Source organism: Nicotiana tomentosiformis, chromosome 3 (assembly GCF_000390325.3).
Source record: "Nicotiana tomentosiformis chromosome 3, ASM39032v3, whole genome shotgun sequence".
Taxonomy (NCBI): Eukaryota; Viridiplantae; Streptophyta; class Magnoliopsida; order Solanales; family Solanaceae; genus Nicotiana; species Nicotiana tomentosiformis.
Window position 1 is genome coordinate 73,237,761 of NC_090814.1, and position 72,089 is coordinate 73,309,849.

The 72,089-nt window shown below is 39.3% G+C and overlaps 1 protein-coding gene across 8 annotated transcripts; it reads left to right on the forward strand.

Annotated features, from left to right (window-relative positions):
• Positions 1 to 6,875: 6,875 nt before the first annotated feature.
• Positions 6,876 to 12,402, forward strand: LOC104102066 (pentatricopeptide repeat-containing protein At5g62370). Of its 8 annotated transcripts, none has more exons than XM_070197127.1 (6): positions 6,876 to 10,085; positions 10,174 to 10,219; positions 10,316 to 10,397; positions 10,491 to 10,792; positions 11,582 to 11,851; positions 11,933 to 12,402. In XM_070197127.1, exon 1 carries the CDS (start codon positions 6,954 to 6,956, stop codon positions 9,927 to 9,929), a length of 2,976 nt encoding a protein of 991 aa, XP_070053228.1. In that variant the 5' UTR covers positions 6,876 to 6,953; the 3' UTR covers positions 9,930 to 10,085; positions 10,174 to 10,219; positions 10,316 to 10,397; positions 10,491 to 10,792; positions 11,582 to 11,851; positions 11,933 to 12,402. The 8 variants fall into 8 exon arrangements, with proteins under 8 accessions (XP_070053228.1, XP_070053230.1, XP_070053225.1 ...); XM_070197129.1 differs by having other exon boundaries at positions 6,876 to 10,057; XM_070197124.1 differs by having other exon boundaries at positions 10,174 to 10,397.
• Positions 12,403 to 72,089: the final 59,687 nt, after the last annotated feature.

The following is a 72,089-nucleotide window of genomic DNA, read 5'->3' on the forward strand; positions in this document are numbered from 1 at the left end:
GCATACACAGACAGTTCTTTTGGCTATTTTGTAACCAACTATGCGACCGATATGCGGTCCGCATATCGGTTATGCGATCGCATATGCGATCACATACCTTGTTCCGGAGCTCCATTTTTGGGTTTTTAAAACCCGACCCTATTTCGTTAAATACACTCTTTGGGCTATTTTTGAGATATAATCTGATATTTTAGAGTGAGAGAGAGTGCCCTATAGTGAGAAGGTGTTCTTCAATATTTTTTCTTCAATTTTTGCTCAAGTTTTGAAAGATTAAGAAGGGAAGCTCACTAGGTCTTCATCCTAGAGGTAAGATTCTACACCCTAAACCCTAATTTCGAAATCTTCTAAAAATGGATAACTAGCAAGATAATTTTTGGGCATGAGAGTTGTTATTTTACATGCATGTGTTATCAAGGGGTGTAGGAAGATTGTTGAGATAAAAATGGTAAAGATTGGGTTGTGGGATGATGGAATCCTTCATAAAAAGGATATTGAAACCTTATGCACACTTAGTGTTTGATAAAATGCTCAAATGAGCTAGAACCATGATCATCTTCCTAATTTTGATTCAATTTGTTATATTTCTACAATAGATTGAAGTTGCTAAGAATTCCAGAATATTTTAGAGTTTAAGGAAGCTCAATTGTGGTATGTTGGATAAACTCTTCTCTTATAATTGAATCCCTCGATATTCATGTAAATTATGTAAGTCCCGAGTAATTCATTATGAAAATGGCTATTTCGAGTAAGATTGGGTTGAAAGATATATGTTCACCAAGCATCCCAAATGATTTATTCATGTTATGTTACCAATTGAGGATGTGTTAAAATATGGGTTGTGCAATAATAATGTTTACTTTAAGTCAAGTTCAAATGAAGGCTATTATGCCAAATTTTATGAAATATCTCTATGTGCCTTAGACTCTAAATTGCTCACATGTGTATTACACACCTTGATTTGAGTTGTATTTGTTGTTGATGATGATAATGATATTTGAAATTGATAAGGTGAGCATGATATACTGAATATGGCCAACGTACCAAGAATGATCTTATAATTATGGCCATTAGTGCCAATGAAATGAAAAGATGTGAAAGTAATACAAAATGCGATAATTGATATAAAAAGGTTGATGTCTCAAATAAGACAGCCTAGCCGGACGGGTCGTGATCGGACACCATGCCGCACACATGGTGGTGATTGTGCTGGAAATTATAATTGAAATTGTAATGGATAGCCTAGCCGATTGGGTCGTGATCAGACTCCGTGTTAAAGATGGTAGTATTGATATTGAGAGAAATTGTGGTGAATGTCTCTAATGAGATGGCCTAGCCGATCGGGTCGTGATCGGACTTCGTGCTAAGAGTACGGTGGTACTGGTTTTGTGAATAATGGTATTGTGAATAATGGTGTTATGGACAATGGTATATCGATACTAAAAATCTCCCAATGTGAGATATGGAAATTAATTTGAACACTGTCTTGATCCTAAAATTGAGGTTTGATGTTGATTAAGGCTTTCATTGATATTATAATAATTTTGTTTGTATTATCTGTCATTATATTGAGAGGGTGTTTAGTTATACAGACTAGTGCTATTCGACGGTACTAACGTCCATTTTGCCAGGGGCGCTGCATCTTTAAATAGATGCAGGTGGTTCCACAACAGAAGATATTGATCAGTGATAGCAGTACACCTTCTTCCCAGCTGACTTGGTGAGCCCCACTTCATTCTAGGGTCATGTATCTTTTGTACTTTATGTATTCGGTTTGAGGTATAGCCGGGGCCTTATTGCCGGTATTATCATTATACTTTTCTTTATCTATAGAGGCTCCGTAGACATAGTGTGGGTTGTGTATTGGTGCTGGGAAAAGACAAACTATGTTATGTTGTGGTTGTATTACTTATCCATTTGAGACTTTAAAAATGATGAAACTATTGGAAATGAATTGGTATTGTAGACATGAACACATTTTCGTCTAATTAATGAAAATATATATATCTATATTCATGGATGAGTTTGGGGTAGAATGAAATCTATTTTGGGGCGTGACAGAGGCTTTCCCCGTGTTTGCGCACACGCAGCTTTTGCGCATAATCTCGCTTATGCGCCCATGGACATCGGTTCTGCATGACCGCAAATGCGCCTCAAGCTCCGCATCTGCGATCTTCCTCACCCAGCTCACCTCGCTTCTGCGACTCCTTTATCGCTTCTGCGACTATCACGTCTGCGCAAACCAGCCGCAGGTGTGATCACACTAGATCCTGCCACCAACAGCTTTAGCCAAAAATGATCCAAGCGATCCGAACCTCGCCCGAAACTCTTCCGAGCCACTCGGGACCCCTCCCGAATATACCAACTAGTCCTATAATATAACGCGGACCTACTCGAGACATGAAATCATACATAACAACACCGAAACGATGAATTGCACCTCAAATCGAATTTAATGAACTTTGAACTTTTTAACTTTCAAAACTCGTGCCGAAATATATCAAATCAACCCGGAATAGACTCAAATTTTGCACACAAGTACCAAATGACATAACAAAGCTTTTCAATTCCCGAAACCACAATCTGAATCCAATATCTTTAAAGTCAACTCTCGGTCAAACTTATGAGCTTTCCAAACCTTCAAATTTCCAACTTTCGTCAATTAGCGTCGAATCCTTCTAGAGATATCCAAATATAAATTCAGACATACACCTAAGTCCAAAATCATCATCTGAACCTAACAAAACCCTCAAAACTCCGTTCTGGGGTCAAATATATAAAAGTCAAACTTGGTCAACTCTTCCAACCTAAAGTTGCAAACATAAAATTCATTCTTCTAAATCACTTCCGAATAACCTGAAAACCAAAACCGACGATTCGCACAAGTCATAATACATCATACGAAGCTACGCATTCCCTCAAACTGCCGAGCGAAGTGTAAATGCTCAAAATGACCGGTCTGATAGTTACAACTTGGCTTCTACAAGTGGAGAAATTCTACAGCCGCACAATTTCATTTGCGGCTGTACTTTGGCTTCTACGGCCATACTTTTCCTTCTACAATTTCACTTTTGGCAAGGCTTCACACTTGGTCATTTTGCACAGTCTCTAAACTTTTTGAATTCTTGTTAGTGTGACCTTGTTTTGCGGCCATACATTTAGTCTGCGAATCGCACTTCTCTAAAAATCCTCTGGCTTCAGGTGCCAGTTTTGCGGTCGTAGAGATATTTCTATGGACCTCACTCTCTTCTGCAGCCACAGAATTCCTTCCGCGGACCGCACTTTGGCTTGCTGCACTCCTTCTTGCCTTTATGAGCTAAAACACTCCTTTTGGAGTTATAATTCTTCGTTAAGGTCCAATTCTCCAGTTGCCTGCAAATTTGCACAATTTCATTAGTTTTGGAAACAAGAATCAACACTTTCGCACTGAAATTAAACAAGAAGGTACTAATAAGTGGTTAAAATCCACACTTATCATGCATGCGGTTGGTTTTGCTGTAAATTCTTGAATACAAAATGCTCACATGAATTCTGCATGTTAAATTAAAAATCCTAACTATTTAAGTTTAAATGGCTTCTCTTTTTGTGAATATCTATATTCTTTTATACTGTTCGTGTGTTTTAATGTTCTAACAATGAAACGGGTTCTTTATTTTCACCCTTTCTTCCTATATAATTATCTCTTTTCCTTCTTTTTTAGTTCTTTTGTTTTTGTTTCTTTTCTTCATTATTTCTTGTCGTATTACTAGTAACTAGTTTCTCGACACGTGTGTTGCACGTGTATATAACGAGTCATGTAATGCATAATTTTGTACAATAATATTAATGTTATTAAAATAAAATTTTAAAAAAATATGTATACAAGAAAAATAAAGTAGAAGTTTAGTTGTATGTTCAATGTGGATCGTCATATATAGTGACTTGTTTTGCTGGGGTAAAGATGTTTGGATATCGTTTGAACCTACAAAAATATTAAAAAAAAATTTAATAAGGTACATGTGATAGTTTGCTATTTTAATTTCATAAAGCAAAAACATCTATGAAGCGTATTTTACCTAATACTTTCACCCTTTCTTCCTGTATAATTATCTCTTTTCCTTCTTTTTTAGTTCTTTTGTTTTTGTTTCTTTTCTTCATTATTTCTTGTTGTATTACTAGTAACTAGTTTCTCGACACGTGCGTTGCACGTGTATATATCGAGTTATGTAATGCATAATTTTGTACAATAATATCAATGTTATTAAAATAAAATTTTAAATAAATATGTATACATGAAGAATAAAGTAGAAGTTTAGTTGTATGTTCAATGTGGATCGTCATATATGGTGACTTGTTTTGTTGGGGTAAAGATTCTTCGATATCGTTTGAACCTATAAAAATAAAATTTAATAAGGTACATGTGATAGTTTGCTATTTTAATTTCATGAAGCAAAAACATCAATGAAGCGTATTTTACCTAATACTTTCTGATAGATTGATTTTCTTAGTTTATGTTTCTTTCATCTGTGCTGGTTGCTCGATCATGATCAAGACTCTAATTGTCGATATTGATATCCTTTTGCAGGTGCAACATAAAGTTTTTTTTTCAATATAAAGTTGGCCATGTGAGAATATATTGTGAAGATCCAACAAGGGAATTGTTTGACCATATACTTTATTTATTGTCCTTGCAAAACATAAAGGAATTAGCATCTCTAAATTCTGCAATAGCATTACAAGTCATCCGACCACATTAATTAGTTTATAAATAAAAGAAGATGAGCATTCTCCAGTCATGTATGATAAACTTTTATGATAAGCATAACACAACATCCACGCCGATAATGTGATGCACCGTAGCAATGGCGTAGCCACATACAATGAACAGTGGTCCGTTGAACACCCTTCATAAAAACATTATACTTTATATATACAAAATTATACCGGATATACAAATCAAAAATTACTTTTTATACATGTATATTAAATCTTGAACACCCTTAACGAAATTTTTGGCTTGGTCACTGCACCGTAGGTATATAACTATCATATGATATGAACAACCCTTAATCCTATTAATTGTGAGGTAAGGAAGGACTCTAAACGCCATGTCGATATGTATGCAGTAGAGAAAGGATGCACATTTGTTATGTCGAAGAACAAAGAGGTTTGCATCAACGAATGAAAAGAAAAGTATTTTTGCTAAGGTTCCACATTATATATCTGATAAAAACTATAGATTCACCTCTATATATTGAGGTCTCACATTATACATGTAGAGGCACGCACATATACAATATTGGTATAATCTCACGTAGTATCATCTCTGTAGAAGCAAAGGAGTTATTTCAGACCCAAATCAATGACAAGAAGATATAAATTTGTACACGTACCTTCATCAAAGAACTCTATGGCTCTATAATGGAGGACAATCATTTTTTATATACTGATCATCAAGGCTTTGTTCTCATTTTTAAAAGCCAACTAATAGTTTCTCTGTTCTTAATTGAAAAGGCAGCCACGGTTGATAACAGAATAAGAAAAAGGAACATGCAGTTAGAAACTATTCTGAATATTAGAAACTAATATGATTTATATGAAGGATTACAATCCCTTCAATTGAGTAAATCATGCTAGAGAATGGTAATGAAAGTATGAAAGAATATATATAGGCAAGGTGTTTTAAGGAAGTAATCTTTAGTATAGTATCTCCTCATGCAGTAGAAATGGTTTTAAAAAATCTATCCCTAGGATAGAATACCCATTTTAGTTTCTTCACGACAAAAACTCTAAGCAAATAGTAAGAGGTGAATGGAAGAATTGATAAAGTGATTTGAGAAGAATGACAAATTGGCAAAGTTGGCATAAAGAATTTAATAATTGCATTATTTTTTCTCTACACCTTGACAATAGAGACAAACATTAAGGCAAGCTTTTCTCCTTCAAGGCAACGGTTGAACAAGACTTTTTGAAAGCACTGTTAAACTATTTTTGAAAGAACACTTAGTTGTTAATAAGAATAAACACAACTTTTTAGAAAAGCCACTTAAATCAAAATATTTTTTCCCTATTTAAATGGTATTGCTAATATATTATTCTTAATTATTTTTAGAAGTAGAATATTTAGGTAAATAAAAAGGGTATTTTAGTAATTCAACTTTTAACTTTAGGGGTTTATGCTTTTAATATAATATAGATATATATTATGTATATGCATTGCATGTATAAATCGTGTCAATTATTACAGTATTTTTATTAAAATTAATATTTTCAAAATCATACATATTTTTAAATATGAATATTTCTTTTTCCTTTTTTTTTGGTTCTTTTGTTTTTGTTTCTTTTATTCATTCTTTCTTGTTGTATTACTAGCATTGCATGTATAAATCGTGTCAATTATCACAATATTTTTATTAAAAATTAATATTTCAAAATCAAATACATATCATAAAAACTATTTGTTTGAATTATAAAATATAATTAAAGAGTACAAAATAAGTCAGCAATAGTAATGATCTATTCAAAATGAATAAAATTTCTAAACTTCCAAAGCGACCAAATAAGCTAGACAGAATTAGTTGTGATTATATCACCTTTATTTTATGAGGTACAAATGTATTATTCCCCGTTCATTTTTACTTATCCACTATTAATTTTGCATATCCCTTAAAAAATAATAAATAAAGTATATAATTACCATGATATTTATATTAATTGATGTATATTTTTAATAATTTTAAGAAATAATTTAAAATGAGTAATTAATGTTGTGGTATAACATAAATAAGAAATTGTTTCTCTTGCTACACAAAAAGTGACTAGCGTAAGCGAAAATCTATTTTTTAGAATAATAAACAACTAAACTCACGTATTATTTATGATATGATATCCTTTACCCGATTATTAACCTAATAAAAGATGCCGCCTCTCTCCTCCCCAGGTCGCCGGCGGTCTTCTCTCGGTTGCTGACCAACGCCATGAACAAGCATAGACTTGGACTACAACATTGGCTGTGCTTCTCCTATCTCTCTAGAACAACAAAGAGACCTTTTACTGCTTGGCATTTACCTGCTGAAGCAATATCATGTGCTGTTCCCACATCCTCCCCAGTTAATAATCACAAGACCTTGTGTTTTTCACTTGCAGAGCAGTTAATACTCCGGGGGTTATTCGGTTCAGCTCAGAAAGTGATTCAGAGAATCATCAAGCAATCCTCATCAGTCTCTGAAGCTATCTCAGCCGTTGAATTCTCCATTTCTCGCGGCGTTGAGCCTGATGCAACTAGCTACGGTTTTCTCATTCGACAACTCGTGGCATCTGGTGAAACCCAAATGGCTGAGGATATTTATGTATATTGCATTTTGAAGAGAGGTATTGAACCGAAAGATAAGTCTTTATTGAATTCCATGGCCATTTGTTATTGTAATTTGGGTAAATTAGAGGAAGCAAAATTGCTTTTTGATAAGCTATTGGATATGAAATTGAGGCCTTGTAGTAGCACGTGTAATGCGCTTATTAAGGGATTTTGTGGCCAACATAGAATCTTGGATGGGTTTGATGTTTTTGTAGTGGCTGTTGATGCTGGAGTATTACTAAGTTTCGGTTGTTACAATAGGTTAGTGGATGGATTTTGTTGTCGCGGGTCCTTAGACGAGGCACTCTATGTGTTTGATGTAATGTGTGAGAGAGGGGTGTCGCCCAATGTTCATTTGTTTAAGACATTGGTTCTTTCGTTGTGTAAGAGGGGTCGAGTCGAGGAAGCTGAATTGCTGAGCATGGATATGGAGTCTTATGGTTTTGTTCTGGATAAAGTCATGTACACAACTCTCATTAACGCGTATTCGAAGAACAAGAAAATGAAAATGGCTATGAGGGTGTTTCTTAGAATGCTTAAGTTGGGATGTGAACCGGATAAGTATACTTACAACACGCTGATGCACGGGTTTTTTAGCTTGGGCATGTTGGACAAGGGTTGGGTGCTACATCAGCAGATGGCTGAATTTGGATTAGAACCTGATGCAGTAAGTTACCAAATCATGATTGGCAAGTATTGCAAGGATCATAAAGTTGATTGTGCGTTGATGCTGTTAAATAACATGATTCAGTGCAATGTTGCTCCAAGTGTGCACTCTTATACTGCTTTAATTGCTGCTCTTTATAAAGAGAATCGGTTAGCAGAAGTAGATGTCTTGTACAATAAAATGTTGGATAATGGATTGGTTCCTGACCATGTTTTGTTTTTTACCTTGGTCAACAATCATCCAAGAGGGTCAGAGATTACTCTAGCATGCGCCTTTTTGCGGGCAATTGCCAAGAATGGTTGTGGTATTGACCTTTCTAACATCCCTAGCCCTTCCAGTCGAAAAGTTACTACAGATATCATGTCTGATATTGATCATCTCTTGGGAGAAATTGTGGCAAGAAACTTACCTCTGGCCAATGTTGCTTTCAATATATACATGATTGCTTTGTGTTTAGGAGGAAAACTTGATTCTGCTCTTCTTTGCATGGATAAGATGGCAAGCCTTTCTCTTCAGCCTTCACTGTCAGCTTATAACTCTATGATCAAGTGCCTTTACCAAAACGGACTACTTGAGGATGCCAAATCCTTTGTTGAAGTTATGCAAGATCAAGGTCAAGTTCCAAATCAAGCAACATTCTTGATTATGGTGAATGAATACTGCAAACAGGGTGACATACAATCAGCATTTGAAGTTCTGGACCAAATGGAAGAGAGTGGATTGAAGCCTAGTGTTTTGATATATGACTCCATCATTGGGTGTTTGGGCAGACAAAAGAGAATAGATGAGGCCCTTGAAGTTTTCCGGAGAATGCTCGAGGCTAGAATTTATCCTGATGAAACTATGTTTGTGACAATGATTAATGCTCTATCAATAAATGGACGAGCTATTCAGGCCCATGAGCTCTTCGACAAAATGTTGGAAGATGGAGTTCAACCAAGCCACTATGCTTATACAGCTCTTATACATGGGTTAGTTAAGAAGAACATGATTGAGAAGGGCTGTGTATACCTTGATCGAATGATAGAAGAGGGTTTCATGCCAAATACTGTTCTTTATACTTCTCTAATAAAACAATTTTTAAGGAAAAGAGAGTTTGAATTTGCATTTAAGTTGGTTGATTTGATGGAAAGAAGTGAGATTGAGCGAGACCTGGTAACCTATATTACTTTGGTCAGTGGCGTCTCAAGAAATATTAGGTCACTTCATGGGAAGTGGCTTGTTCCGCAGAAACAGTATGAGAAATCCAAGGAAATGTTGTTCCGTCTACTTCATCAGAGTGCTATGTTTTCTAGGGAAAAATGTTTGAAAATCTCAATTAGCTCTCAGGAACAAATTAAATTTCTTGCACTTAGGCTGATAAACAAAGTGAAGAACACTCCCCTAATGCCAAATTTGTACTTGTATAATGGCATAATTTCAGGGTTTTGCTGGGCAGAGAAGATGCAGGATGCGTATAAGCACCTGGATATTATGCAAAGTGAGGGCGTCCAACCAAATCAAGTTACTTTTACTATTCTAATTGACGGGCATTTCCGAAGTGGCGAAATTGATCTTGCTGTTAATCTCTTCAACAGAATGAATGCACAGGGTTGTTCTCCTGATAAAATTGTGTATAACACTTTAATAAGAGGTCTATGCAAGCATGGAAGGCTCATTGATGCTCTTTCGATCTCATACACAATGCTCAAAAAAGGATTTGCCCCTTCTAAGGCATCATATGAGAATCTTCTCACTTCTCTTTGTGCTAATAATTGGAGTGTTCATGCACTGAAGATATGTGAAGATATGCTAGCCCATAAATATGTCCCTTGTGGCCATAATCTTAAATTGTTAATTTGTATGCTAGATGAAGAAAATAAGTCGCACGAAGCTCGTCTTATGAATGATTTGCTCCTTAACAAAAGAAGATTTATGATGTACACAAGCTAGAGGTTGGTTATGCAATCTCTCTGATATTGCTGGGCTTCGTCCCCATACTGGTCCGTGTGCATGTGCAGGATACGGACTTTTGTGTGGGGCTATACGTTGTAGCTTCAGTACCCTCAGAACTCCCTTTGGTAAACTGTTTTCAGCCACTGGCTATGTGTATGTCTTAACTCTTATTTTTGTTTGAAGTTTCTAGGTGGTCTGGTATTCTCTGGATTCTAACGTTGAATGACTTGGTGGTTCTCAGGTGTGCATAATCCTATTTGAAATGCATTCGTAGCAGAACTCAGGAGGTAATCTACCTGATTATGCTCCATAACCAACCACTCTACTAAGAGGATTGTATACCATGCCCTCTTTAAATTCTTGGTCTAATCTTCTTGTTCCAGCTCAAAAGGAACTGTGCGGTTGTTCTTGGCATGGCCCATTTCATTCCCAGCTGATTAACAAAAAAATTGGCGGACTTGTAAGGTAACAGAACAGTGCATAAACAAGTGCTTGTTGGTTTTAGATTCTTCCCTACACGAGTGATCTGATGAATGCATGTGTGCCCCTTCTTTGTAGATTATCTTGAGTCAGACAAGCTTCTTAGATACCAGCCCAACACAAACTTTGACTGGTGCATTAGCTTACCTTATCTGCTTCCACGGTCCAAAGTAGTCTGGTTGGTATCTTTGAGAGGTATTCTATATCAAGATTTAACAGTGAAGGAGCCATTTCCTTGACCTTTCCGGATGAGCTTATCATCTGTTGGAACCTTGGAATGAGGAAAGCTGAGAAAATCGGAGATACTTCCCATCTCCCAATCAGTGAAGGTCCGCCTGAAGTTGATATTCCAATTGTTGTTTTCTATGCTTTGTGCCAAGGTGAGTAATATTCTGTGACAGATTGTAAAGTGAGGGGAATTGGTCTTTAAGAGGAGAGTAGTATTACCAATTACATCCTGTGTATATAAGTTTGACTTCAGTCCTTGGTTGTGCTGTCTCAATACCAATTCCTTTCTAGGCTGCCCCAATCCCTTCCTATGATTATTCACATCCTTGCTTCTATCCTGTTCTTTCTACAAAAATAATTAAACTTGATTATCAAAAAAGTTGTCTTTGGATGTTCTGAGCAAAAGTCAAATTTTGTCTAAACATGGAAGAAATTTTTGTTTCGTACTGACTTTTTGGTCTTGTACTCATTCATTGTCAGCAGCTATCCAGGTTAGAGGTCTACCTTTTATGCTATATAGGTGAGAAGGCCTTTCTAGTTCACTTTCTTTTCCTTCAATGTCGTTTCAACTTATCTAGTTTGAAATTTTCTCCTGATATGCCCTGTACTGATGGAAATACCTCCTCTCTTTTGCCTCCAGCAGATAGGATTGACTGCTTGTCAGTCTGTTTCTTTAATGCTATCTTGGTTTTGTTTTTTCAGTCAGTGTTTTATTGGTTCCGAAAGAAGTACTCTGGCAATATTTTAGTACAATTCTCTGCCGTTAGTGACTATAACTACCAGAATGTGTCGTGAAAACCAGAATATAGAGTTTTTGCATAAAAGTCTGCTTCAGAAGCCACTTCCATAAAGAGCCTAGTTACAAATCATAATTCTGTGGATGCAATTTAGTTTATTACGTGTAAGTCCAACGTCTTCCTTATACATTTTTTTGTGTGTAGCTATTATGCAGGTATGAGCGCAAGTCAGTTCTCCGATTCTTGGAGACTTCGGAAAACTATAGGGTGGAACGCTGCTTGCGTTTATACCAGGAGTATGGAATTGTAGATACAGCTTCTCTCTTGTTAGAAAAGGTTGGTGACATTGGAAGTGCCCTTTTGCTTGTTGTATCTTCGCTTGATGAAAAATTCATCCTGCTTGATACTGCTATTGAAAGTAAACACTGTGATGCGGCTCCCGAGCATGTCAAAGCTATTTTAAGCAAGAAAGAGGTTTTAGTTTCTTCTAATATTCTTCTTCTGTGATAAGGTTTGTCTTGTTAGGTGTTCCTTCAACATCTTATTTTATTGCAGGTCACTGACATGCTAGATATTTCGCGCACTTGTATTGGACTGTACCAGAGGAACAGCCCCCGATTGGACCCCCCAATGAAGCAGAGAGTCTGTGGTTTCAGTTTCCTCCCTTTTTTGATAGTAACTGTAGAAACTAAATCATGTTCTGCAGTTCAACTGAAATTGGTAGAAGGGGGTGTGTACACTTATGAATGGTACACACTTCTTGAAGAAGCAACTTTGTTGTGAAAAGACTTGGCAATGCAATCCTGTGCATGATGCTTGTCTCACACAAAACAACCTGCAGAGAGAGGTGTATCAATTTGTAGCAGATGTTTCATGTGCAATAATGAGGAGGAAAGTAGCGCATATATTTTTTGCATTTTTTATTTTGTAGTTTAGCTTCTTTATTAGTGTAAATCTTGCTTTCCTTTAGTGCGTTTGTTGGTAAAATGAATAAAGAAATCAAAATATACCAATTGACGAGAGTACATCGCGATTCAAATTGTTGGGCCTGTGCTAAGCACGGCTGCCTCGTCTAGTTTTAAAGTATTTCAGGCTAACGTTGACATTAGTGAAACTATTGACTATGGTTCATTATTGAACATTGCAGCATTTCATTCTTTATACAAGGATAGAAGTGGTACAAGCAGAATGTCATAAAAATTGGGATTTGGCCCGTACTCATTACTAGTGTTTACTTTTCATTTTGGAATTCAAAACAACATCTAATTCCCCATATGGCATCTGGTATTTGAATTTTCAATTTCACTAGCAGTTCCTCATTCTAGAAAAGCCCAAATTTGTAGAAATCCTGAAGAAATAACCTTTAAATCAATTCGAGAGTATTATGGACTATCTAATTAATGTTTATGCACTGAAGATTTAACACTTTAAGTTGATGTATGTGATTGACTTTCAAACTGTTATTGTCAATACAAATCATTAGTCATTTCTCTCAAAGATGCAAAAAGTCAGATTGAGAGATCTTGCAATATTTTTTTTAAGTAGAGTGATCAAACCGTTTAACAACGGTAGAGGATCACTGCATTAGATTTCTATATTCTTAATATTGTCTCATATCTTCTGCTTTCATAACAGGATCTTATAAGCAAAGAAAGTGCATCCCTTCATAATAGTCATATATCCAAACTCTAAGTCTATGTCTATTCACATCAGACATACTGCAAATTTAAGCTGACAAAGTTAATTTCTGTTAATTTCATGATCTTTATCTGAATATAAAGTCAAATTTTGAATAAGATCCGATTGTACTAAACGAAGGAGGCTTCATTTAGACGAATCCATCTTTTTTTACAACGATCTGTCATATTTCCGTCCTATTATCCAACAATTAATAAAATAAATAGTTATTTATTCATAAAAATTACTAGTATTATATATTTCAGCATGACGAAGAGCCAAGCGCCAAGGTCTTTACTCTTTAGTGCTTTTATATTATGTATCATAAATTTTTCATTTTATTGAGGAAAAAAGATCATTTTAATAAAACTGCCATAAAACTTAAATACATATCGAAAAAAATTATGCCCTATTATAAAATAAAAACTGTAAAGTAAAGACAATTATAGAGAAAAACTGATATATTATTCAAACTTCAAACTTAGCTGTCTGCATAAGCTGCTTGCAACCTGTCTGTTTAATAAGAAGTTGCTGCAAATCATTTCATTGAGCTGCTTGCAACCTGCCTGCATCAGCTGCTTGTAGATAAACTTCAACAGAGTACTAAATGGATAATCTTCTTCAGGAAGATTATCTATCGCGAAGTAATAAATGGACATCTACAATATAATTATTTTCATAACACTCCCCATTGGATGTTCATTAAAAGGTATTGTGCCTCGTTAAAATCTTACTAGGAAAAACCCAGTGAAAAAAATTCTAGTGAAGAAAAAAGAGTACACATATTTAGTAATACGCATTTCTAGTTGCCTCATTAAAAATCTTATAAGGAAAACCCTATGGGAAAAAACCTTAGTAAGAAAAAAAAAAAGTACATCGCGTATTTTACTCCCCCTGATGAAAACCTTATTTCAAATATTTGAGTCTCTGCATTCCAATCTTGTATACCATCTTCTCAAAAGTTGAAGTTGGCAAAGATTTAGTAAATAAATCTATCGGATTGTCACTTGAACAGATTTGTTGCACATCAATGTCACCATTTTTCTGAAGATCGTGTGTGTAGAATAATTTTGGTAAAATGTGCTTCGTTCTATCTCCTTTTATAAATCTTTCCTTCAATTGGGCTATGCATGCAATATTGTCTTCGTATAAAATTGTGGATCTTTTATCACACTCCAAACCATATTTTTCTTGAATAAAATGAATCACTGATCTCAACCATATGCATTCCCTACTTGCTTCATGAATAGCTATTATTTCAGCATGATTTGAAGAAGTAGCAACAATTGACTGCTTTGTGGAGAGCCATGATATGACAGTACCTCCACATGTAAACACGTAACCGGTTTGAGATCGAGCTTTATGGGGATCAGATAAATAACCTGCTTCTGCATAACCAACAAGATCTGCACTACCTTTGTTAGCATAAAATAAATCCATATCAAGAATTTCCTTTAAAAATCGCAAAATATGCTTAATCTCATTCCAATGTCTCCGAGTAGGAGAAGAGCTATATCTTGCTAGTAAATTAACAGAAAATGCTATGTCAGGCCTTGTAGCATTAGCAAGATACATAAGTGCACCAATTGCACTGAGATAGGGTGTTTCAGGACCAATGAGTTCCCCATCCTCTTCTGGAGGTCGGAACGGGTCCTTATTCACTTCAAGTAATCGAACAACCATTGGTATACTCAATGGGTGCGCTTTGTCCATGTAAAAGCGTTTTAAGACTCTTTCTGTATAGGCAGATTGATGCATAAAGATCCTATTTGCTAAATGTTCAATTTGCAGTCCAAGACAAAATTTTGTCTTTCCAAGATCTTTCATCTCAAATTCTTTCTTAAGATATTCAATTGCCTTTTGGAGCTCTTCCGGAGTTCCAACAAGATTTATGTCATCAACATAAACAGCAAGTATAACAAATTCTAATGCCATTTTCTTTATAAAAATATAAGGACAAATAACATCATTTATGTAACCCTCTTTCAGTAAATATTCACTAAGGCGATTATACCACATGCGCCCAGATTGCTTTAAACTGTACAAAGATCTTTGTAATCTGATTGAATAAATTTTTCGAGATTTCAAATATGCTTCAGGCATTTTAAATCCTTCAAGGATTTTCATGTAAATCTCATTATCAAGTGACCCGTACAGATAAGCTGTAACCACATCCATCATATGTATTTCAAGCCTTTCACGTAAGGCTAAACTGATGAGATATCGAAATGTTATGGCATCCATAACGGGTGAATATATTTTTTCATAATCGACTCTAGGTCGTTGTGAGAATCCTTGTGCGACAAGGCGAGCCTTATATCTTTCAACTTCATTTTGGTCATTCCTTTTTCGCACAAAAACCCATTTATGACCAACTGATTTTATACCAGTAAGTGTTTAGACTACTGGTCCAAAGGCCTCTCTTTTAGCAAGTGCGCTCAATTCTGATTGAATTTTCCCTTGCCATTTTGGCCAATCAGATCTTTGTTGACATTCTTCAACAGATTGGGGTTCACAATCCCCACTATCTTGCATAATGTTAAGTGCAACATTATAAGCAAAAATATTATTCACCACTATTTCAGATCGATTTAAATTAATCCCATCACCAGTAGAACTTATTAAAAGTTCCTCGCTCACTTGAGTCTCGGGTTCAGTAATTTCTTCAGGAATCTCAGAACTAATCAGATCTTGGGTAACTTCAGGAGATCCCTTTATAGTATCGTTTTGATCATTTGTCGATTTTCTTTTTCGAGGATTTCGATCCTTAGAACCCAAAGGCCTACCAAGCTTCAGGCGTACTTTAGGTTCACTAGTTCTTATGCTAGTAGATGGTCCTGCTGAGACATCAATTCGTATAGGTACATTCTCTGCAGGGATAAGTGACTTAGTTATCCTTTTCAAATCAGTAAACGCGTCTGGCATTTAATTTGCTATATTTTATAAATAGATGATCTTCTGGACCTCCTGATTACATATAGGGGTACGTGGATCAAAATGAGATAATGATGAAACTTTCCACACAATTTCTCTTTTGATTTCCTTTTTCTCTCTCCCTAATTGTGGGAAATTTATTTCATCAAACCGACAATCTGCAAATCGAGCAGTAAATAAATCTCTCATCAATGGTTCAAGATAGCGAATAATAGATGGTGATTCAAACCCAACATATATTTCTAACCTTCTCTGCGGGCCCATCTTACTACACTGTGGTGGTGCTACTGGCACATATACAATACATCCAAAAATTCGTAGATGGGCAATATTTGGTTCATGACCAAAAACTAATTGTGATGGAGAATATTTATTATAATGTGTCGGTCTGAGACGGATAAGTGATGCTGCATGCAAGATAGCATGGCCCCAAACAGTAGTGGGCAATTTTATTTTCATAAGTAGTGGTCTTGCATTCAATTGCAGGCGTTTAATAAATGATTCTGCAAGGCCATTTTGAGTATGAACATAAGCTATATGATGTTCAACTTTTATCCCAACTGATAGACAATAATCATCAAAAGCTTGAGATAAGAATTCTCTAGCATTATCAAGGCGAATAGCCTTTATAGGATAATCTGGGAATTGTGCCCTTAATCGAATTATTTGGGCTAATAGCTTTGCAAACGCCAGGTTGCGAGATGATAGTAGGCACACATGAGACCATTTTGAAGATGCATCTATTAGGACCATAAAATATCTAAACAACCCACTTGGTGGGTGAATAGGTCCACATATATCCCCATGTATACGTTCTCAAAAGGCAGGGGATTCAATGCCAACCTTCATTGGTGATGGTCTAGTGATCATTTTGCCTTGATAACAAGCATCACAAGAAAATTCATCATTTGAAAGAATCTTCAGGTTCTTTAATGGATGCCCACTCGAATTTTCAGTAATTCGCCTTATCATTATTGATCCAGGATGGCCCAAACGGCCATGCCAAAGCATAAAAGTATTTGAATCAGTAAACTTCCGGTTTACGATAGAGTGTGCTTCAACTGTACTAATCTTTGAATAGTATAAGCCAGAAGATAAAGTTGGTAACTTTTCTACAATGCACTTTTAGCCAGAAACATTCTTTGTAATACAAAGATATTCCATATTCATTTCATCTATCGTCTCAACATGATACCTATTTCGGCAGATATCCATAAAACTCAACAAGTTTCTTCGGGACTTGGAGGAGAATAATGCATTATCTGTAATAAGTTTTGTTTCCTTAAACAGAAATACAATAGCTCTTCCGGAGCCTTCAATCAAACTTATATTACCAGAAATTGTAGAAACATTTGCTTTTTTCCTTATGCAAATAAGAAAAGTATTTATGATCTTTGAATATGACATGAGTTGTTCCACTATCAATTACACAAATATCTTCATGATGGTTTTTGATCCAAACATAATTTGAGAATTATCCATATTCTTCAAAATGACATAAACAAAATAAATATGATAGTAAACATTATTATCAAAGCATAAATTTTATTTATGTACAACTATTACATAACCATACTATCTACTACAAACAACAAAAATTAAAATATTTACATCTCTACAGATTCACTACCGATCACATGACTTGTTTCTCCTTCTGCTAGCGCAAAGTAATCAGCTACATCCAAATGCATGAAGTCTAAATTATCTTCAGAAATAAAATTTGCTTCAGCATTTTTCTCTGTTTTCTTCAAGGAGGCTTGATACAGCTCAACCAGGTGCTTTGGCGTACGACATGTACGTGACCAATGTCCTTTTCCTCCACATCTATAGCATGCATTTTCTGACTTTGCTGCTTGCACCGCTTCATGTTTTTGTTCCTTCCTTTTCCACTGCTGGTAGTGAGGAGGGTTTTTTTGTGCATTATTATTACAATGATTAGAGTTTCTTCCCCGACCACGGCCATGACCACGACTGGGGCCACGTCCTCTTCCACGCTTAGCTTGGTAAAAGTTCGTCTCATTCACTTCAGGGAATGGACAAGAACTAGTAGGTCGGCCTTCATGGTTTTTCATTAATAACCTATTATATTGCTCAGCTACAAGAAGATGTGAGATAAGTTTCGAATACTTTTTGAATCCCATTTCTCAATATTGCTTCTGCAGGAGCATATTCGAGGCATGAAAAGTGGTGAAAGTTTTCTCCAACATATCATGATCAGTAATATTATCACCACATAGTTTCAATTGAAAAATAATTCTGAACATAGCAGAATTATACTCACTGATAGATTTAAAATCTTGTAACCTTAGATGAGTCCAATCATAATGTGCATGTGGAAGAACGACCATCTTCAGGTGGTCATATCTATCTTTCAAATTATCCCATAGTATGACTGGATCTTTAACAGTAATATATTTCATTTTCAGGCCCTCATCAAGGTGATGGCGTAGGAATATCATTGCATTGGCACGGTCTTGGTTTGATGCTTGATTTTTGTCCTTGATGGTGTCTTCCAGACCTATTGCATCAAGATGAATTTCGGCATCAAGCACCCAAGACATGTAGTTTTTGCCCGATATATCCAGGGCTACAAATTCAAGTTTAGAAATATTTGATATTATTTAGAAAAAGAAAGTTCGTACCTGTGATACTTTCAAACTATTTGCTCGAGATGGCAGAGTCTCGTGCTGATAACGTGTTATAAAATAAAAACTGTAAAGTAAAGACAATTATCGAGAAAAACTGATATATTATTCAAACTTCAAACTTATGTACATAATGAACTGAAAACTCCTCTATTTATAGAAGAAAGGAAGCAGCTGCGAGGCTTTTCAGGAAGCAGCTGCAAGGATTTTCTTTAGCTGCTTGTAAGCTGTCTGCATGAGCTGCTTGCAACCTACCTGTTTAATAAGAAGCTGCTGCAAATTATTTCATTGAGCTGCTTGCAACCTGCCTGCATCAGCTGCTTGTAGATAAACTTCAACAGAGTACTAAATGGATAATCTTCTTCAAGAAGATTATCTATAGCGGAGTAATAAATGGACATCCACAATATAATTATTTTCATAACATGCCCCTTTTATACTTGCACTTTTGAAATCTCCAATAGAGTAAAGGATATGAAGGATTCATTCCAATAGATGTCTTTGCCTAAAAAAAAGTAAAAATTGCATGCCCTATTTGGTCTCCCCTTTTTAATTTATACTCGTTTTATTTTTCCATTTACATCTGTACCCATTTTTTTTTTATTAAAAGTATTTTAAAAAGATGATTTTGCCCTTCTTTAATAAAAGACTATTGACAAAACTGTAGATTGCAGGGTAAAACTTCAGCATGTTTTGGTATGAAATTTTAGCAAATAAACTAAATAACTTCAGCATGCATTAGAAAAAACTAATTAGAAAATTACATACTGCAAGACAAAAACTTAAGCATGTTTTAGTGTGAAATTTTAGCAAATGAACTAAAAAAAACTTTAGCTTGTTTAGACTGAAGTTTCGGATAAAACTCATGACAAAACTGTAGACTGCATGACAAAACTTCAGAGCAAATGGACTAAATAACTTGAGCATGCATTAGCAAAAACTCATTAGAAAATTATATACTGCAAGATAAAAACTTAAGCATGTTTAGTCTGAAGTTTTAGCAAATGAACTAAATAACTTAAGCATGTTTAGTGTGAAGTTTTAGCAAATGAACTAAATAACTTAAGCATGTTTAGTCTGAAGTTTTAGCAAATAAACTAAATAACTTCAGCATGTTTAGTTTGAAGTTTTAGCACATGAACTAAATAATTTCAGCATGCATTAGCAAAAACTCATTAGAAAATTACATACTGCAAGACAAAAACATAAGCATGTTTAGTTTGAAGTTTTAGCAAATGAACTAAATAACTTAAGCATGTTTAGTCTGAAATTTTAGTAAATGAACTAAAAAACTTAAGCATATTTAGTTGAAATTTTAGCAAATGAACTAAATAACTTAAGCATGTTTAGTCTAAAGTTTTAGCAAATAAACTAAAAAACTTAAGCATGTTTAGTCTGAAATTTTAGCAAATGAACTAAATAACTTCAGCATGTTTAGACTGAAGTTTCGGATAAAACTCAAGATAAAACTGTAGACTGCAGGATAAATAACTTCAGCATGCATTAGCATGAAGTTTTAGCTTCAACACGAAACAACTTCATGCTATATTAGCATGAAGTTTTAGCTTCAAGGTGAGAGGAGAGGAGGAGATCTCACGTGATTAATGCGTGATGCAGGTTTTATATCTTTTATCAGGGGTGTAATTATCATATTATTACGGATTTTTTGTCAGCTGGCTATCAAATCAATATTTTTTTAAAAATAGAATACAGGTTAAAAGGTGGCACAAATATAAGGTACGGCCCCTGAAAAAGAGATTGGTTGGGCTGAACTTATGTTCCTGATCTTCAATTGTCAATGCTCCTTACGAGACTAGCATGTTTTCTCAAGCCATGATTACTGTGCTCTGGCCCAATCCATTGCAGCAATACATCTTAGTAGAAATTAATAAAATAAACTTTTATAATAGTATTCTTAATAAAATAAAATAAAATTATAGTTGTACAAAAGGCAAGCATAATATAGTAGAAAAAACTTAGTCCAATAGTTAAAAGTTAGTAATGCAGGCAAGTTGATATATAGCATTAAGGAGTGACCAGACACGAGTTAAAAACAAATATTTATAGAATGAGAAACATCCTTAAAAGAAATGGAGAAATTGCATTCGATTCAAAGGTTGAAATTGATAATCTAATCGTAACTCTTTCGATTCTTAAAGAGTTGTCCCTTTAGTTGCTTATTTCCTTTTTCCCTGAGCACATCTTTTAGTTTCGGAAATAGATAATACATGAAAAGTAAATGAACTATTCCATATGTACATAAAACTTACTTCAGAGTTTTTAGCCAAAATTATCCTTTATCTTAATTTTGTACTCCAAATATAATCCTTAGCACGATAAGTTTGCAAAACTTGTGCACATATGGTCCAACTAACAGAAAACTCTCACAACTCTGTTAAAACTAGCAGTTAAGACTCACTTGACTGACACGTGTGAAAGGGAAAAATAGTATGCCATTGGGAAATCAGTCTGCTTCACCAAATTCTAACTTGATTTGCACGTGAATCGTATAGACTGGTTAATAACCTTTGTTTTCTGAATTAATGATGTTCATTGGTTGCTGGAGTCAGTAATGTTTAGTTGAATCAATATATTTTGTGCCAGATTTTTCTTTTATCACTTTCTTCTTTCAGGATCTAAGAACCTGAGCAAAGGAATCACCAAGATGTAGAAACTTAATGGAGTGATCAAACCAACTGCAAGCTCATCAAATGAATGATTTGGCAAATACACATGAAAACATGAAACAATGGCATAAGTTTATAATGTTTGAAAGTAATGAATAAATGATGCTAATAGGGGTGGTATCTGGGCCGGTCCGGGCCCTAAACGGGCCAAGTGGGCCGGTCCCTAACTAAACGGGCAAACGGTCTCTGGTTAAACGGTCCTTTTCTAGGAACCGGCCCGGGATCGGGCCCACGAACTCATGGTTCCTGGCTAAACGGGTAGGGTCCGCGGGCTAAGTGGGCCCAACAGCTAAAATATTAATTTTTTTTTAAAAAAAAAAGAATTGAAATTAGAGACAAAAAATGTAAAAAAAAATATCTAAGGCAATGCCTTGTAAATTTTATTATAAAATTGTGACCTAAATTTTTTAATTCAAAATTTAAAGACAAAAATATTGTAAACAGATATTCAAAGCAATGCCTTATAATTTTATTATAGCATTAAAAAAAACATGACAATATCTTTCTTAATCTTCCTCTCCCTATGGAATGAGCACAACAAAGTGCTAATACCACCATTGAGAAGAAAAAGAAACTAATCAAGATGTGCCAAAATACAAGTTACATAATACATACTAATTTTTGTTCATACAAGTTACATGGTATCTCTTACAAACTTCATAAATCCTTCAAGATTCGGAGGAATTTCCGTTGGTGGTGGCGAAAAAGTAGCTTAGTTATCGCCGCTTCCATTGTCGGGCGAAGCAGCATCCTCCGCAAGTTCAGCTAGCAGTTCTTCATAAGCTTCGTCTTCCTCTGGTTGTATTTAGCAAGTCCAAAATTTCTTCTTTCCGAACGGATTCAATCTTTGAAAAGTACTGATTTTTCCAAGCTCTCCCTCATAGATGCTCTATAATCACCAAGTTGAAGTCTTGCTTGATTGAAAGTACTCTCCGATGCCACTGTTGAAGTTTGAATAGTTAAAATATCTCGGGCCATCCTTGAAAGAACCGGAAAGTATTTTTCTTTGTCCTTCCACCATTGCAAAAGATTAAAGGAGCCGTCGGGATTCACTTCCTCAATTTCCCGCGACAAATAAACTTCAAGCTCATTTAGTTGTGAAAAATCACTACTACTAGAACCTTGAGAACCCCTAAACCCTGCCCAAGCACTAAGTGCTCTTACTCCCGCAGTTCTTTTAGATGATTGAGAATCAGAAGAAGAAGGAGCTGGAATATTTGGTCTAGCACGATTTAATGCAACTTGATAAACATTATAAATAGTTTGAGCATTTATTTGTGATAGTTTGAGCATTATAAACTTGATAGTTTGATTCACTTCCTTAATTCCCTGCGTCAAATAAACTTCAACCTTATTTAGTTGTGAAAAATCACTATTACTAGAATCTTGAGAACCCCTAAACCCCGCCCAAGCACTAAGTGCTCTTACTCCCGCAGTTCTTTTAGATGATTGAGAATCAGAAGAAGAAGGAGTTGGAACATTTGGTCTAGCATAATTTAATGCAACTTGATAAGCATTATAAATAGTTTGAGCATTTATTCTAATTGAGGCTATTGCTTCCGGAAGTTGAGACAACTCATCATTTTCAAGTGCTAAACCATTATAAATAGTTTCGTACCAAAATTGAGGACCTCCTAATTTCATACAAGGATTTAACAAAGCAGCAATACCATAAATAGGAGGAATAGGGGAAAATATTTTTTAAAACTTTTTTCTCATAGAATCAATAGCAAGTTGATAAATTTCCCCACCCTCTAAAAAATTAGCAAACAAATTTGCAAGTTCTGCAATATAAGAGTTGGAACGAGTTTACCGAATTGACGAATAACTTGTTGAAAATTGATTATCGTTGAAGACTTGAAGACTTCAATTCACCAACTTTATAATTTTTTCACAAATTGTAATAATAAAGTAAGCAATAATAACAAGTATAGAAGAAAATTAGAGATAGATTGTGATAGATTGATATTGATTTTGTAAGAAAAATGAAAGAATGATGGGGTATTTATAGTTGAAAATAGAAAAAAGTATAATTATAAAAAGTTTGGGGTTAAAACAAAGTTGGGGGGTTAAATGGCTATTTTGTAAATAGCCAACGGCTATTTTGGACAGCCCAACAACTATTTTTGACAGCCCAACAGATTTTTTTAAATTTTTCAATTTTCTTTTTCAAAATTTTACCATTGGGACCGTTTGGCCCGCCAAGAGACCGGTCCGGTCCCGGTCCCTGGCGGTCCTAAAGCATAGAACCGGCTCACGAGACAGGCCTAGGCCCACTAATACCGGTCCTACAGGTCCTGGCCCGTTTGGCCCGCGGTCCCGATCCCGGACCGGCCCACTTGCAACCCTTAGATGCTATACTGAAACAAGAGAACAAACGAAATTTTAATGCGGAGAACAGGGAATTCAAAGTAACAACAGATCAATTATAAAACGAAAGCAAAATATAAACTATAGTGTTGTGAGAATTTTCTGTTAGTTGGACCATATATGCACAAGTTTTGCAAACTTAACAATTGGTGCTCATGGTTATATTTGGAGTACAAAATTAAATCAACCCTCAAAGATAAGGGATAATTTTAGCCAAAAACTTAACTAACTTCCATGCATTAGTAGTAATTGTACAGTTTTTCTCTGAATTATTGGACATTAATAATATAACAAAGTAAATAATGAGTTTGACCGGCTATTTGTGTAATAATCCCATACCAAAAGGTGTTGCAAGCAAGTGACCCCCATTGGCAAATTAGAGCAGTTATGTGTACTCTTTAATATTCTTGGATTCTTGAATCTAGTCTAGACTAATTATAGTAATCTTACCGGATCTAGATAGTCCAAACCCGTTTCTTACCTGTTTCTACATTTAACTGTTTCTCATGATTTGCTCAAGGTGCATTTTCACTCAAATGAAAAAGAAAATTTGATCTTCCTACCATCCCATCATTTTAGCTCGTATGTGACTGATGTTGCAGACGGGGCTGAGCTGAATGAAGAAGATGCCCAATAATTTTGGCTCAGGCTCTATATATGTCTTCAAAATTCAGCTAAATAAGTACAAAAATAAATTTTGAACCCACTAAATTAAATGCGATGTGATAGAATTTCGAATTTGAATTCATAAAGTTTAAATTCTGGATCCATCTCTGGTTGTAGAATATTATTCGTAACACATCACAATGCATCATTTAGGTGCACTGTTTCAAGCTCACCAAAATATTCCTCTTTCACGTTATCGGGTTAATCCAATCTCGGAAAAAAAACGAGGAAGAAAAGAAAGAAGAAGAGATATTTCGGTTCACCTAGACATAAACTCTTGGATATCCCATTACACTTTGAATCTGTCAAAAAGTAACAGGTATTGTCTGGACTTCTATGATATTTCAATTTGTTTTGTGACTCTTTACAAAATTGTTTTTAGTTTATGACCATGCTACTTCTTTTTTTTTTTTTCCATATGAGACATTTACTTTTACACGTAAGAGATCTAAAAATATCATTTTCTTAATTTTAAAATTATAAAAGGACATGATATACAAACAACACTATTTATTTAGGACAACTCAATATGGGAAAGATAAGAAGTAGAAACAACCATAATGAATAATGAGATATCTTTTTCCAACCTTTTGATTCCGTGTTTTCAAAGAAAGGGAAAGTGAAAATGAAAGTTGAAAGAAGTGTTTGGATAATTCTAGTTCAGACCACAAACTGCTTGTTACAATGTCACCACTTGATCTTGCAAGAAAGAAATTGTATTGTACGAAAATGCCGACGTCGATCTAGACTTGTACTGAAAGAGCCAGAACTGATGCTAAGGCCCATATTCTTACTGAATTTTAATGGTTTGGGGATTTTGGGATAAGGAAATAAATCTCTGGCAAAATGCCCAAACTGATAGCGAAACGAAGCACGCATCATAGATTTCCGATCCTTTTCCTCCATACCATTCAAATTATTTCAAACGAGAATAAAACTCATTAATGTATGTGAATTTGGCCCTTGCGCACCTGTAAATTATTTTCCTACACCACATAGTTCTTTTGAAGGGAACTTGGAACAATAGTAAAGTAGTTTTCATGTAATTTATAAGTCACACATTCGAGCCGTAGAATCAGTCACCGACACTTTCATCAGACTAGACTGTCTATAACATAATCCTTGGGGTGCGAACCATGCGTGAACATAGAATACTTTATGCATCAAGCAATCCTTTTACACCACATAATTCTTTTGAATTGCCTTTTTCTTTCCTAATTTATTTTTAAGTTATCAGTGATCCTTCTTAAATGAACAAATCTTGAAGGAATGGTGTCACTTCCTACTTTTTCACTTGGTTGTCCCATAAATCATCTTATGCTATTGAATTATAAGAAAACACAAGAAATCTTTTTCAAAGTTCATTGACAAGTTGTAAAAAAATCATCAATTTCCTTTTTGAGGTTCATTAATTCTGATGTCATAATACCTACCATGTTTGTGCAATTAGTTCAGTGGTAAGTACAAGTGGACGACTCGTTTGACTAGACAACCATTCACCAGAAAGCCCAGAATGTCCTGTACACGTGGTTTTATTATTCTAAATTTTATAGAGGATAGTAAAAAAAAAAAAAGCTAGTCCAAGAGAAAATCCACGTCATACACTTTTGATTCACCAAATTTGCCACGTCGGATCGTGTGGGCTCGGTCAAGCTTAGCAGAAGAATCAGAGAATATCCACCACACTTAAGAAATTATGCCTTTGGTGTATGCGAATATCCGTTCTCGTAGCCATCCACTGACCCCACCCACGCCGACTTTTCTGATTTTTAATTCGTTCTGATGCCGGCTGATCAAATGACAAAGATACCCCTGAAGTTTGTCGGAATTGCAGTGGAGCCACTGTGGTAACTTCTGTTAAGATGGTGATGAATTAACTGAAATGCCCTTGCCGTCAATAAACATACACGTTTAGGTAAATGTCTGCTAACCGCAATATATAATTAGTGGATATATACCGAAAAATATTATATAAAATAATGGATTGCAATTTAATGCGGTCTTTTTTTATAATATATAAAAAAAGATAGATATGGTTTGTGATATGGTTTGTGGTTTATCAGTGGATTAATATATTTGTCATGTGAAAAGGGTGGTTGCGTTTGTTAATGACCTCGCAAGCTAAACATGGTTTATATTAATGAAGCAAAATATTACAGAAAAGATAATGATGCTGAGGCAACCTACAAGCCATTTTATTCAGATGAAAATAGAGCAAATTTTAAAAGATTTTTCCGAACTCAACTTTCGTGAACTGTAACTTTATTTACCATTTCTTCAATTTCAAAAACTCGGTCATTTTTAATTTTTTTTTTTTTTTGTTGCTTTTCTGAGAGTTTTATTCAATTTGGCATGCATGGAATGCCCAGTTGCCCACATACAAAGACCTGTCTTGAACTATAAGGACAAGAAAGTGCTGCAGAGGCCCATATTATAGTGATATGTTAATAAACTGATATGTTATAATACTATTTTTATATCATTAAAATTATTAAAATTTATTCTTCATATACGGAAAATCATAAAACAATTTTGTGTATATAAAAGTTATTGAATTATGTGTTAATTTCTTCAAAAATTACAAGTCATCAGTAATTTGTAGGAGCAAAAATTTAACTTTTTGGTCAGTTGTATCATTAAAATTGTTGAACTATGTGGAGTAAGTCATCTTTTGGTGCTAAAAAATGACTTTCAGGTGATTTGACCTATGAAATGATACATTAAACTATGATTAGAATACCCAGCTGAGCATTTTTTAGAAATATTTAAGAAATAATACTACTCTTTGTTTATTTTATAAATAGCAAATTTGTTTACACTAATCGCAGATAAAGATTAGGCACATAATTAATGAGCAGACAAAATACACAAATCATGGAACATTTATCTTTTCACACTCTAATGAATTCAGTTATATTCTCTTAATTTTCATTACATTATCTACATGTTTTTTATTAAAATATTTTTGTCCCTTTTGACACCATACTTTCCGATCAAGGCTTTGAATTAAGCATAAAACTCCTCTTCAGTCTAAAAGGATTTTCAATCAGAAGAAAACTCGTCTCCGGCAACCACTTCGAAATTATCTTGCCAACTTTAAATTTTTAATTCATTTACCAATTCAAATATACCTGATATATAAAAGGTATATTAATATTACTGTTATCGATGAGATTATACAATATCCTTATACATGATTTATGATGTATAGAAACTATATATATATATATATATATATATATATATATATATATATATATATATATATATATATATATATATATATATATATATATATATATACGAGATAGACTGAAAAAACAATACATGTATCATATCAAATTATCAATTCAATATACAGGATTATACATTAATTTTTTTAGAATACAATTATCTTTTCTTCAACTGTATTTTATTTGTAAACATATTTGGAAGATAATATTTTAAGCTAAAGTAGGAAAGGAAAGATTGTAGTAGTTTTTATACTTGATTCCCTCCGTTGATTTAATTAGGAAACTATTATGGCATTGATAATATTAGTTGCCATAATAGATTCCGAAACATGCTTGTATGAAAAACTTGAAGGCGAAGGAGGGGACAAGATGTTGTAGGGGCTAGCCAAGGTGCGAGAAAGGAAGGCCTGTAATGTGGACCAAGTGAAATGCATCAAGGACGAGGAAGACAAAATTTTGTTGATGAGGCACTTATTCGACGGAGATGACAGACTTATTTCCATAAACTCTTGAATGAAGATGGAGATATGAACATTTTTGACGGATGACTTAGAGCATTTCCTGAGTCGTGGGAACTTTGGGTATTGTAGACATATTAAAGTTGCAGAGGTAGAGGGGACTATGGGCAAGATGAGCAGGGGGATAGCGACCGGGCCAGACGAGATCCCGGTGGAATTTTAAAAGAGCATGGTAAGGGCGGGATTGGAGTGGCTTACTGGGTTATTTTATATCATTTTTAGGACGAAGAAGATACCTGAAGAATGAAAATGGATCACAATAATCCCGTTGTATAAAAACAAGGGGGATATCCAAAATTGTAACAATTATTGGGGTATCAAGTTACTAAGCCAACTATTAAAGGCTAGGATAGGGTGGTGGAGTTGAGGGTGAGGAGAATTGTCTCTAATTTTGAGAACCAATTCGGATTTATGCCTGAACGTTCGACCACAGAAGCGATTCACCTTGTTAGGAGGTTGATGGAGCAGTATAGGGAGAGAAAGAGGGATTTATACATGGTGTTCATCGACTTGGTGAAGACTTACGATAAAGTGTCGAGGGAGATTTTGTGGAGATATTTGGAGGCTGGAGGTGTTCCTATCGTATACATTAGGACTATTAAGGACATGTATGATGGATCTAAGACTCGAGTGAGAATAGTGGGAAGGGACTCGAAACACTTTTTAGTTGTGATGGGGTTGCACTAGGGGACTCCAAATACTGTGCCGGCTCAACGTCCTCAAACCCCAAGTAGGAGTTCAGTGTGTGCTGGTCGAACTGCACCATCAGATTTCTCACTTTTGTAACTTTGGTCCCTTTCTTTATGTGTGCCACATTGGCATAGAACTCCCGGACCAAATACTCTTTGGCGTCCACAGCTGACTGGGTGAACCACATCCACCCCTTCCTCTCTCGGAACTATCTCAACACTTCTGGATTGTACTTGTCAAGATCTTTGAGCTGGAACTGTCGCTCAATAGTGAGCGATCTCACCGGCCACCACCCACGGAGGCTGGTGAAGGCAGCTAGACTCACAAAACGGTCCTCCCAGACCTCTTTCTCCTTCGACCTCTCAAGGCCGGCAACTGTAGTATCACTCCCCCGGCCATCGTCCGGAATATTGTCAATAATAGCTACTGGTGCCTCAGGGACAGGTGTAGAAGAGGAATTTGAAGCCTGACTTGCACTCTCCGAACCCTCGGAAGTGCTATGTGAGGAGTAAGGCTCGTCCCGGAGTTTATACCTTCCTTGTGGCTGTTGTGGCTGCGATTCGACTGCAAGCTGCTCTTGCACTAAGTCGCCCTTTGATGCTTCCCGAGATGGGGCATATGAACTAGATTTGGAGGGCTCGGGCTGTCTTCCTCGGCCTATTGTAGCTTTCTTGGTGATTATCTTCAGGAGGGAAAGGGGTAAAGTGCATTTGGCTTGGCCTCTGGAAGGTCCAACCCTCCCCTTTGAAGTGTCATCGCGGCCACGCGATCTAACCATTTTCTGTAACAAGCAACAACAAAAGTAAGTTGTAATTCAATTGCACACAAACAACATATCATAGTGTAGAACTTGAGTGCAGGATGGGGAAGTGTGGTCCGCACAATTACAAGTATGGCCGCAGACTGGGTTGTGCGGACCACACAATTTGGACTTGCGGCCGCAGAGATAGAACTACGGTCCGCATAATTTTGAGTGCGACCGCATAATAGAAGTGCGGTCCGCACATTTCTCAGTGCTGCCGCACATTAGATTTTCCAAAAGCGCCAACTCTCTGATGACAGAGAATGGCCTGATTTGCGGCCGCATACACTTTTTTACGGCCGCAGTGGAATTTCTACGGTCCGCACAATTTCTGTAACGACCTGACCGGTCATTTCGAGAGTTATAGCCCTGATCCCTTATTAACTGCTTCTCCCATATCTTTTTCTACTATTGTGACTTGCTGGGAGGTTTTATTTTGGTTTTTGGAGTGTTTTGGGACACTTAGTCCCTAAACAGAAGTTTAAGCCTTACGACTTGGACCGTAGTCAGAACTGTATGAAGATGACTTCGGAATGGAGTTTCGTCGGTTTCGTTAGCTCCGCTAGGTAATTTTGGACTTAGGGGCGTGTCCGGATTTTGTTTTGGAGGTCTGTAGCTCATTTAGGCTTGAAATGGCGAAAGTCGAAGTTTTGGAGATTTTGACCGGTAGTGAACTTTTTGATATCGGGATCGAATTCCGATTTCGGAAGTTGGAGTAGGCCCGTAAGGTTGATTATGACTTGTGTGCAAAATTTGGGGTCAATCATACGTGGTTTGATAGGTTTCGGCATCGGTTGTCGAATTTGAAAGTTTCAAGTTCTTTAAGTTTGAATCGGAGGATGATTCGAGATTTTAGCATTGTTTGATAAGGTTTGAGGCCTCAACTAAGTTCGTATGGTATTTTAGGACTTGTTGGTATGTTTGGTTGAGGTCCCGGGGGCCTCGGGTTGATTTCGTATGGTTAACGGACCTTTTGAACTTAAGAGAAGATAGCAGATTTCTGGTGTTTTTGTTGCACACATTTCTTCATCGCGCTCACGAGAAAGGTCTCGCGAGTGCATAAGGCATCGGAGAGGCCAGCTGAAGTTGTTCTCCGCGTTCGCAAATATGAGGACGCGATCGCGTAGGTTGGTCAGGCTGTGCATTGCAAACGCGTGGGCTAGGCCCCGTTCGCAAAGAGGAAGTAAATCAGTAATGGAATTCAAGTGTTGTTCTTCGCGAATGCGTGGGGTTGTTCGCGATCTCGTAAGTAGGAGAGACAGTGAATCGCATTCGTGTAGGGTTAAATTCTGGGGCAGCGAAATTGTACTTCTCGATCACGAGGCTATTTTCGCAATCGCGATTAAAGAATCACTGGGCAATATTAAACATTTCAAAAACGAGGGTTTGACCATTTTTATCAAAACTTGAGTTTGGGAGCTCGGATTTGGACGATATTTTGGGAGATTTTCAGAGACATCAATTGGGTAATGATTCTACACTCTATTTTGGTTATATCCCACTAATCTATTCATCTTTAATTTCGGATTTTGGGGTTGAAATTTGGGAAACATTGGAAGAAGTTCTTCAACTAAGATTTCGAGTTTTGAAAGGGGATTTGTGGTCGGATTTGAGTAATTTTTATATGGTTTGACTCGTGAGTGAATGTGTGTTCATATTTTGTGACTTTTACCCGATTCCGAGACATGGGCCCGGAGAGGCTTTTTGGGGCGATTTCCTAATTTCTCGCTTTAGCTTAGATTTTATTGGCTAGATTAGTTTCTTATAGCTATATTTATGGAATGTAATTGATTTTGGCTAGATTTGGGCCATTCGGAGCCGGATATTCGTGGGAAAAGCATTGGTACCGACTGATTTAGCTTGGTTCGAGGTAAGTGGCTTGCCTAACCTTTTATGGGGGGAAATCCCCTTAGGATTTGGTACTGAATTTACTATGTGAGCGTCCTGTACGCGAGGTGACGAGTGTGTACACGGACTATTTATTAAAAAACCTGATTTTTACTGAGAAATTCTCTGTTTACACCTTTAATTGAATATACTAGCATGCGTAGTTAACCTGTTAGCTTAGAATAACATGTCTACGTGCCATATTTGTTTAATTGAACTCTTTGCAGCATGCCTATTGAATTCTTACTTCTTTCCCGACTTGCACTTAGTCTAGACTGTAGATTCTCTTGATGTACTTGTCATTTGTAATTAATTGTGCTGTGTATTTACTTTGAGACTACGGGACGGTATCCCGGGAGATCCCCCTGCATATTTACTTTGAGACTACGAGGCGGTACCTCGGGAGTTCTCCCTGTATATTTACTTTTGGGACTACGAGACGGTATCTCGGGAGATCCCCTGTCGCTTAATTCCGTGCACTGTTATGTTATTTCACTGTGCTTTCCTTTGTTGAACTTTAGTCTCTTATTATACTGCTTATTCTCCTTTTTTTTTTAATTATATACCAGTGGGCCTGACCTGACCTCGTCACCACTCGACCGAGGTTAGGCTCGACACTTACTGGGTATCGATTGTGGTGTACTCATGCTACTCTTCTGCACATGTTTTGTGTGCAGATTCAGGTGCCCATTATTAGCCGTAGTATCCGTGAGTTCGAGGCAGCTGTTGGATACTTCAAGGTATATCTGCCATGTCCGCAGACCTCGGAGTCCCCTTCTATTCTTCCCGTGTCAAACCCTTCTTCTGTATTTGTTTTTGCTAGACTTCGGTGTATAGAGATGGTAGTTACTTTTATATCTTGTGACTCATGACATTTCGGATTTTGGGAAGGCTATGCAAGTAGAGTTTGGTTATTGTACATGCCGAGCAGCATCGTTATTTTGATTTATTCAGTATTTATTGCAGTTAGAAGTTAAACTTGTTTTCTTTCGATATTGGTATTTTCTATGAATTGTTAGGCTTACCTAGTCGTAGAGACTAGGTGTCGTCACGACGTGGTTCGGAGGGATGTTTGGGTCGTGACAATTTCAAGTGCGGCCGCAGAATCTTACTTGACCAAGGACCCTAGATCTCAACTCTGCGGACAACACAATTGCTTGTGCGACCACAAATTTCAAAATCAACGTGATCAGACCTCTAGGGTTTTCACGTTTTTGCACAGTTTCAACATGGTATTAAAAGTTATGCATGCAAATCAAGTTACCCTGACCCCATAAAGAAATTAGTAGTTGACCCAACACAGATTAACCCCCACATGGTAGTCAAATTGAAATCTATTGACAAATGGCCTAAACTTATCTAACAAATTATAAATTTAACTAAAAAGTGAAAACTTCTATGAGAAATTAAACATACCAGATATGAAGGAGTGCAACTAAGTGATCATAGATGTGTATGGAGTGTGGCAGATGATTGAACAAATGATTTCCAAGTTTTAGAATTTAGAGTGCTCAGAGAGGGAAAAACTGGTACAGTAGCCCAATACATGTGCGGTCCGTACTTTTTTCACACTTAGCCAATTTTTCTGAGCACAATTCCTGTAAAGCACACTCATTCCTGCAACACACTTCAAATCCAGTTAGCACAAAATAACACTTATCTACAAAAGAAGAAAAGGAAAAGAAAAAAGAAGACATGGGTTGCCTCCCAAGAAGTGCCTGATTTAACGTCGTGGCATGACGCATATTACCATCACTTCAAATGAATAACTACCACCACGTGGCCATCATCAGCTTGTCCCAAATAATGCTTTACCCGGTGACCATTGACTAGGAATACCTCATCATTTTTGTTCTTCAAGTCCAATGTGCCAAAAGGTGCCACACCCACAATTTTAAAGGGACCACTCCATTTGGATTTCAGCTTTCCGGGAAACATCTTCAATCGTGAGTTCAACAACAAAACAAGATCGCTCACCTTGAACTCCTTATTTCGGATGTATTTATCATGAAGGTACTTCGTTCTCTCTTTGTACAAGGACGAACTTGCATATGCATGGTACCGGAACTCATCCAATTCATTCAAATGTGCAACCCGCAAGTTGGCGGCTGCATCCCAATCAAGATTCAACTTCTTTAAAGCTCACATGGCTTTGTGCTCAAGTTTCACCTGAAGATGACAAGATTTGCCAAATACCAACCGGTATGGAGACATCCCGATAGGAGTTTTGAAAGAAGTCCGATAAGCCCATAGTGCATCATCAAGCTTTTTTGACCAATCCGTCCCGTTAGCATTCACTATTTTTGACAAGATACTCTTTATCTCCCGGTTGGAGACTTCCACTTGACCGTTAGCTTGAGGATGATAGGGAGTCGTAACTTTATGAGTGACACCATACTTACTAAGCAAAGTGTCAAATGCCTTATTGCAAAAATGCGACCCCCCATCGCTTATGATAGCCCGCGGATTGCCAAATCTTGTGAAAATATTCTTCTTTAAGAATGCCACCACACTCCTCGCTTCATTGTTGGGTAGATCAATGGCCTCAACCCATTTAGACACATAATCAACCGCGGCCAAGATGTAGGTGTTTCCACAAGAACTCACAAAAGGACCCATGAAGTCAATACTCCATACGTCAAAGATATCGATCTCCAAAATGGCAGTGAGAGACATTTCATTCTTCTTCGAGATTCCACTGGACCATTGGCATTCATCACATCTTTTCACCATGTCACTTGCATCTTTTTAGAGAGTGGGCCAATAGAAACCACAACTTAGCACTTTAGCCTTCATTCTTGCTCCGCCATGGTGACCACCATAAGGTGAAGAATGGCAAGCCTCAAGAATAACATTTTGCTCTTTATCTGGTACACATCTTCTAATTACCCCATCGGTGAAAATTCGGAAGAGGTAAGGCCCGTCCCAATAATAATATTGACAATACCGTTTGAGCTTCTTCCTTTAATTTGAAGAGAACTCATCTGGGATGATTCCAAATACAAGGAAGTTTGTTAGATTGTTGAACCATGGCACCTCCTTCATTGAAATGGCCAAGAGTTGCTCATCAGAGAAAGAGTCATTGATTTCAAGGCCATCATGTGGACTCCCCTCCTCCTCCAAACGAGACAAGTGATCTGCTACTTGATTTTCACTCCCTTTCCGATCTTGAATGTCAATATCAAACTCTTGCAATAATAGCACCGATCTCATAAACCTAGCTTTGGAATCTTTCTTGATCATAAGATAGCGAAGTGCCGCATGATCCGTATGAACAATAACCTTTGCACCTATCATGTATGGGCGGAACTTCTCAATTACAAACACAATGGCAAGGAGCTCTTTTTCAGTAACGGTGTAATCTACTTGGGCATCATTCATGGTCTTACTAGCATAGTAGACCGAATGAAAAATCTTGTTCATACGTTACTCCAAAACTGCTCCAACCGCTACATCACTAGCATCGCACATGAGCTCAAAAGGAATACTCCAATTAGGAGCAGTGATAATGGGAGTTGTTGTCAACTTGAACTTTAGCAATTCAAAGGCTCTCATGCAATCATCATTGAAGTGAAACTTAGCATCCTTCTCTAAAAGCTTGTACAAGGGGTTTACCACTTTGGAAAAATCCTTTATGAAGCGCCGATAGAACCCCGTGTGACCCAAGAAACTTCTCACGCCTTCACTGATATTGGAGGTGGAAGTTTAGAAATCACCTCTATCTTTGTCTTGTCGACCTCAATGCCTTTCTTTGAAATTTTGTGGCCAAGGACAATGCCCTTCTCAACCATGAAATGGCATTTCTCCCAATTCAACACCAAGTTGGTTTCTTCACACCTTGCCAATACTTTATCCAAATTTGCCAAACAACCATCAAAGGAATCCCCGGCTACCGAAAAGTCATCCATGAAGACTTCAAGGTAGTCCTCCACCATATCCGTAAAGATCGCCATCATACACCGTTGAAAAATTGTCGGTGCATTGCATAAGCCAAATGGTATCCGCTTGAAAGCGAAAGTGCCATAGGGACAAGTGAAAGTTATTTTTTCTTGATCTTCCGGGGCAATAAGGATTTGGTTGTAGCCCGAATATTTATCTAGAAAGCAATAGAAAGCACGGCCGGCCAACCTATCAAGCATTTGGTCAAGAAAGGGGAGTGGGAAATGGTCTTTCCTTGTCACTTTGTGTAGCTTTCGATAGTCCATACACACTCTCCACCCGGTCACCGTTATTGTTGGAATCAACTCGTTCTTATAATTGGTGACCACAGTTATGCCCCCCCCCCTCCTCTTAGGGACACATTACACTAGAGAAGTCCACGAACTGCCGGAAATGGGGTAGACCACTCCGACATCTAACCACTTGATGATCTCCTTTTTTACCATGTCTTGCATGGCTTCATTGAGTCTCCTTTGATGTTATCTGGAGGGTTTGACATCTTCCTTCAAGTTAATCTTGTGCATGCAAAATGCGGGGCTTATTTCCCGAATATCCGCCAAAGTCCACCCAATAGCTTTCTTCCTCTTGTGGAGCACCGCCAATGTAGAGTCAACCTGCACGTTAGTCAAATAAGAGGAAAGAATAACTCGTAAAGTAGAACAAGGGCCAAGGAATTCATACCAGAGATGTGGAGTCAATGGCTTCAACTCCAAGATAGGAGGCTCTTCAATTGAAGGTTTTGTAGGAGGAGTTTTCCTATTCTCAAGATCCAAGAAAAGTTTTCGGGGTGCATAGATGTACGATCCCATTCCTTGCAAAGAATTAACACATTTCATGAAGCCATCCATCTCGTCATCATCAAAATTTAGCAAGACGGTGTCACGCCTCAAACTCGGGGAGCGCGACCGGCGCTCAACCGAGAGAACCTGGCCGAGCAAGCCTATTAGATTTTCTTCTACCCAAACTCATCCATGAATAAAGAGGAGATGCACTCCATTAATCAAACACTGAAAAGATTTTATTAACAACTTCCTTTTCATTCTCATTAGCAGCTTCATTCATAATTTTTAAAATATTACGAGTTTATAGAATTAATGAAAAAATATGATTTTCAAATACCAACATTTCTAGTCAATTCCCAATATCACCACAACCCACAATCTATCTATGGAGCCTATAAGTAAAATAGAAGAGTAATATAGAAATGCCGACAACAAGGCCCCGGCTATACCTCAAAACACAGTACATGAGAAACAAAAGATACATGACCTCGAAATGAAGTGGGGATCACCACATCAGCTGAAAAGAGTGTACTGCTATCACTGATCAATGTCGCCTACTGTAGAACCACATGCATCCATTAAAGATGCAGCGGCCCCGGCAAAAGGTACGTTAGTACTTGATAAGTAGGGGTTTTGATCATTTATTTGCTCTTTTTTTCTTGCGCTTTAGCTCAAAAATGCTTAAAGGTATTCCCGAAAACAAATAAAATATGCTTTTGTACAGGAACATTGAGAAACGAGCCAAAGAAGTCAAAACCAACTCATAAAGGAGTCAAAAGTAGACAAGGACCAAAACAAGGCAAAAGGCCCACAGTGCGGACCGCACAATACTGTGTGCGGCCGCAAAACAAAGAAAGAGCCATGTCAGTTTTCCTTCAGAGTATGTGGACCGCACAAATATTGTGCGGCCGCAAAAAAGGAGATTCAGAGAGCTGGTTTTGGGCAAGTTGAAGGAGTGTGAACCGCACCATAATTGTGCGGCCGCAGAATGACAAGTGCGGCCACACTCAATATTATGCGGCTCGTAGAAGTCAAAGATAAGAGAGATGGGATTTCAAGTTCAAGAAGAAATGCGGACCGCACCATTTTTGTGCGGCCGCATAATCAAGAATGCGGCGGCACTTATTTTTATGCTGTCCGTAGAAGTCTCACACAACTAGAGCTTAAGATCAAAGAGTGTGGACCACACTATAATTGTGCGGCCGCACTCACAAATGTGCGGTCCGCAGTAGTTGAAGGAGTGCAGCCGAAATCCAAAATTGTGCGGCCGCAGAACTGGAACCTGTCAAGCTAAGTCTCATTGTGCGGATCGCACACATAATTATGTTGCCGCACAACCTTCGTAGGGGCATTTTTGTCAGATATTTTCAGCTTAGTATAAATAGAACTTTTTGTCATTTTTAGGGTAAGTTTTGTTTTGGGAGAGTACCTGAGCCATTTTCCTTTATTGTTTTGAGTAATATTGTACTAGATTAGATTCTAAACATTAGATTTTCTTTCCCTAATCAATTATTATGCATTCTATCTTAATTTCTTCTTGTATTTCTTCATTTTTCATGAGTAGCTAAATTTGTAGCTAGGGTTGTGACCCAACCCTAGTGTGGGTACTTAATGGGTGTTTGATTTAGGACTTGTTTACGACTGGGTTAGTGATATTTAGCCAAGTTCCTGCTTGAATTCATGAATTAATGGTTGCAAACATTGATTCATGCCTAATTGACTTAGTCTCTACTTGAGAAAGAGATACTAAGTCTAGGAAAACTTGGCTAACAAAAAACTAGGGTGAACTCAAGAAATTGATAGCCCCAATTAAAGGGTTGAATCTAGAGATAGTAAGACTCGGCTTGAACAGTTATCACTTGTTTTGTGCAATACCCATTTGGACTTGAGAAAGTCAAATTGGGCAAAACCACTCAAACTACCGAGAGGTATAGAGTGGGTAATTGCGTGTGATTGCTATATTACAACCCCGACCAATCGGGCTTGTCCTAGAGCTTTCAACCCATTAGGTAACCACCTAGGTGGAAGTCATGACCCTAGATCTTTTGTCATTTGGAAAATAACCAAAACCAAAAAAAATATTGTCTTCTAGTTTTATAATTACAATCAATAGTTTAAAGTAGAAGTAAAAACAACAAAAAAGAATGTAGAAGTGTAATCTAAGGCATATTATATAATTACACTAAATATATACCTAATCCCAATTCTAACTCCCTGAGGATTCGACCCAGACTTGTATTGGGTTTTATTATTGCTTCGACCGCCTCACTACCTATATTTGTGGTGTGCGTTTTAGCGACATCAATTTTTGGTGTCGTTGTCGGGGAGTTAAACGGATTTAGCTATATCTCTAAGTTTTTGTGTGATTTGTCTTCTTTTCTTCCGAGTCACTAATTTTGTTTTTGAATTGCTTATAGGTATAATGATAGCTCTCAACAACGAGCCCATTGGTAATTTGCCATTGGGGGAGGAAGTGGACGATGATCAAGGAGATGAGGTTCTTCCCTAACCTCAAGAAAATAGGAGAGGCCGACCGCCTAAAGATAATGTTCCCGTCCCTCCTCCACCTCCACCAAGAGCGGCATCACACCGGGTGTTGTCGAATGAGGGTTATGCAAGTGCTATAGTCCCGCCCCGCATTAGGACGAGCAACTTCCAAATCACCAACGTGATGCTTACACTACTTGAGCAACGGGGATTCTTCACCGGGGCTCCAAATCAAAATTCTTACAAGCATCTCAAGGGGTTCGTCGATACTTGTTGGGGGAGCAAGCAAACCAATGTTTCTGAGGGCGCGCTGAGGTTGAGTCTATTTCCTTTCTCTTTACGGGGAAAAGCATTGGACTGGATAAAGAGATTGCCCAATCATTCCATCCATACATGGGATGAGTTGGCCGAAAAATTCATTGCCAAATTCTTCTCTCCGGGGCATATGGTTGCACTACGGGATGAAATTCTAGCGTTCAAGAAAGAGCCCGATGAGCCATTGCATGAGATTTGGTAAAGATACCGTACCATGGAAGAGTTCCCAAATAATGATATGACCGAGGCCATGATCCAACAAACCTTCTATAGGGGGATCAACACAACAAATCAATGTGTGGTAAATCAACTCGCCGGCGGGAACTTCATGAACACACCTTATGCCGAAACTTGTGAAATTTTGGATGAGATGGAGGATACCTCATCGGCATGGAAAAGTAGGGCTAATGTTCCGCAAGGTGACCCTAATGTCATTCACCTACACAAGGAACTACATGATCATGGGCAAGCTATCATAGAGTTAACAACCACAATGAACCAATTGGCCAAAGCTCAGCTGCAACAAATTCAAGGGCCGAAATAAGTGAATGCGATAGAAGGTGTAAATATGATGATGAACAAGAGACGACAAAAAGGTCAACAAGGGCAAAGCCTTCCGGAACAATTCATGCAAGATGATAGTGGGTATGACCAAGGTGATTTGTATAATGAGCTAGAAGAAGAAGTGCAATACGTCAACAATTATCAAGGTCAAAGAAACAATGCTCAAAATCAACAACAATGGAGATCACAAGGAAATCAAGGAAATTGGAACAACCAAGGCCACCAAGGCAATTGGAGTGGTGGCAAAAACAATCAAAGCAATTTGAATAATCAAGGCCACCAAGGCAATTTGAGTGGTGGCAACAACAATCAAAGCAATTGGAATAATCAAGGAAACCAAGGCAATTGGGGTGGCAACAATCAAAATAATTTTGGAGGTAATCAAGGAGGGTGGAACAACAACAACAACCGGGGGTCGGATTTTCAAAGGCCCTCGATGTTCCAAAAACTGAGCAATCCACCCCCTATCTTTCTCAAGGCCCGAGCCCGAGCTCTTCTAACAATGAGATGGGACAGATTGAAAGTATGTTCAAACAAATGATGGAGAAAAATGCCGACTTCGATGTTCAATCAGCCTCCCACAACACTTCAATCCGCAATTTGGAGGTTCAACTTGGCCGAATCTCACAAGCATTAAACACTTGTCCTAAGGAGGCACTACCAAGTGATACAGTGGTGAACCCAAAGGGGGGAATAATACGAGACATGCTATGGCCGTGATTGCGAGAAGTGGAAAAGGTGGAGATGCAACCACCTCAAATCAAAGAAGAATTATGGATAATGATGTAGTAGTTCAAGAAGATGAAATTCCAAGAAATGTGGTTCAAGCTAATGACAAAGTGAGAATTGATATTGATTAAAATATGGAGGAGAAGCAAGAAGAGGTGAACCATCTAGGGAGCACATGATAGACATACCAGAACCGATAGTGCCAAAAGCTAAGGCACCAATGCCAAGGTCTCCTGCTCCATACCCTCAAAGGCTTGCAAAGCAAAATAATGAGAACCAATTCAAAACGTTTATTGACATGATGAAGAGTTTGTCTATCAATGTACAATTGGTTGAGGTGTTGGAACAAATGTCGGGTTATGAAAAGTTCATGAAGGACTTGGTCACCAAGAAGAGGTCGATGAATTGTGAAACTATCAAGATGACACATCAAGTGAGTGATATTGTGCACTCAATGGCTCTGAAATTGGAAGATCCGGGTGCTTTTACAATCCCTTGCAATATTAGGAGCGCTGACTTTGCCAAAGCTTTATGTGATTTGGGGGAAAGTATCAACTTGATGCCCTACTCTGTGTTCAAAACTTTGAGAATTGGGCAACCAAGACCCACATCTATGAGGTTGCAAATGGTGGATCGGACTATGAAGAGGCCATTGGGAATCATTGATGATCTGTTAGTTCGTGTTGATAAGTTCATCCTTCCAGCGGACTTTGTGATCCTTGATTGTGAGGTTGACTACGAGGTGCCTATTATCTTAGGTAGACCTTTCCTTATTACGGGGAAGGCTCTTGTTGATGTGGAAGCCGGTGAGCTCACTTTTCGGGTGGGTGACGAAAAGATGGTTTTCCATGTGTGCAAATCGATGAGGCAACCAAATAGCAACGAAGTTTATTCATTCGTGGATTTAGTGACCGAAGTAATTGTTGATGATGCTAGTGTTATGATGAATGTTGAGGATACCTTGGAAGATGTGTTGCTCAATCATGATGATGATAAGAAGGAAGGCTTTGTGGAATGTGTCAATGCTTTGCAAGGAATGGGGTTATATACTTATGAACCCCGAAAATTGTCCTTAGATCTTGAGAATCGGAAGACTCCTCCAACAAAGCCCTCAATCGAGGAGCCTCCCACTTTGGAGTTAAAGCCTTTGCCTTCACGTCTCAGGTATGAGTTTCTTGGCCCTTGTTCCACTTTACCAGTTATTGTTTCCTCTTGCTTGACTAACGTGCAGGTAGATTCTACTTTGGCGGTGCTCCAAAAGAGGAAGAAAGAGATAGGTTGGACATTGGCGGATATTCGAGGTATAAGCCCCGCCTTTTGCATGCACAAGATTATTTTGGAGGAGGATGCCAAACCCTCTGTAGAGCATCAAAGAAGATTAAATGAAGAAATACAAGAGGTAGTTAAGAAGGAGATCATAAAGTGGTTGGATGTGGGGTTGTTTACCCCATTTCTGATAGCTCATAGACTTCTCCGGTGCAATGTGTCCCAAAGAAAGGGGGCATAACTGTGATAACTAATGACAAGAATGAATTGATCCCCACAAGAACTGTGACCGGGTGGAGAGTGTGCATGGACTATAGGAAGCTCAACAAAGTCACTCGGAAAGATCATTTTCCGCTTCCATTTCTTGATCAAATGTTGGATAGGTTGGCTGGACGTGCTTTTTATTGCTTCCTAGATGGATACTCCGGTTACAATCAGATTTTTATTGCTTCCTAGATGGATACTCCGGTTACAATCAGATTTTTATTGCTCCTTAGGACCAAGAGAATACCACTTTCACTTGTCCATATAGTACCTTTGCATTCTCAAGGATGCCATTTGAGTTATGTAATGCACCGATGACTTTTCAACAGTGTATGATGGCTATTTTCACCGATATGGTGGAAGATATTCTTGCGGTCTTCATGGACGATTTCTCCGTCGTTGGAAATTATTTTGATGATTGCTTGAACAACTTGGACAAGGTATTGGCAAGATGTGAGGAAACTAACTTGGTTTTGAATTGGGAGAAATGTCACTTCATGGTCGAGGAAGGCATTGTCCTCGGCCACAAAATTTCAAAGTATGGTATTGAGGTTGATGAGGCCAAAGTTGAAGTGATCTCCAAACTCCCTCCCCCTACATCCTTGAAGGGAGTGAGGAGCTTTTTGGATCATGCAGGGTTCTATCGCCGATTCATCAAGGATTTTTCTAAGATGGTGAACCCTTTGTGTAAACTTTTGGAGAAGGATGCCAAGTTCCATTTCAATGAAGATTGCATGAAGGCATTCGAGTTGCTTAAGATCAAGTTGACTACTACTCCTATTATTACCGCACCGGATTGGAGCTTGCCTTTTGAGCTCATGTGCGATGCAAGTGATGTGGCGGTTGGAGCGGTGTTGGGGCAACGTATCAACAAAATCTTCCACCCGGTCTATTATGCAAGCAAGACCATGAATGATGTCCAAGTCAACTACATAGTGACCGAAAAAGAGCTTCTTGTTATTGTCTTTGCTATGAAGAAGTTCCGCCCGTACTTGATGGGTACAAAGGTGATTGTTCACAGTGACCATACGGCGCTTCGGTATTTGATGAGCAAGAAGGATTCTAAGGCAAGGTTGATGCGGTTGGGTGCTTCTATTGCAAGAGTTCGATCTAGAGATTCAAGACCGCAAGGGTAGTGAAAATCAAGTGGCGGACCACTTGTCCCGATTGGAGGAGGAGGGGAGGCCACATGATGGCCTTGAGATAAATGATTCATTTCCCGACGAGCAACTCCTAGCCATTTCTATGACCGGGATGCCATGGTTCGCCGACTTTGCCAATTATCTTGTGAGTGGTATTGTTCCAAATAAGTTCTCTTCAAACCAAAGAAAGAAGCTCAAACAGGATTTTCTTGACTATTATTGGGATGAGCCGTATCTTTTCCGGATATATACCGATGGTGTGATCCGATGATGTGTTCCGGATGAAGAACAAATGGGTATTCTTGAGGCTTGCCACTCTTCGCCGTATGGTGGTCACCATGGTGGAGCAAGAACTGCGGCGAAAGTTTTGAGTTATGGATTCTATTGGCCTACTCTCTACAAGGATGCTAGTGAGCTTGTCAAGCGGTGTGATGAATTCCAAAGGGCCGGTAGGATCTCAAAGAAGAATTAAATGCCTCTCACCACCATTTTGGAGATAGATATTTTCGATGTGTGGGGTATTGATTTTATGGGTCCGTTTGTTAGCTCTTGTGGAAACACCTACATTTTAGTTGCGGTGGATTATGTATCTAAATGGGTTGAGGCCATTTCTTTGCCCAACAATGAAGCAAAGGAGTGTGGTGGCATTCTTGAAAAAGAACATCTTCACGAGGTTTGGTACCCCAAGAGCCATTATTAGTGATGGGGGTTCGCATTTTTGCAATAACGCTTTTGATACCTTACACACAAAGTATGGTGTCACTCACAAAGTATCAACCCCCTACCATCCTCAAGCAAGCGGACAAGTTGAAGTCTCCAACCGGGAGAGAAAAAGTAATTTGTGAAAGACAGTCAATGCCAACCGGACGGATTGGTCAAGAAAACTTGATGATGTTCTTTGGGCCTATAGAATGGCCTACAAAACACCGATCGGGATGTCTCCATACCGATTAGTGTTCGGGAAGGCATGCCATCTTCCAGTAGAACTTGAGCATAAGGCCATGTGGGCTTTGAAGAAGTTGACCCTTGAATGGGATGTCGCGGCAAATCTAAGGGTGTCACAATTGAATGAGCTTGATAAATTTCGGTATCAATCCTACACAAGCTCGTCCCTTTACAAGGATAAGATGAAGTACCTCCATGACAAGTACATCCACAACAAGGAATTTAAAGAGAGTGATTTTGTGCTATTGTTCAATTCCCGGTTACGGATGTTTCAGGGCAAGTTGAAGTCAAAATGGAGTGGCCCCTTTGAAGTGGTGAATGTAACCCCCCTTTGGTGCTCTAGATTTGAAAAATAAGAATGACGAGGTGTTTAGAGTCAATGGAGATCGGGTTAAATATTATCTTGGCAAGGTTGATGATGGACACATTGTGGCGGTCCTTTATTTCAAATGATTGGTAATTTGCGTCACGCCATGACGTTAAATCAGGCGCTTCTTGGGAGGCAACCCATATGTCTTTTTCTTTTTCTTTTCTTCTTTGTTAGATGGGTGTTGTTTTGTGCTAACTGGTTTTGAAGTGTATGCAGGAATGGGTGTGCATTGCAGGGATTATGCAAGAAAAAATTAGCTAAGTGTCACAAAAAGTGCGGACCGCACAACCACTCTGCGGTCGCACAATTCTGTGTGCGGTCGCACAACTGGAAGATCAAAACTGCATGCTCTCTGAAGTTTGTCCTGTCAAAAATCCTTAACAAAGAATAGGTAATGAGTGCGGACTACACTCAAAATTATGCGGCCGCACTTATGTAGGTCTGGGCCCGAAGGGTCAAAGTATAAATAGGGCTTTTCTCATCTTTTTACACTTTACATTCTGTAAACCTTCAAGCCCTAAGAAAAAACAGTGCATCCCCCACTAATTCTCAAACTTCAAGCATTTCATCTCTTAGATTCTCACCTGCATCCTCCATCACTGGTATGTTCATTTCATCTTTAGATTTTTCATCTTCTCTTAGTTTTGTTCTTTTGTCTAGGGTTAATTTCATGCCTAAAAATGTCAATAGTTAGTCATCTTTGCTCAAAATCATGTGGGTAGCTTCGTAATTGTTAATTGGGGCCAGGGTAAATAGCTAATCATGCTTGATTATTAGGGCCATGTCTAATTCTTGCAAAACTTGTATGAATAGTAAAGCAGTGCCATGCTAATCCAAATTGTGCGGCCGCACACACTTTCGTACGGTCCGTAGTCTCTAAGTTAGGGCATCTGTATGCTTGAATTGTGTGGACCGCACTCAAAAATATGTGGTTAGCCGTGAAAGTTGTGCGGTCCGCAGTCAAAATTGTGCGGTCCGCACTGTTAAATGATCAGAGACCCAGTAGTCTGAACCTGGGGCTATGCGGCCACACTCAAAATTGTGCGGTCCAAATTTTTGTTTGTGCGGTCGCACTCACTTTTATGCGGTCCGCACTTGGCAGTCTGTGGCTGCACTCACTTTTGTGCGGTCCGCACTTGGCAGTCTGCGGCCGTACTCACTTTTGTGCAATCCACACTGCCTCTTTTGTTTTTTTCATAACTGACCTGCAACTATCATGTATATATCTGTGTCCTATGTACCTGAACTCTAACTGATTCCTATTATTATGAATTACAGAAAATGGTTAGATCACGTGGAGGAGATACATCAAAAGGGAGGGCAGAACCCTCCCTTTGGCCGAGGCCGAGGACGAAGCAAGAGTAACCTACCACGAGCCATCTAGAGAGTGTTACCCAAGAAAGCTACGGCCAACAAAGTCCATGAATCATCATACACCAGTGAGTATCTCCCGTCTAGGGAAGTTTCTGAGGGAAACTATGACCAAGCCCCACCTAACACCCAACCTCAACAAGTCCCAGGTAGATTCCACTTAGTTGATGAATCATCTTCCGCTGCCAGTTCTTCTAAAGGTTCGGAAGAGGGTAGCCATGATTCTGATCCCTTTTCCTCACATGCCTCGGCTGCACCAATCAATGTTGATGATGATGATGACGTACCTGATGACGGTAGAGGAGGAGGCACTCAAGTGGGTGGTCTTGAGAGGACAAAGAAAAGGGAGACATGGGAAGACAAATTTGTCAGCTTGACTGCCTTCAATAGATTTAGAGAGTGGTGGCCCCAGAGATCGCTCACTCTTGAGCGACAATTCTTGATGAAGGATTTGGACAAGCACAATCCAAATGTCCTCAGACAGTTCTAAGAGAGAAAATGATGGAAATGGTTCACCCAAAGTGCCCTCGATGCAAATGAGCACTTGGTTAAAGAATTTTATGCCAATGTGGCTGATATTAACAAGGGTACCAAGGTGACAAAAGTGTGAAATCTGAAAATCCGATTTGACTCCTGTGCTTTGAACTCTTACATGGGATTTGAAGAAGTGGAGGCAGCCCAATACTTGGAAAAGCTGGCTATGGGTGATGTAGCTCGCCCGTGGCTAGCTAAGATTTTGGCTATTCGAGGATCAACACCTCCGTGGCTCACAACAGGGGTTCCCATAGTCCGGGCCACCTTAAACTTTGAAGCTAAAGGGTGGCAGACTTTCGTGTGCAGCCGCATTGACCCATGCTTGAATGAGAACAACCTCCCACTTCCCCGAGCAGTCCTGGTAGCTTCAATTATGGCTGGGTACCCGATCAATGTGGGTGATATAATGTCAACCAACATCACTTTGGCTCCCCAAAAAGGATGAGAGATCCTACCCCTACCCAAACTTTCTCACAGAGTACTTCAATGATCAAAAGGTGGAGCCAAGGCAGTATGATACTAAAGTCAAGGCCAAGAAGCTTTTCTCATGGTACCACCTACAGGGTTCTGACAACCCAAAGTTCAAGGGTAAGGCAACTACCTCTGCTGGCCAGTCTGAGGAGCCAACGGTAGTAGTTACTGATTCAGCTGCTAAGCCTTCCACAGATGCTATGCCTTCCACAACAGCCGGACCTTCCACCGGGACATCAGACATGCCACCATCTTCTTCTTCCATATCATCAGCTCCATTATCAGTGCCAGCTTCATCTACTTATCCACTGATTGCGTTGCGAGTCTCCCAGACATTGGCGAGTCTCAACAACTGGATGCAGGCAGCTACTTCAAAGCTGTCTGACAAATCTAGTGTTGTTGGAGCACAGTCTTCTACCCAAGATGCACCACAGGTACCTCCGTCAGTGGAGGAAACATTGAAGAAGATTATAGATAACCAGAAGACCATTATGGAGACTCTGGTGGCACATGGGGATGTCATTGAGGATTTGGGCAAGCAGGTAAAGAAAATGCGGAAGTCTAAAGCTTCTACAAAGTCGGTGGATAAGTTGACAACAACAGTTACCAAACTTGCATCGGCCGGAGATCTACCACTGGACCTACTTATGGAGGGAGCACCTTCAGCACCAACAGTACCAGAGGCATCACATATAGCATCTGGCCAGTCTGAGGAGCCGGTTGCGACTACCCACACCACAGAGGAGATGATCCAGATGCTCAACAACCCTGTTGTCCCTCAGCCAGGTGATGATGAGATACAACTAGAGGAGACCGAGGGTGCTGAGGATGCCATGCAGACTGAGACCTCATAGGGATTTCTCTTAACTCTCTACCCCTTCTTGTTCTTATTTTTGATAAGCATTGGGGACAATGCTCACTTTTATTCGGGGGGGGGGGGGGGAGGGTTGTCTATTTTGATTAATTTGACATTGACATTTGGCCTGTGATAACTCTTATACTATTTTTTCCTTTATCTTTATTTTCTCTTTGGTATGTATATATTCTCCCCCTTCGTTTGATGTATATATTCATTTTACTTCGGTTTGTATGTATTCATTTTACTTCGGTTTGTATATTCATTTATCTTGCTTTCCATAGTTTAATTCATAGCTTCTTTACTTTGTCTTTCTTAGTAGTAGAACTTCTTATTTACTTTAGTAGTTTCTTTTTTTATTTGTTATATTCTTTTTACGTTTGAGTGATCAATAAGCCTTTAGTTTTCTTAATGCCACCGTTCTTTCCAAAGGTGGATTTTGTGTGAACCGGGTGGCTCTTCCTAACGATGGATGACGTGACAACCTTCTTAAGGGATTGAGTCCGTTTTCTTTTATGTTTAGGCAACTATAGTAGTAATGAATAAAAGAGTCTCTAACATGCTTCACTTGGTACCAACACATTTACCCACGACCTTATGGTTAAAAACAAATTGTTGGCAGAAATTAGCTCTAGCTGTGACCTTTTGATAATTGTGTTGACTTAAGCAGTCATCGAGTGGTTCAGTCGAGCCATTTGTGATTCTCAATCTCAACTAGGGTTATTGTGGGCCCTCGACTCCGTTCTCTTTAGCAATCCAGCAGCGTGAGAGGTGAGGTATTGAATTGCAAGTCCAAGTACCCGTATTAATAGTCTAGAACTTGCCTCGAATATTTTTCTAGGTAAAAATTCTAAGTGTAGCTTGGCTTGAGAAATGATTGTAGGATCTCTTTGGTCCAATTTGAAATTTGAAATCTTTCATAGAATACCAATGTGATATCCCTAGTCAACCCATTTGAGCCTAAGCCCTTTTTCTTTCAATAACCACGTTACAAGCCTTTATCCGTTTGGTAATGACCCTCTCTTGGCACCCGATCTTTTCTTAGCATTCTTGAGAAATAATTGATAAAAACATAAGTTTGGGGAGAGATTAGGAGTTTGGAAGTGATAAAAGGTACAAAGAAAAGAAAGAAATGAATAAAAGGGAAGGCAAAGAAAAGAAAGAAAGAACAAAAAGAAAAATACCAAAAAGAAAGTGAATAAGGTAGAAAGTTGAAGGGATTCAAAGAAAACAATGATGATAGGCATAGAGTAAATAGAAAAGGAGAAAAATAAATATCATGATCAAGAAAGAGTGATGTTACGTCTCTCTAGTTCCCCCGAGGAAAAATAAAATGACTCAAAGAGTCGAAAAAGTATGAGCCGAAAAGAGAAAATGGAGTTCTTGAGGAAAAATGAAACCATTCTATTCCAAAAAATCCTACCTTGCTCCTAAAGCCTTCATTACATCCTGTAAAAGCCCTACATGATCTCAGGTTGAGTGAGCTTACATTAGTGGTTATTTACATGAGGGGCAAGCTTATGGTACTCAGAGCCGGACTTGTGACATTCTTTTGAGAGAGATAAGCGCACTTTTTGCAATCTTTGATTCGAGTGTTACATTCTAAAATGAGATTTGCTAATGGAGAGTAGAGGGGGAGGAGTTTGTGATCCAAAATGACCTACGTGAAAGAGCGAGCGTCCTCGATGAATAGAGTCAACTCTCGATGCTCTAGTGTCGCATTAGAACTATGGTACTCAAAAAGTTAAATTATTGCATTGTTGATAATTCATATGTATTATGGGTAATTGTTGGTCCCAATTGATGTGTAATTGATTTACCTTAGGCCAGCTGAAATATCCTTTTTCCTAGTGGAGGTGAGAATTGCCTTAATTGCTTGAGGACAAGCAATAGCTTAAGTTTGGGGAAGTTGATAAGTAGGGATTTTGATCGTTTATTTGCTCTCTTTTACTTGAGCTTTAGCTCAAAATGCTTAAAGGTATTTCTGAAAACTAATAAAATGTGCTTTTGTATAGGAACATTGGGAAACGAGCCAAAAAAGTCAAAACCAACTCATAAAGGAGTCAAAAGTGGACAAGGACCAAAACAAGGCAAAAGGCCCACAGTGTGGACCGCACAATACTGTGTGCGGCCGCAAAACAAAGAAAGAGCCATGTCAGTTTTCCTTCAGAGTATGCGGACCGCACAAATATTGTGCGGCCGCAGAAAAGGAGATTTGGAGAGCTGATTTTGGGCAAGTTGAAGGAGTGCGGACCGCACCATAATTGTGTGGCCGCAGAATGGCAAGTGCGACCGCACTCAATATTATACGGCCCGCAGAAGTCAAAGATCAGAGAGATGGGATTTCAAGTTCAAGAAGAAATACGGACCGCACCATTTTTGTGCGGCCGCATAAGCAAGAGCGCAACCGCACTTATTTTTATGAGGTCCGCAGAAGTCTCACACAACTAGAGCTTAAGATCAAAGAGTGCGGACCACACTATAATTGTGCGGCCGCAGAAGCAAGAGTGCGGCCGCACTCACGAATGTGTGGTCCGCAGTAGTTGAAGGAGTGCGGCTGCAATCCAGAATTGTGCGGTCGCAGAACTAGAACTTGTCAAGCCAAGTCTCGTTGTGCGGACCGCATACATAATTATGCTGTCGCACAACCTCCGCAGGAGTATTTTTGTCAAATATTTTTAGCTTAGTATAAATAGAACTTTTTATCATTTTTAGGGTAAGTTTTGTTTCGGGAGAGCACCTGAGCCGTTTTCCTTTACTGTTTTGAGTAATATTGTACTAGATTAGCTTCTAAACATTAAATTTTCTTTCCCTAATCAATTATAATGCATTCTATCTTAATTTCTTCTTGTATTTCTTCATTTTTCATGAGTAGCTTAATTTCTAGCTAGGGTTGTGGCTCAACCTTAGTGTGGGTACTTAATGGATGTTTGATTTAGGACTTGTTTGTGATTGGGTTAGTGATATTTAGCCTAGTTCTTGCTTGAATTCATGAATTAATGATTGCAAACATTGATTCATGCCTAGTTGACTTAGTCTCTACTTGAGAAAAAGAGACTAAGTCTAGGAAAACTTGGCTAACAAGAAATTGGGGTGAACTCAAAAAATTGACAGCCCCAATTAAAGGGTTGAATCTAGAGATAGTAAGACCCAACTTGAGCAGTTATCCCTTGTTTTGTGCAATACCCATTTGGACTTGAGAAAGTCAAATTAGGCAAAACCACTCAAACTACCGAGAGGTATATAGTGGGTAATTACGTGTGATTGCTATATTACAACCCCGGCCAATCAGGCTTGTCCTAGATTTTTCAACCCATTAGGTAACCACCTAGGTGGAAGTCACGGCCCTAGATATTTTATCATTTGGAAAACAACCAAAGCCAAAAAAAATATTGTCTTCTAGTTTTATAATTACAATCAATAGTTTAAAGTAGAAGTAGAAACAACAAACAAGAATGTGGAAGTGTAATCTAAGGCATATTGTACAATTACACTAAATATATACCTAATCCCAATTCTAACTCCCTAAGGATTTGACCCCGACTTGCGTTGGATTTTATTATTGCTTCGACCGTCTCACTACCTATATTTGTGGTGTGAGTTTGGGCGACGTCGGTGCTGTCGAATAACACTAGTATGTATATCTAAAAGTCCTCTTTCAAAATAGAATGCCCATATAAGAAAAGGCAACACATAGAAATAGCAAGTCACAATCAACAATATCCAAATGTCCAGTTAAAACATAATAATTTTCAAAATACGAACTTCATATATAATTTTGGTTGGGAGATCATTAGCACCGATATACCACCGTCTTTGTTAGCACGGAGTTCGATCATGCCCGTTCGGCTAGGCCATCTCCCCACGAACAATGTGGTTTGACATGTGATGTGAAAGAAAGTTGTTACCAAGAGTAGTACCACCATGTGCGCAACATGGCATCCGATCTCCACCCGATCAGCTAGGCTGCCTCCCCACATATGCCGTGTGGGTTGACTTTTCCAATCCACAATTATTATCAGTTTCATCCCAATTAAGGGGAATAATATCACAATTTCTCCAATATTTTAATTTCATCCCAAATAAGGGAAATAATCGCAATCCACCCCTACACTGGCACGTGTAGTTTCAGGTGTGGGCCTTATGACCCACCCTTCCTCGATTTTGCAAATAACGCTCCAAAAAATATTTTTGATTTGATTTGCACACAGAGATAACATAAATACAATTGTACTCACCTCAACATCTTTCACATTGTATAAATTCTCATTAGTAATTTTAGTCATTCACAACGACAATATTTCCTTGGCTCATTTGGCCATTCACAAGATTCTTTATTCTTGTCACGATGGCCGTATTTGATATTCCACACTTTCACCTCTTTCAATTTCAAAGATCACCATTAAATACCAACATATAGAATATTTCAGAAATTATATACTTCAAATCCATTTGTAATGGGAACTTTAAACACAAATGGTTTCTTCCCAAAGAATAGGGCATACCAACCAGCAATAGAAACACTCATAAAAATCAAAAACAATCAATACACCATTTATTCTTGCAATACTCTTCCCTAGAAATGACAATGTACAATTTCAACACACGAGTATGTAAGAACTCGAATCACACTGGATATATTTATAAAGCAAAGCATTAGTTAAAGCAGCCACTTATGGGCATGAATTGAGTACAAAAGCTCTTAGGCAATTTTATTTTCGAAGTCATTTTAAACAATTGAGTCGAGGCACATTTCATATTCTTTATCGCATCCTCTCAAATTATTTGCACTACTAGCCACAATCATAACTTAAATTCTTGGCACGTTGGCCACACTCTATAACCCCAATTTACTTATTTCACTTCCAACTATCTTTATAGATTATCAAAGATAAGACATTTCCAATCAAGACTTTAGGTACACATATGAAAAATTAAGAGTCTTAAGATCATTGAGATTTTTCATACAATTTGGCATCATAACCTTCATTTGGAACATGACTCAAAGACATAGCATTTTAATACACATGTCATTCTTGAACACATTCCCAAAGGATAACATAATGTGATAGGAACATTCGGAACAAGTTTTGATTACACAATTCTCATCACTCTGCTTATTCGGGACAATCATATTTATTGGGCACAACTCGGAACATAGAATAAGGAACTTGAGACAACCATACTTGGAACTTACGGGAATATCATGAAATTCAATTCTAAGAGAGAAAGTTTAGCCAACATACCTTGCTTTGAGCTTTCCTTAAATTACTACAACATTCCGAAAATTCTAGCAATCACAATCTATTTTGATACATAACAAAATTGAACCATTATTAGGAAGATATTCGTGGTCTCAGCTCATTTGAGCATTTTATCAAATGCTAGGTGTGCAAATTTAACTACAAGGTTCTTTTACAAGATTTTCTTCACTCCACAACCCAATATTTTCTTATTGGAGCTCAACAATCTTCCCACAAACCTTATTAGTAAAAGCATGTATAAATAATACTCTTACACCCAAGAATCATACTCCCAATCACCCATCTTTTACCCCAAACTCGAAATTGAAGACTAGGGGTTTGAGTCTTACCTCTTAGATGAAGATCTTGTGAGATTTTCTTGTTGGATTTCAAAGCTTGGGCAAGATCTTGATGAACAAAACACTTCATCTACTTTTTCTCTCTAGAATACTCTCACTTCTCTCTAAAAAACCCTCATATGATTGCCCCAAAATAAGCACCAAAGGCAATTTATCAAAATGGGGTCGGGTTATGAAAATAGAAAAACTAACCCTCCAAAAACAGGTCTGCAGTCGCATAATAGACCGCAGAATGGGTATGCGGGTCGCAAAATACACCGCAAAATCGATGCCCAGAAATGGGCTTCACTGGACAGGTCTGCGACCATTTTGCGGTCGCATAACTACTTCTGCGGTTTGAAGCGTTAGAAACTAGACTCGAAGATCTTTCATCTGATAGGTAGATAATCACATAACTCCATATATATATATATATATATATATATATATATATATATATATATATATATATATATATATATGTGTGTGTAGATATTCTCGTTCAAAGTTGGGTCTTGTGCATACCCATTTGAAACTTTATTCTATCATGAAATTTCCAACTTGACTTGGAATTAGGGCTCTTCTTAAACCATAAACCATTCTTAATGAACCTAATACATATATTATCATGATCAATTGGTATCATTCATATAATAGTCCTTGTCTACACACAAAATAATATAATTAGCATATATCCACTTTCTTAATAGCGCTTAATTACTTCAAAAATTTTCGGGGTGTTACAGATGGCCTCCAACATATCACCCACATTAATCGTGGCACTTGTATCATCAATAATCACATCGGTCACTAAGTCCACGAACGAACACACTTCATTGCTATTCGATTGCCTCATAGATTTGCATATGTGGAACACTACCTTTTCATCACCCACCCGGAAAGTGAGTTCATCGGCTTCCACATCAACAAGAGTCTTCCCCGTAGCAAGGAAAGGTCTACCAAGAATAATCTGGACCTCATAGTCCACTTCACAATCAAGAATAACAAAATCCTCCGGGGGAATTAACTTGTCAACTCGAACCAATACATCCTCAATCATCCCCAATAGTCTCTTCATTATACGATTGGCCATTTGTAATCTCATAGAAGTGGGTCTTGGTTGCCCAATTCCCAATGTCTTGAAAATCGAATAGGGCATCAAATTGATACTCACCCCAAGATCACAAAGAGCTTTTGCAAACTCAACACTTCTAATGGTACAAGGAATTGTGAAAGCTCCGGGATCTTCCAACATAGGAGCCGTCGAATGCACAATTGCACTCACTTGGTGAGTGACTTTGATAGTTTCAAAATTCATCGATCGCTTCTTCATCACCAAGTCCTTCATAAACTTTGCATATCCAGGCATTTGCTCCAAAGTTTCAACTAATGGCACATTTATCGATAGACTCTTCATCATATAAATGAACGTATTGAATTAATTCTCGCCATATTTCTTGGCAAGCCTTTGAGGATAGGAGGGAGGTGGCTTAGTGTTACACCCTATATTTTCGTACGTAAAAATGCATCGTAAGCAAACTAATGTAGGACCAAAAATGAGATAATATTTAAAAGTATATAAAGTAATTTAATCATGTTACCTTTGAGGTTACAAATATTGAATATCATGAACAACAAGTACAAATAGGGTTGGACGGTTCAGAAGCTAAAGCAATTGAAGAAAATAATGTTTCGTCGAAAGTCGACAAGTTGGGAATGTTATAACATGTACCTTTGGGGTGAGACTAGGGTGCTTAACATGATAAGGAGATTATGTTATGATTTATATCAGTCGTATGGCATCCGTGTGTTATGTTTTGAAGTCAAGCGAGTTGTGGAACAAAAGTCGATGAAAGTTATCACAAGTTACATTCATAAGTTTTACTGAAACTTTGGGTCAAATGTAACTGCGATTTTATCCCAATATACTTAAATTTATGGGGTGTTCCACTCATCAAATTAAAGATCTATGAGTCTATTTTCCAACTCATTAAACCGTTTGTCAATACGACATTGGAGTAGAAAGATATGGGCATTTGTGCGATACTGCGCAAGCTGCTAGGTGACAAGTAGGTGTGTCACCTACTTGCTTAAATGAGAGCCCAAAAAATGGGCCATTTCGGGTCGTCCAAAGAGGCCTTTTAAAGGCCTATTTTCTTCATATATTAGACTTAAAATAGAGCATAATAACCAGACATAAGCTCTGCAAAAAAAATCCTCCCAAAAATTTCGCACAAACCCTAATTGATTTTCTCTCCCTTTCAAGTTCTAATTGGAGGTAAAACCTAGAGTTTGAAGAACCAAGATAGGATCTGAGTTATCCAACAAATAAGGTGAGTTTACTGCTCTCTTTCATCCAATTTTTCTTCTGTAAATTCATGGTAAGTCGTTCTATACTTGTAAGAACTCAAGGGACGGTGATCGGAAGCCGTGAGTTCGAGTTATTCACTTGTAGCGGACTGTTTTGTGGACTGTTTTGTGTTGTTGTTGGGCTGCATGTTTTACTACTGTTTTGTGGAGTTTTGGAGGAGGAAATGGGTTTATAAACACCATATAAATGTAGGGTGGTTGGCTAGTCGTTCGTCATAACATTTTCGGGTCGTTTGACACTACTACGGTGGTCATTTTGTGTATGAAGAGATTGGGGTGTGTTGGGCTGTTTTGTAGTATTTGATGGTGTATATAGGGCTGGAAAATGATGTATATATGTTATTATTGTTCTGTTCTTGTATTGTTGGTGTTATCTTGAATTTGGAGGAAGTAAGGATTATAGGGGAGATGCTGCCCGTTTTAATACAAAATAAGTTTGTCGTTCATTGTGCGATAGTTGTACCTTTCGTAACTTAACGATAGTATTATTATCATTCTTGTAGATTAAGGTGCGAAGAGGTGAGTTCAACTTGGTTATTGGAAAGATTGTGATAAGGTATGTTAAGGCTAAGCCCTTCCTTCATTTTGGCATGATCTCGTAGCTACATGTGTTAATAATGAGACATAAAGAGAAGTTCGTATTCATGAATTTATTCACATTATTCTAGTCTCATAAGTTACAATATTATTCCTTATCGGGACTTCATATTCAGTTTAGTTTTGTCTTTATTCAGTCAAGAGAGCAGATGGTCTATATATATATACAGTATTACACTATTTTCACCACCATCGAGCTATAATCGGTGGGCAGGCCCCTATTGGGCAACCTGTGATCAGATGGTAAGTTATATGTACCGAGCCTACTATGGCCGAGCGCCTATGAGCGAGCCCAGGATGGCCGAGATACCGAGTCCAGTATGGCCGAGCGCCTATGAGCGAGCCTACTACGGCTGAGCATTTACACGTACCGAGCCTTATAGGGCCGGACATTTATTTTACTTACTATATTGAAGGAGTTTAGTCACTATCAGCAGGTAAGTATATCTCCAGATCATCTTTGACTCCCAGTTATTATATTATCAGTTCAGTTTCAATTTTCAGTTATGTTATTGCCTTACATACTCGGTACATTATTTCGTACTGACGTCCCTTTTTCGGGGACGCTGCATTTCATGCATGCAGGTTCAGATAGACAGACGAGTAGACCTCCTCAGTAGGTGTTTCCAGAGTTTAGCCTGATCGGTAAGCTCCACATCCTTCGGAGTTATCGGGTCTAGGTTTTTGTGTGCATCTTATGTATGTATTTATATATATATAATATGGGTAGGTCGGGGCCCTGTTCCGATCACAATATATCTATCAGTAGAGGCTTGTAGACATATCATGTTGGTTAGTGCAGTATGTTGGGTTTGTAGGCCTGGTATGTATAATTTGGTGGTTTGTCAGCTGTAGTAGCTATGACGGCCTTTTCGGCCTAGCTTTATATTGATGTTTAGTTAGCACTAGTTTCCATTCAGTTTTATATTTTGCTTCGCAAATTGTCTTGCAAGGTGGCCCCATGGCCAAAGTATGACATTATATGTTCAGAGTCCCTTAGTCGCAATTTGGTACGCCAGGTTAGGTGAGGCACCGGGTGCTTGTCTCGCTCCTAGGTTCGGGGCGTGACAAACTTGGTATCAGAGCAGTTCTGTCCTATGGAGTCTACAAGCCGTGTCTAGTAGGGTCTTGTTTATAGATGTGTTGTGCACCACATTATATAAGCAGGGAACTACAGGGCATTTAGAAGTTGGTTACCCTTCTTTGAAATCTAAATTGTGCCATAGAACTGAGTTATAGGAAATTTGAATTAAACTTATGTGTAGGTATTTGCATGCACAGATGACGGTGACTAGGAAGACTACGGCTAGCCAGAGGAGAGATACAGCAGCAGGTGAGGGGACCAGCAGGGTACCCCAGTAGATGGGGCCCAGTCTGAGGCTCAAGGCGAGACCCCTACTCAGCCATTACCGGCTCCTCCACCAACTACGGAGATTCCTAGGGAAACCGCACATCCAGTTCCCCCTCCACTTCCATCAGATCAGTACTTGAGAAGTGCGGTGCATTTGTTGACACAGTTGGTAGCTACCCAGCAACAGGCTAGGGCATCAGCTAGTGCAGGAACTTCTGAGGGGTCTGGGAGTTCAAGGGTCCAAGAGTTTATTGCTTTGAGTCCCCCAGAGTTCACGGGGACAGATCAGAGGGAGGACCCGCAGGATTTCATAGATCAGCTTCACAGGATCTTTCGTGTTATGCATGCCACGGAGAAAGAGGCAGTTGAGCTAGCAGCTTTTCGACTCCGAGATATAGCCATCCTTTGGTACGAGGGATGGGAGAGGTCCAGGGGACGTGATGCACCTCCAGCTATTTGGGAGAATTTTTCAGATGCCTTCCTTGACCAGTACTTACCACGGGAGATCCGACAGGCTCGAGTCGATCAGTTTCTAGCCCTCAAGCAGGGTAATATGAGTGTTCGAGAGTATAGTCTCCATTTTGACTCATTGGCCAGATATGCACCATCCATAGTTGCTACTATGCGGGACAGGATTCACAGGTTTATAGCAGGGTTAGCCCCAGAGTTAACCGAGGCATGTGCCACCGCTGCATTGCAGGATAGTATGGATATCTCCCGGATTCAGGCATTCGCCCAGAATATAGAAAGGGGTAGGCGTCGGCAGCAGGGTACAGAGAGGGCTGAGCAAGGGCAACGTAAGAGGATGAGATTTCCCAGGTCTCAGGAGCAATCTCAGGGTAGTTATAGGACCCAGTACTTCGGACGGCCACCTAGGCCTCCGCCACCTCAGTTACAGGGTTACAGGTATGACCGCTATACTCAGTCAGGACCAGGTGAGAGCTCACGGGCGTCGGGTTTGCAGCGATAGCGAGGTTCTGTGCAGACATGGTCATTTCCTCTGCGGTGTGACATATGTGGTAGAAGACACTTGGGCCAATGCCGAGCAGGTTCCGATGCTTGTTATACATGTGGGCGTCCGGGGCATATGATGTGAGATTGCCCAAATAGAGATTCTGTGGGAATGGCACAACCAGCGAATTCAGCAACAGGATCATCTATGTCCGTGCATCCTTCAGGGTGCGAGTCTCAGTCTTCGGCTGGTAGAGGTCGAGGAAGAGGTAGAGGTTCCAGTTCAGGTGGTAATCAAAACTGTATCTATGCTTTAGCAGGTCGACAGGACCAGGAGTCTTCACTAGACATTGTGACAGGTATATTAACCATTTGCTCTCACGATGCTTATGCTTTGATAGACCCAGGATCTACTTTATCGTATATTACCCCATTTGTCGCGAGGAAGTTTGGTATAGTGCCTGAAATACTAAGTGATCCTTTTGCGGTATCTACACCAGTCGGAGAATCGATTATTGCTAGACGGGTTTACCGAGGTTGTACGGTGACAATTTGTAGTCGTCAGACCTCAGCTGACCTAGTTGAGCTAGAGATGATGGATTTTGATGCTATCATGGGCATGGACTGGTTGGCAGCTTGCTATGCCACAGTTGATTGCCGAGCAAAGGCAGCCAGATTTCATTTTCCGGGTGAGCCAGTCCTTGAATGGGTAGGTAATACACCAACACCCAGAGGTAGGTTTATTTCCTATCTGAAGGCGAGGAAAATGATCGCAAAAGGATGCATTTATCATATTGTGCGAGTTAGAGATGCAGATGCTGAGATACCTACACTTCAGTCTATTCCCGTAGTCAAAGAGTATGCAGATGTGTTTCCAGATGAGCTTCCAGGTATTCCTCCAGAGCGAGAGATTGATTTTAGCATCTATTTGCTTCCAGGAACTCAACCAATGTCCGTCCCTCCGTATAGAATGGCACATGCCGAATTGAAGGAGTTGAAGGAGCAGTTAAAAGATTTGCTGGAGAAAGGTTACATCAGGCCCAGTACCTCACCTTGGGGTGCATCGGTACTATTTGTGCGGAAAAAAGACGGCTTACTGAGGATGTGTATCGATTATAGGCAGCTGAACAAGGTAACTATTAAGAATAAGTATCCACTTCCAAGGATCGATGACTTGTTTGATCAGTTGCATGGGGCTAGATGCTTTTCAAAGATAGATTTGAGGTCGGGGTACCACCAGGTCAGAGTTCGGGAAAAAGATATTCCGAAGACAGCCTTCAGGACCCGATATGGCCACTTCGAGTTCCTTGTCATGTCCTTCGGGTTGACTAATGCACCCGCTGTATTTATGGACTTGATGAATAGCCTATTCCGGCCATTTTTAGATCTGTTCGTGATAGTATTTATTGATGATATTCTGGTTTATTCCCGTTTAGAGGATGAGCATGCGGACCACCTGCGAGCGGTACTCCAAACCCTCCGTGATCGTAAGTTGTATGCTAAGTTTTCTAAATGTGAGTTCTGGTTGAAGTCTGTAGCATTCTTGGGGCATATTGTATCAGATGAAGGGATAAAGGTAGACACTCAGAAGATTGAGGCCGTGAAATCTTGGCCTAGACCTACCACTCCGATAGAGGTTCGTAGCTTTCTAGGCTTAGCAGGATACTATCGGAGGTTCGTAGAGGGTTTTTCTTCCCTTTCGGCACCATTGACGAAGTTGACACAGAAAGAAACTAAGTTTCAATGGACAGAGGCTTGCGAGCGGAGTTTCCAAGAGCTTAAGAATAGGTTGACCTCAGCTCCAGTTCTAACACTTCCAGAGGGTCTAGAGGGTTATGCCGTGTATTGTGATGCATCAAGTGTCGGGTTAGGATGTGTCCTGATGCAACATGGGAAGGTAATTGCGTATGCTTCAAGGCAGTTGAGGAAGCACGAGAGGAATTATCCGACCCACGACCTCGAGTTAGCTGCGGTTGTCCATGCACTTAAGATATGGCGGCATTATTTATATGGTGTTCATGTTGATATATTTACTGATCATAAAAGCCTACAATATATTTTCAAGCAGAAAGAGTTGAATTTGCGACAGAGGCGATGGCTTGAGTTATTGAAAGATTACGATGTTAACATTCTCTACCATCCAGGGAAAGCTAATGTTGTAGCAGATGCCTTAAGTCGCCGATCTATGGGTAGCTTAGCACATGTAGAGCCCAAGAAAAGACAATTAGCTAGAGAGATTCATCAATTGTCTTCGTTGGGGGTTCGGTTAGTAGATTCTGAGGATGGTGGAGTTGTACTCCAAAACACTACAAAATCATCCCTCATAGCGGAAGTCAAGGAAAGGCAGTACGAGGACCCAGAGTTGGTCGAGCTGAGAGAGCGAGTTCCGCAGCAGAAGAAGCCACTGTTAGAGCTAAAGGGAGATGGGGTTCTCAGATATAGGGGTCGTTTGTGTGTTCCAGATGTAGCAGGGCTACGAGACAGGATTATGTCAGAGGCACATTATTCATGGTATTCCATCCATCCTGGGTCGACGAAGATGTATCATGACATTAAGGATGTGTACTGGTGGAATGATATGAAGAAGAACATTGCTGAGTTTGTCGCCCAATGTACTAGTTGCCAGCAAGTGAAGGTAGAGCACCAGAAGCCCGGAGGGCTAATGCAGACTATAGAGATCCCGACATGGAAATGGGAGGCGATAAACATGGACTTTATCACGGGTTTACCTCGTTCTAATCGTAAGTTCGATTCCATATGGGTGATAGTCGATAGGCTCACGAAATCAGCTCACTTCCTACCGGTCAGATCTACATATACAGCAGAAGATTATGCAAAGTTATATATTAAGGAGATAGTGCGGCTACACGGAGTACCAGTTTCTATTATATCTGACCGTGGGGCTCAGTTTACAGCACATTTTTGGAGGTCATTTCAGAGAGGTCTAGGGACTCAGGTGAATCTCAGCACAGCTTTTCATCCACAGACTGATGGACAAGCCGAGCGCACAATTTAGACGCTCGAGGATATGTTACGAGTATGTGTGTTGGATTTTAAAAGAAGTTGGGATGAACATCTACCTCTTATAGAGTTTGCATATAATAACAGTTACCACTCCAGTATCCAGATGGCTCCGTACGAGGTTTTGTATGGGCGTAAGTGCAGATCTCCTATAGGGTGGTTTGATGTTGGGGAATCTGGGTTATATGGGCCAGACCTTGTTCAACAGGCCATAGAGAAAGTAAAGCTTATCCGGGAGCGACTGTTGACAGCTCAAAGTCGTCAGAAGTCATATTCTGACGTGCGGCGACGAGACTTAGAGTTTAGGATTAATGACTGGGTATTCTTAAAGGTATCACCTATGAAGGGCGTGATGAGGTTTGGCAAGAAAGGCAAGCTTAGCCCACGGTATATTGGGCCTTATAGGATCATTCGGAGAGTGGGCCAAGTAGCTTATGAGTTAGAGTTGCCCTCAGAATTGGAGTCTGTCCATCCGGTTTTTCACGTATCTATGCTACGGAAGTGCATTGGCGATCCTACCCGAGTGGTGCCCACGGATGATGTACAGATTACAGAGGACTTGTCATACGAGAAAATTCCAGTTGCCATCCTAGACTGACAAATCCGCAATCTATGAAATAAGGAGGTAGCTTCCGTAAAGGTTTTATGGAGGAGCAAGAATGTAGAAGAGATGACATGGGAATCGGAGGAAGAAATGAAGTCTAAATACCCCCACCTATTTCAAACTGAAGATATGGCTCGAGATGGGATGCTACAACACAGCTCTATTCAGGCTAGCAGGTCATCAGGTAAGCTTTTATTTTTCACTTTTAGTATTTATGATTTACGGTCGGTGAGGCAAAGTGTTGCTATTTATAAACATTGGCCATGTGTGGCATGCATAGTATGTTTTCTGGCTACGAGCAGGTTGGTTTTAACCTAGTGTACGAAGGATACTCTGGCAAAATTTTCCAAAGTCTCTAAGAGTAAACATTCGAGGACGAATGTTCCCAAGGGGGGAATGATGTTACACCCTATATTTTCGTACGTAAAAATGCATCGTAAGCAAACTAATGTAGGACCAAAAATGAGATAATATTTAAAAGTATATAAAGTAATTTAATCATGTTACCTCTGAGGTTACAAATATTGAATATCATGAACAACAAGTACAAAGAGGTTTGGACGGTTCAGAAGCTAAAGCAATTGAAGAAAATAATATTTCGTCGAAAGTCGACAAGTTGGGAATGTTATAACATGTACCTTTGGGGTGAGACTAGGGTGCTTAACATGATAAGGAGATTATGTTATGATTTATATTAGTCGTATGACATCCGTGTGTTATGTTTTGAAGTCAAGCGAGTTGTGGAACAAAAGTCGATGAAAGTCATCACAAGTTACATTCATAAGTTTTACTGAAACTTTGGGTCAAATGTAACTGCGATTTTCTCCCAATATACTTAGAGTTATGGGGTGTTCCACCCATCAAATTAAAGATCTATGAGTCTATTTTCCAATGCATTAAACCGTTTGTCAATACAACATTGGAGTAGAAAGATATGGGCATTTGTGCGATACCGCGCAAGCTGCTAGGTGACAAGTAGGTGTGTCACCTACTTGCTTAAATGAGAGCCCAAAAAATGGGCCATTTCGGGTCGTCCAAAGAGGCCTTTTAAAGGCCTATTTTCTTCATATATTAGACTTAAAATAGAGCATAATAACCAGACATAAGCTCTGCAAAAAAAATCCTCCCAAAAATTTCCCACAAACCCTAATTGATTTTCTCTCCCTTTCAAGTTCTAATTGGAGGTAAAACCTAAAGTTTGAAGAACCAAGATAGGAGCTGAGTTATCCAACAAATAAGGTGAGTTTACTGCTCTCTTTCATCCAATTTTTCTTCTGTAAATTCATGGTAAGTCGTTCTATACTTGTAAGAACTCAAGGGACGGTGATCGGAAGCCGTGAGTTCGAGTTATTCACTTGTAGCGGACTGTTTTGTGGACTGTTTTGTGTTGTTGTTGGGCTGCATGTTTTACTACTGTTTTGTGGAGTTTTGGAGGAGGAAATGGGTTTATAAACACCATATAAATGTAGGGTGGTTGGCTAGTTGTTCGTCATAACATTTTCGGGTCATTTGACACTACTACGGTGGTCATTTTGTGTATGAAGAGATTGGGGTATGTTGGGCTGTTTTGTAGTATTTGATGGTGTATATAGGGCTGGAAAATGATGTATATATGTTATTATTGTTCTGTTCTTGTATTGTTGGTGTTATCTTGAATTTGGAGGAAGTAAGGATTATAGGGGAGATGCTGCCCGTTTTAATACAAAATAAGTTTGTCGTTCATTGTGCGATAGTTGTACCTTTAGTAACTTAACGATAGTATTATTATCATTCTTGTAGATTAAGGTGCGAAGAGGTGAGTTCAACTTGGTTATTGGAAAGATTGTGATAAGGTATGTTAAGGCTAAGTCCTTCCTTCATTTTGGCATGATCTCGTAGCTACATGTGTTAATAATGAGACATAAAGAGAAGTTCGTATTCATGAATTTATTCACATTATTCTAGTCTCATAAGTTACAATATTATTCCTTATCGGGACTTCATATTCAGTTTAGTTTTGTCTTTATTCAGTCAAGAGAGCAGAGGGTCTATATATATATACAGTATTACACTATTTTCACCACCATCGAGCTATAATCGGTGGGCAGGCCCCTATTGGGCAACCTATGATCAGATGGTAAGTTATATATACTGAGCCTACTATGGCTGAGCGCCTATGAGTGAGCCCAGGATGGCCGAGATACCGAGTCCAGTATGGCCGAGCGCCTATGAGCGAGCCTACTACGGCCGAGCATTTACACGTACCGAGCCTTATAGGGCCGGACATTTATTTTACTTACTATATTGAAGGAGTTTAGTCACTATCAGCAGGTAAGTATATCTCCAGATCATCTTTGACTCCCAGTTATTATATTATCAGTTCAGTTTCGATTTTCAGTTATGTTATTGCCTTACATACTCGGTACATTATTTCGTACTGACGTCCCTTTTTCGGGGACGCTGCATTTCATGCATGCAGGTTCAGATAGACAGACGAGTAGACCTCCTCAGTAGGTGTTTCCAGAGTTTAGCCTGATCGGTAAGCTCCACATCCTTCGGAGTTATCGGGTCTAGGTTTTTGTGTGCATCTTATGTATGTATTTATATATATATATAATATGGGTAGGTCGGGGCCCTGTTCCGATCACAATATATCTATCAGTAGAGGCTTGTAGACATATCATGTTGGTTAGTGCAGTATGTTGGGTTTGTAGGCCTGGTATGTATAATTTGGTGGTTTGTCAGCTGTAGTAGCTATGACGGCCTTTTCGGCCTAGCTTTATATTGATGTTTAGTTAGCGCTAGTTTCCATTCAGTTTTATATTTTGCTTCGCAAATTGTCTTGCAAGGTGGCCCCATGGCCAAAGTATGACATTATATGTTCAGAGTCCCTTAGTCGCAATTTGGTACGCCAGGTTAGGTGAGGCACCGGGTGCTTGTCTCGCTCCTAGGTTCGGGGCGTGACACTTAGGCAATGGTGCCTTAGCTTTTTGCACTACTGGTTCCAGTATATCAATCACATGATCCCTAGACGGGTTCACTTCCTCTTGAGTCTCGTCCACCATGTCATCAATATCAATCCGCACTTCATCATTAGCTTGCACTACATTGGTTAGGATCTCCTCTTCTTCTACCACTTGTTCATCATCCATAAGTTGCCTTTGACTTGAGGTGGGTACATTCCCATCTCTTCCACTTCTTGTAGTAATGGCCATGGCATGCCCCGTATTGTTCCCAACCTTCGGGTTCACCACCGTGTCACTTAGTAGTGCCCCCTTAGGACGAGAATTTAGAGCTTGAGGGATTTGACCCATTTGCACCTCAAGATTGCGGATTGATGTGTTGTGTGAAGAAAGTTGGGCATCGGAATCGGCATTCTTCTCCATCATTTGTTTGAACATGTTCTCAATACGGCCCATTTCATTGTTGGAAGAACTAGAACCATGGGAAGGATAAGGGGGTGGGTTGTTCGATTGGTGAGACATCGGGGGCCTTTGAAAACCCGACCCCCGATTTTCTTGATTGTTGTTCCACCCGCCTTGGTTATTGCCTCCCCAATTGCCTTGGTTATTATTATTATGCCAATTCTCTTAGTTATTGCTTCCACTCCAATTGCCTTGATTGTTTCCACCACTCCAACTACCTTGATTTTGAGAATTCCAATTGCCTTGAATGTTTGATGGTCTCCATTGTTGTTGACTAGGGACTTGGAAGTTGTTTCTTTTCATTTGAAAAATGTTCACATATTGGACATCCTCTTCTTGGTAATTGTAAGATTAATCTTGAGCAAATCCATTATCATCTTGCACAAAATTATCCACTCTTTGTTGCACTTGTGGACTTCTTGTTCTTCGCTTGTTCACCATCATATTTACTCCCTCCATTGCATTGACTTGCCTAGGGTTTTGCACTTGTTGAAGTTGAGCCTTTGCCAATTGGTTCATGGTGGTTGTTAACTCGGCTATGGCTTGTCTATGGTCATGCAACTCTTTGTGAAGAAGAATCACATTTGAATCACCTTGTGAAACATTGGTTCTAGACTGCCATGCCAATGAAGTATCCGCCATCTCATCCAAAATATCACACACCTCCGCATAAAGCGTAGTCATGAAGTTCCCACCCGCAAGTTGGTTCACTACACATTGGTTGGTGGTATTGATCCCCCGATAGAAAAGTTTTTTGAATCATGTTCTCCGTCATATCATTGTTGGGGAACTCTTTCACCACTGTTCTATACCTTTCCCATATCTCGCGTAGTGATTCATTGGGCGCTTTCTTGAGTGCTAGAATTTCATCCCGAAGAATAGCCATGTGCCCTGGAGAGAAGTACTTTGAAATAAATTTCTCCGCCAGTTCATCCCAATTATGAATGGAATGATTTGGCAAACGTTCCAACCAATCTAAAGTTTTTCCCCGTAGAGATAAGGGAAAAAGCCTTAGCTTCAAAGCATCCTAGGAGACATTTGTTTGTTTGCTTCCCCAACACGTATCTACGAACCCCTTCAAATGTTTATATGCATTTTGACCCGGTGCAACGGTGAAGAACCCTCGTTACTCGAGCAAAGTGAGCCTCACGTTGGTTATTTGGAAGTTGCCCGACCTAATATGGGGATAGACTATAGCACTTACATACCTGTCATTCGGAAACACCCGGTGTGGAGCCGTTCATGGTGGAGGTGGGGGTGGAGCTAGTACATTGTCTTGAGGAGGTCGGCCTCGTCTATTGGCCCGAGGTTCAAGAGGGACCTCATCTATTTGATCATCCCCAACATATACATCCCCTACGGCTATGTTTCCGAGATCTTTGTTTGCCGTGATTGCACCTACAATACTCACACGTTAGTAACAAGGAAGAAAAAGAAGATATCCCAAAAACACACCTAAATATATAGCTAACACCACTTTATCTCCCTGGAAACGACGCCAAAAATTGATATCATCTAAGTTCACACCTCAATTCGAAGTTATGAAAACGATTGATGCAATAATAGTACCCAATAAGAGTCAGGGTCGAATTCCACAGGGAGCTATATGTATGAGAGTTAGTAGTATATATCTTAGCGTGTGAGTTTGTATATCTAAATTTGCACTTCCGCAAAAACTTGTTGTTTTAAAGTTTAATCTAAACTACAATTGCAATTTAAGAAATAAAACTAGAAGATTGTTTTTGTTGTTTTTCAAATGTTGTAAAAGGCCTAGGGCTATGACCTTTGCCTAGGTGTTTGCCTAACGGGTTGTAAACTTTAAAGCTTATTTTATTGGTCGAGGTGTATTATAGCTATCAACACTCGGTTACCCACTAGATACCTCTCGGTCAGCGAATGATTTTGCCCAATTTAGCTTTCTCAAATCCAAATGCATATTGAACAAAACGGTTGAATAAAAGCTCAAGTCGGGTTTTACTATCTCTAGGTTCAACCCTTTAATTTGGCTTATCAATCTCTCGATTGACCCAATTTCTTGTTAGCCTAGTTTTCCTAGACTAAATCTCTCTTTCTCAAGTAGAGACCAAGTCACATAGGCATGAACTAATATTTTCAACTATTAATTCTTTAAATAAAAGCAAGAACAAGGCTAAATAATAAACACCCAACCATAAACAAGCAATAAATCAAACACCCATTAAGATTACATACTAGGGTTGGGTCACAACCCTAATAAAAATCTAGCTACTCATGCTTAAACTAGAAGAAATAGGAAAATAAATGATAATTAAACCCATATTGCTAATTAAATTGATAAACTCTATGTTCAAAATAGCTAAAACTACTAAAAAGAGTAAAAGAAACTGTCTACTATAGCAGTTGATGTCAAAAGTTGACCTAAAAAAGTGAAACTCTTCTGTTTATACAGGGCTGGAATTTTCTGACAAAAATACCCTTTCGGAGGTTTTGTGGCAGCACAATTCCATGTGCGGTCCGCACTTTTCTTCAGCTCGACAGGATTGGAAATCTGCGGCCGCACTGCTCTCTTTTTGCGGTCCGCACAATTGTAAGTGTGACCGCACCTTGCTCTTCTGCGGTGCACGCAATTGTAAGTGCGGCCGCGTAGCTCTTCTTCTGCGGCCGCACAATAATTGTGTGGTCCGCACTTTTGTTGGACTTGAGATGTAGGTTCTCTGAACTTTTGCTCTGACCCAGCTTCTGTGGCCGCACATTTCATGTGCAGACTGCACTTTGCACATTTATCTAATGGCAATTTCTTCACAACCTACGGTCGTAGATGATATTCTGCGGTCCGCACTTCTAAGCTTTTGTGCCCATTTTTGTCCTTGCGTTCAGATTACTCCTTCTTGAGTTGGATTTTATCTTGGGAGCTCATCTTCCAATATTTCTGCAATTAAGCACATTTCATCAGTTTTCGGGAACACAATTAAGCGCTTTTGTACTAAAATAAAAGCTAAAGGGTGCTAATATGTAGTCAAAATCCCCACGTATCAATCACATCGATCATTTGAAAGAAACTTTCGACATACTCAGATGGTACCAAATGAAGCTGAACCCGGAGAAATGCGCGTTTAGCGTAGCCTCGTGAAAGTTCTTGGATTTTTTGGTGTCGCAACGAGGGATCGAGGTCAACCCAGACCAAATCAAAGCTATCAAAGGGATACCGGAACTCTTAACCACTAAAAAAGCAAGTCCAAAGGTTTGACTAGTTTCTCGCCACCCTATCAAGGTTCATCTCGCGGTCGTCGGATAGATGCCACAAATATTTTGGTGTACTCAAGAAGGACAACGGCCTCAAATGGACTCTCGAGTGTGTCCAGGCTCTGCGAGAACTGAAGGCATACCTATCATCACCGCCCCTGCTTTCAAAACCCGAACCTGGGGAGCAACTCATCGTCTATCTAGCCGTCTCCGAGGTAGTAGTAAGTGCAGTCTTGATCCGCAAAAACAAAGGTATGCAATATCCCATCTATTACATTAGCAAAACACCCGTCGACGCCGAGACGAGGTACCCGTACCTCAAAAAATTAACTCTGGCCTTGGTCGTAGCTTCACGAAAGCTTGGACCCTATTTCCAATGCTATCCCATCTCGGTCGTCACAACCTTTCTCCTGAGGAGAATTTTTCATAAACCCGAGCTATCGGGGAGGCTGGATAAATGGGCCATCGAGCTAAGCAAGCACGATATCACATACCAGGCGGTAACAGCGATAAAGTCACAGGTGCTTGCCGACTTTGTCGCCGACTTCAGTGCAAAACTAATACCTGAAGTCGAAAGGGAAGCCGCCCAAGTTTCTCTCCAAACAAAAGACCTTTGGGTCCTATACACTTATGGCGCATCCAATGCATCAGAGTCCGGACTGGGACTCGTACTCGAGGCCTCTACAGGAAAAGTAATTCGCCAGTCCATTAGATGCCCGGAATGACTAACAATTAGGCCAAGTATGAGGCCGTAATTGCAGGGTTAAGGTTAGCACTCAAGTATGGGGAGAAATGGTTGAAACTCCACTATGACTCCCAACTCATAGTCAACCAAGTCATAAGGACTTTCCAATTCAAGGAACAAAGGTTGCAAAAATACAAGACGGAAATCTGCAAGTTGTTGCCTGAGTTCGACGAATGCCAGCTCGATCAGATCCCACAAGTGCATAATTCCAAAGCAGATGGCCTCGCCAAACTGGCCGCAGTTACCAAAAGCATCACAACCAGAGATAAAAGCATAGTCCATCTCCTCAACTCATTACTAGACCAAATCGAGATAAAAACCATAAGCTTAACTTGGTACTGATGCAATCGTATTATCGCATATTTACGGGACGACATACTCCCAGGCGACAAAGAAAAGCCAAGAAACTAAGAATGCAGATGGCCAGATACATTCTCCTCCATAGCGACCTATACAAGAGGACTTATGGCGACCCTCTGGAAAAATGTTTGGGCCCGAACCAAACCCATCACATCCTCAAAGAAGTCCATGAAGGCCATTACGGTGCTCACTTCGGTAATCGAGCACTGGTCAGATGCCTCATACGAGCGAGATACTATTGGCCCACCATGAAAAAAGGATGTCGCAGACTTCGTGAGGAAATGCGAACAGTGGCAAAAGTACGCCCCAATGATTCATCAAGCAGGCGAACACCTCTACTTAGTCACCTCCCCTTGGTCATTCATCAAATACGGAATGGACATCGGGGGCCCCCTCCCTGCAGGGCGAGGTAATATACGATTCCTTTTGGTTTTAACTGACTATTTCTCTAAATGGGTAGAAGCAAGAGCATTCGCCCATATACGGGAATAAGAGGCAATCACCTTTATATGGAGGAACACTATCTGTCGATTCGACATACCCAAGGAAATCAGCTGTGACAACGGACCCCAGGTCACAGGAAAGAAAATCGCTGAGTTCTTCGAGAAATGGCATATCAAGAGGATACTCTCAACCCCATATCACCCAGCAGGTAACGGGCAAGCAGAATCCTCCAATAAGTCCTTACTAAACATCATGAAGAAAAAGCTCGAAGACGCTAAAAGACTATGGCCAAAAATACTACCAGAAATATTATGGGCCTATCGAACAACTCCGAAGACAAGCACATGAGAGACGCCCTACTCTTTGGTCTATGGGACCGAGGTAATAATATCGGATGAGGTTGGATAACCCAGCCTAAGGTACTCCCACGAAAGCGGCACGAGTAACGATGAGAGAAGAAGGTAGAAACTCGACGAAATCGACGAACGAAGAGATATGGCGTACATAAGACTGGTTGCCCAAAATAACAAGCAGAAAGCTATTACAACAAGAAAGCAAAGGTCCGGCTGTAAGTCGGGGACTACGTACTGAAAGCCAAAACTTAAGCGAGCAAAGACACTCGGAAAGGCAAGTTGGGAATGAATTGTGATGGTCCGTACAAAATCACAGCCAAAGCGAACAAGGGTTCATTTCTACTAGAGACAATGGAAGGAAAGCTACTACTAAACAACTGGAACATCAACCACCTCAAATACTTCAACTTCAGAGAGAAAAAGTGACCCCCAAGTCGTACTCTTTTTTCCTCACTTGAGTTTTGTCCCATTTGGGTTTTCTCAAGGAGGTTTTTTAACGAGGCGGTGAAGGGAACACTTCGAGTCGAAGTACCTGAGGGTAGGATCGTTGTTACTATTTCATTGCTCGACTTCCCAATACTCTCCAAGTCAACCAATGAAGGGACTAGGTAGATTGGTACTAGGATTGGAACGCCAGCCAACACCCAAAATCTATAATTTTCTCCAAGTATGTAACCAAAGCAACAATGTCAAAGTAATAAAAAACTTACGTTTATCAGGACACCTTTTTCATATTAAGGTTATGCTCGACCTCGCTCGAACAACACCTACCGGCCCTCGGCCGCAACTTAACGAAAGGTTATGTTTGACCTCGCTCGAAATAACACCTACCGGCCCTCGGCCATGACTTAACAAAAGGTTATGTTCGACGAAGCTCGAACAAACACCTACCGGCCCTCAGCCGCAACTTAAAGAAGGTTATGTTCGACCCCACTCAAACAAACACCTACCGGTCCTCGACCATGATTTAACGAAAGGTTATATTCAACTAAGCTCAAACAAACACCTACCGGCCCTCGGCCGCGACTTAACAAAAGGTTATGTTCAGTGAAGCTCGAACAAACACCTACTGGTCCTCGATTATGACTTAACAAAAGGTTATGTTCGACGAAGCTCGAACAAACACCTACCGGCCCTCGGCCATGACTTAACAAAAGGTTATGTTCGATGAAGCTCGAACAAACACCTACTGTCCCTCGGCTGTGATTTAACAAAAATTTGTGTTCAACCTCATTCGAACAAACACTTATTGGCCCTCGGCCATATCTCAACAAAGAAACGCACGCAACCTATGAATATTCGGCTCCAAGGCCATGACCAGCTAAAAGATAACAACTATAAGAAAGACAAGAGCGAAACGAGCAAACAACGAAAGCAAGAAATATATACAAGTACAGAAAACAAACCACAAGAATGGAAGAAGATGCAAGGAAAAACTTTGATATTTCACACTTAAACTGTTTACAAAGGCTCGTGAAGACGATGGCAAAAATACATAAAAATTCAAAAATAAAACTACTAGTCGTCGCCATTACGGCCTTCAGGCCCTTGCCAGCTCGATCTTC

What these genes read in the sequence shown, in the direction of transcription:
- LOC104102066 (XM_070197124.1), top strand. Translation starts at nt 6,954, where the DNA reads ATGAACAAGCATAGACTTGGACTACAACATTGGCTGTGCTTCTCCTAT.